The sequence below is a fragment of the Eucalyptus grandis genome, chromosome 7, assembly GCF_016545825.1.
Source record: "Eucalyptus grandis isolate ANBG69807.140 chromosome 7, ASM1654582v1, whole genome shotgun sequence".
NCBI lineage: Eukaryota > Viridiplantae > Streptophyta > Magnoliopsida > Myrtales > Myrtaceae > Eucalyptus > Eucalyptus grandis.
In genome coordinates, this window is record NC_052618.1 from 31,358,397 (window position 1) to 31,430,485 (window position 72,089).

Genomic DNA, 72,089 nt, shown 5'->3' on the forward strand with positions numbered 1-72,089 from the left:
GGTCAGAAAGAGGGAGGGCAAAGAGAGAGGGAGGTCACGGTCCGATGCGGTAGTTCATTGGTTGCTGGCAGTGGTTCGCCGATCGAAAAGAGGGAGGGCACAGAGAGACTAGGAGGTCGTGTCCTATTCGTCGGAGAGAGAAAGAGAGAGGGAGGGAAAAGTGAGAGAGGCGAGAGAGGAGAGAGAGAGAGAGAGAGAAAAAAAAAAAAACCCAGCAAATTCGAGTGAGGAGAGAGTAAAAAAATTTTGAGCGGGAGGAATATGATGGAGCCGAGCCGAGTCGACCAAAAATCAGCGCCTTTTTTTTTCAGCAGGTCCTGCTCAGAGACACGTGCCAGTATTTCATTGGTTTGTGCACACCAGGTCAGCGGATGACGTGGTGCGCACTAACCACTAAATATTTTCTCACTGAAGAGACTTTCAAGTTCCCATACAAACTTTTCTTCTCGGATAAATGGAAATATAAAAAGTACGAAATCTCTCACCCCCAAAATGATCTCCCACATGTTTCTTCTCCTTTAAGTCTTTTAAAGAGGTAAAAAAATGAAAGAAATCATATAATAAACTGACATAGCAGATTGTTGGCCATGAATAAAACTAATTAATCACACTTAATTCTTAAAACACTGTATTAGGTGATTCACCGGAAGTTGCAACACATCGGATCGTATTAGTTTAAGTTGAACAAGATGTAATAGCTGTACTTGCCCTAGGGGGTTCTACTTGTCCTTTTCAGACAAGAAGGTACCTTTTGTCATTGATCCAGGACAATGTACTATGTTGTCGCGATTATATAACCTCGCCTCATATGGAGCATTTTGTTATCTCTAATTTCACCAAAACCTATCCCTCTAAAGCTAGGTCTGGCTGTCCGTATCTCAACCTTGCTCATCTTCGTCTTCGTCTAATTCGCCTTCCGGTTTGTGAATCGATCATGTCGGATTCGGAAATTCCACTGGAAGAAATCCCAGGAAATTACGGTTTCCCATTTTTCGGTGCATAAGGGATCGTCTCGACTACTTCTACTTCCAAGGAAGAGATGAGTTCTTCCGCCACCGGATGCACAAGTACCAGTCGACGGTCTTCAGGGTCAACATGCCACCCGGCCCATTCATCTCCTCGAACCCCAATGTCGTCGTCCTCCTCGACGCGATCAGCTTCCCCGTCCTCTTTGACATATCCAAGGTCGAAAAGAGGAACGTGCTTGATGGCACGTACATGCCCTCCACCGCCTTCACTGGCGGCCACCGTGCTTGCGCCTTTCTCGACCCATCCGAGTCCAAGCATGCCGCCATCAAGCACTGGTTCCTGTCCCTCCTCGCGGCTCGACGCAACTTGTTCATCCCAACCCTCAGGAGCTGTTTGTCGAATCTCTTTGTCGACCTAGAAGACGAGCTATCGAGCAAAGGGAAAGCATCCTTCAACTCCCTCAATGACAATATGTCCTTCAACTTTGTGTTCAAGCTCTTATGCGACCAAAAGCCCTCGGGCACAATTCCAGGAGCCAAAGCGGCAGCGATGTTCGACCTATGGATATTACTCCAGCTTGCCCCAATATTGTCCCTAGGGTTTAACAACATGGTCTTAAATTTCTTGGAAGATGTCATTTTCCACACTTTCCCACTGCCTCCGCTCTTAATTAAATCCTCTTACAAGAAGCTCTATGATGCATTTAGCGAGCATGGGTCATCAGTTTTAGATGAAGCTGAGAGGCTAGGAATTGATAGAGACGAGGCGTGTCACAACCTAGTGTTCCTTGCCGGGTTCAATGCCTACGGTGGCATGAAAGCCACGTTGCCCATTTTGATCAAGTGGGTTGGGTCGGGAGGCGAGGATCTGCACCGCCGGCTCGCGAGGGAGATACGGTCGACCGTCGCGTCGGAAGGCGGGGTAACCCTCGCCACCCTGGACAAGATGAACCTGACCAAGTCGGTCGTGTACGAGGCTCTACGGATCGACCCCCAGGTCCAGTTCCAGTACGGGAAGGCGAAGCGAGACATGGTGGTCCGGAGCCACGACGCCGCCTTCCAGATCAAGAAGGGCGAGATGGTTTGCGGGTATCAGCCATTCGCGACGAAGGATCCGAGGGTCTTCGATGACCCGGAGGACTTTGTGGGCGATAGGTTCGTCGGGGAGGGGGAGAAGCTGCTGAAGTACGTCTACTGGTCGAACGGGCGGGAGATCGACGATCCGACGGTGGGGAACAAGCAGTGCCCGGGGAAGGATCTGGTGCTGCTCACGTGCAGGGTTATGCTGGTGGAGCTGTTCCTCCGCTACGACACGTTCGGAATTGAATGCGGGAGCTTGCCTGTGGGTTCATCGGTGACATTCAAGTCGTTGACCAAGGCCACGAGTTGTTGACCGTGTGTCTACTGCTGATAAAGAACTTGTATGAATTTTTTCGGTGTGTTTTTTGTTTTTTTTTTTACTAGATTGCAGCGATTCTAAATGTTTCTAATTTTAAAGTCATCTCTTCTTCCTCTCTCTCTCTCCCTCTGTGAACCTTCTTTTCGTCCCTTTCACTTATGGAGAGGAGGGATTTGATCTAGATCTTTCCCTCCCTCCCAGTTCCTTTTCCTTTTGTTTCCTTTTGTTTCTTTTCTAATTCTCCCAATCTAGTCTTAGATCCAGGAGCTTTGCTCTCCTGATTTTATATCTAGGAGCTTTTCTCTCCGATTTAATTCTAGATTTTGGAGTTTTAATGAATAAGTGTTCCGCCACCGATTTCAATGATATTCACAGCAACTTTGGTGTCAACTCTTTGCTCGTCTAATGTATTTTCATTCAAATTTTTGGTACTTCACATTTACTATAAGGCTTGCTCTCACAAGTGTTAGATTTGATATTTTTCAACGTGTTTATGTTGTTTCCATATGGTGATGTTGTTGGGGACGTTGAATGTTAAATTATGACTCGATTTTGAGCATTTGTAAAAACGCAATTCGCTAGACTCTTGAAGAATTACAAAAGAGGAAAGCAAAGTTTCTTTATCTGTGGAAGCTTGCAGAATTGGAAAGTGCTTATCTTCGTGGGGCTCAAAGTCAAATATTTGACTTTGGGGCACACAATATTTCATGTCTGGCTTTGGGGCTTCTTTTAGTCGATGAAATAAAAAAGAGGAAAGAAGCCTCTGCACGTGAAATAGAAGAATGTGGGCCCAAAAGTCCAAGACTTTGACTTTTGGGCACACACATAAAAGACGTGCTGGTGAAACCTACGTAGAGCCGGACGTTCATGCCGCTTGGGAAAGAGACGCATGTTCCCTTGAAGCCACTTTGGACCAAAGACGAACACCGGAGTTCTTGATTTTGGTGTACGTAGAGCGTTTTGTTTTGAGCTTGAACGCGCAGTAATTTTGTGCCGTGAGCTTATGTCTAAGTGAGTTGTTTATTTATAAACACTTTGGATTTGTGGTTAAATTTAGGTGTGAGTAATTGTAAACTTTGATTCTCCGATTATAGTGGATTATTTGATGCTCGATCTCCCCATGGAGGTAGGTACCGATACTTGGACTGAACCACTTAAATTTCTAGTGTCCTTATTTTTCTCGTTTATTTCTCTAGCGATTTCACGTTGACATAAATTGCAAGATCCTGTCATTTCCGTGTATTATATTCCAACGATTGGTATTAGAGCTTGGATCAGATTGCTTGGATCAGATTGCTTGATTGTGATTTGGAGCTTTTGCTTGTCTGATTATTATCTGGAAATTCTATTATTGCAATTATGTCTGAGAGGAAATCTAAAATTGAGAAGTTTAAAGGGAGCAACAGCTTTGTGTTATGGAACTTCAAGATGCGAGCTTTATTAACAACCCAAGGTTTGGCCAAGACACTAGATGGTGAAGATGAGTTACCTATTATAATGAAAGCCTTTGAGAGGGTAGAGCTAATGGAAAAAGCAAATAGCACAATCCTGTTAAATTTGTCGAATAAGGTCTTAATAGAGGTTGTTGAGGAGAAGGATGCCACAATATTATGGGCAAAACTTCAAGCACTCTATGTGAAGAAAGGTTTGAACAATCACTTGTACATGTTGGAAAAGATGTTTCAATTTAGATATACTGAAAGTACGTTATAGAACCCACCTAGATGAATTTAATAAACTCATGATGGATCTGAAAACGTTAGTAAAATACTTGATGATGAAGAACGGGGCATGATGTTGTTAGCCTATTTACCAGAGTCATAGGAGCACTTTACTTATTCACTATTGTAGGGGCATACTATAATTACCTCAAAAGAGGTCAAGTCCACCTTATTCTCTAAGGAGTGGTAGATAAAGTTGCGAGATGACGATCTGGCACAAGGATTTAGGGTAGAGAATAACATCAAGGGCCTAGTAACAGCAGAGGTAAAAGCATATCAAAATCACGCCATAGAAAGTCTAAGGGACACGTGAAGTGCTTTGAGTGTCACGAGAAGGGCAACATTAGGAAAGATTGTCCAAAGTGGAGAAATAAAGTTGATAGGCATAATGCCACAAGTAGTGTGACAAACGTTGCCGAGGGAAGCAATAGTGATGCAGAAGCTGTTTTATGTGTGACTGCTACTTCATTAGGAGACAAATGGGTACTAGATTCGAGGTGTTATTATCATATGACATCTCATAAGAATTGGTTTACTACTTACCAGACTGCATGGATGGTGGTAGGGTTCTTTTGGGGAATAACGCAGTCTATAAGGCTGGGGATAGGGACAATTTGGATTCGAATGCACGATGGGGTGGTGCGCACATTAATAGATGTGAGGCATGTACCAAAGCTCAAAAGAACCTTATTTTTCTAGGGACACTCGATGACATCGAGTGTATATACACCGCTGAAGGTGGAGTATTGAAGATCTCTCAAGGTGTCATAATAGTAATTAAGGGGAAGAAAGTGAATACTCTTTATTATCTACTTGGAGAGACTATGACTAGAACCACTGTAGTTTCATCTAGGTGAGTCAGACTCTAACTTGACTCAGTTATGGCATATGCATTTAGGGTACATGATTGAGGCAAGTATGACGATGCTGAGTGAAAGAGGGTTGTTGAAGGGTCAAAAGATAGGAAAGTTGGATTTATGTGAGCATTGCATCTTTGTGAAGCAACATTGAGTTAAGTTTACTACACCTATTCATTCAACCAAACGACCAGTTGAATATATTCATTCAGACGTTTGCGGCCCATCTTCGGTTCCTTCGAAAGGAGGTGCCCAATATATGCTGACATTTATCGATGATTATTCGAGGAAGGTATGGATATATTTTCTGAAGCATAAATATGAAGTGTTTGATCGGTTCAAAAAATTTAAAGCATTGATTGAGAATTAGTCAAATAAACAAATCAAGTGCCTGAGAACCAATAATGGCATAGAGTTCTGTGGTAAAGATTTTACCGAGTTCTACGAGAAAGAAGGTATTGTGAGACACCGTACAGTACTTGGAATACCACAGCAAAATGGCATGACAGAACGGAATAATAGAACTCTACTTGAGTGAGCTCGATGCATGCTTTCGCATCCAAGATTTGGTAAGGAATTTTAGACCAAAGCGGTAAACATTGCATGTTACTTAGTTAATCGATCTCCATCATCTACTATCGAGTGGAAGACTCCTGAGGAAGTATGGTCGAGGAAACCTATTGATTATTCCGAATTTCGTATATTTAGATGTCATGCATATGCTCATGCAAAGATGGTAAGCTTGAGCCGTGAGCGAAGAAGTGCATATTTCTGGGTTATGCACATGAGGTGAAAGGCTACCGGCTGTGGTGCATCGATCCCAAATCACCCGGTTTTCTAATAAGCAGAGCTATGATCTTCAACAAGATTGCAATACTTCAACAGAGGAGTTCTGAGACACAACCAGCAGAGAAGACAGATCATGGTGTCGTTAGTGAGGTGGAGCTACAAGTGGAGACTTCGGAGACCTCGAAGGTAACAGAAGTTGAAACTGCAAATGAGGCCGTAGTTCTTGAAATTGGTGATAGTGAACAACCAACAAAGCCGCAACACACTATAATCGCAAATAGACAAAGAAGGCAAATTAAATCACCGATACGTTATGGTTATACATATATTGCTTATGCATTAATTGTAGGTGATGAGGTGGAGATAGATGAGCATTCGTCTTACTCCGAGGCGATGGCTAGTTCGGAGTCGTCGCAGTGGCTAGGAGTTATGAGTGAAGAGATGGAATCACTCCATCGAAATCAGACATGGGAACTAGTCAAAGTACCCAAGAGCCAAAAGATTATCGGAAGTAAATGGGTCTTCAAATGAAAAGAGGGCATTCCTAGTGTTGAGACAGCGAGGTATAAGGCGAGACTTGTGGCAAAAGGGTATACACGACATGAGGGTATTGACTATAATGAGGTTTTTACTCATGTGGTAAGACATACTTCTATTCATGTTTTACTTGCCTTAGTTGCTTCGCAGAATCTCGAGTTAGAGCAACTAGATGTGAAAACTGCATTTTTTCACGATGAGTTGGAGGAGCAGATTTACATGAGGCAGCCAGAGGGATTTGATATTCTAGATAAGGAAGATTATATTTACTTGTTGAAGAAATCTTTGTATGGGCTAAAATAGTCTCTTAGGCAATGGTATAAACGTTTTGATGCTTTCATGACTTGTCAAGACTATTCAAAAAGTCAGATGGATAGTTGTGTTTACTATAGGAGATTGGAGAATGGTTCTTTGATTTATCTACTCTTATATGTTGATGATATGCTGATAGCAGTTAATAATATGTCTAATATTGATGTGTTGAAGAGGCAGTTAAATGTTAAATTTGAGATGAAAGATTTAGGTGTTGCAAAGAAAATTTTGGGTATAGAGATTTTGCATAACAAGACTACCAGAGTTTTACGTCTATCTCAAAAGAAATATATTGAGAAGATCATGGCACATTTTAATATGTAGTTGGCAAAATCTGTAAGTACACCTTTAGCAAAGCACTTTAAACTTTTAGAAAAATTATCACCGCAGACTGAGAATGAGAAGGAGCATATGTCCTGTGTTCCTTATTCTAGTACCGTGGGTTACATTATGTATGCTATGGTGTGCACTAGACCTAATATTTCACAAGCTGTGAGCGTGGTTAGTCGTTATAGGAAGCATCTTAGTAAAGCTCATTGGAAGCTGTGAAGTGGATTCTCAAATATTTGAATGGGACAACAGATGTGGGTATAGTGTATCAAAGGGATAGCAATGGCAATCCGCTAGTTTTGTGGATTTGGATCATGCCAATGACTTGGATGATCGTAGGTCTTTAGCAAGGTATGTATTTACGTTAGCGGGTGATGTAGTTAGTTGGAAAGCGTCTTTACAAGATTACATTACTTTGTCTTCGACTGAGACAAAGTACATGGCACTAACTTTTGTAGCGAAAGAAGCGATATGATTACAAAGTTTGCTCTCGACTTTAGGTTAGAACAAAAAGTGTGAATATACACCGTGATAACCAAGGTGCGATATGTTTGGCATATAATCCAGTTTATCACGAGCGAACAAAGCATATCAACACCAGGTACCACTTCATCCAAGATGTCTTAGCTAAGGGTAATGTTATTGTCAAAAAGATTGCTACAATAGATAACCCGGCAGACATGATGACTAAGTCTATTCCTTTGGTGAAGCTCAAGCTCTACTTGAGCTCTATTGGTATCTATGTAGAGTGAGCACCCATCTGGGCATTGGGAAAGCAGTATGGATGATGAGCACTATAACTTAGCTTCAAATATCGAGTCAATGTAGAAAATTGTTAAATTATAACTCGAGTTTGAGCGTTTACAAAAACACAATTTGCTATACTCTTGAATATTTACAAAAGAGGAAAGCAAAGTTTCTTTATCTGCAAAAGCTTGTAGAATTGGAAATTGCTTATCTTCGTGGGGCCCAAAGTCAAATATTTGACTTTGGGGCACACAATATTCTACGTCTGGCTTTGGGGCTTCTTTTAGCCTATGAAATAAAAAGAGGAAAGAAGCCTCTGCACGTGAAATAGAAGAAGGTGGGCCCAAAAGTCAAGACTTTGACTTTTGGGCACACACATAAAAGACGTGTTGCTGAAACCTACGTAGAGCCGGACGTTCACGCCACTTGGGAAACAGCCGCATGTTCCCCTGAAGCCATTTTCCAAAAGAATGTGAAGATTTACGTACGTGGACCAAAAACGAATGCTGGAGTTCTTAATTTTGGCATATGTAGAGCGTTTTGTTTTGAGCTTGAACGCGCGGTAATTTTATGCCGTGAGTTTATAGCCAAGTGAGTTATTTATTTATAAATATTTTGAGTTTTGAGTTAAATCTAGGTGTGAAAAAAACTCGAGCATGTGAGCGATTGTAAATTTTGATTCTCCGATTATAGTGGATTATTTGTTGCTAGCTCTCTCCATGGACGTAGGTACCGATACTCGGACCAAACCATGTAAATTTCTGGTATCCTTATTTTTCTCATTTATTTCTTTGGCGATTTTACGTTGACGTAAATTGCAAGATCCTATTGTTTCCGTATGTTATATTCCAACACTGAAACTAGGCACACACTGTTGAAAAGTAAAGCCGTAATTATAAATGGAGATCTCAGCATTTGCCTATCACCAATGGTGTTGTGTGATTCGGTGACTAGCCACCAATCTTTTCGCTTAGATACAGTCACAGATATGTTTTTGAAGAATAAGCTTGTGATGATCTGTGTCAACCATGATGATGAAACATCTTGATTTCTGATTTTTTTTTTTTTGTTTATTTTGGAGTTCTATGAGTTTACTTTATTACTATGACTTTTGAGATTCTCTTTCACGTATCAGTTTAGTAATGAATGAAAATTTCTTTTTGACCCCCAAATAAAAGAAGAAAAAAAACATAAGTGTTTTAAATTTTATCGAATTACATGATTTTGGTCACCATTTAATAAATTGACATTCCACCATACTTTCTTGATGATAACCACACGTTAGCATTGTCATCATATATTTTATTTCCTACATTATGATTAGCTTGTTTCATGATCCATCTCTTCAAGCCATTATCTGTTAGTAGCCTACGTGGTCCAAGAGAAAAAGGAATTACCCTATACTTTGTGAAACTTATTTGATTTGGGACTCGAAGAAAAAGGGAGATAATTGTCATAAAATTATTATATGGTGGTCAATTTAGTCTTAAACATTTCAATCGTATCTATTTATTCAAAAATATTTTAATAATTTGTCAATATAGTCATTAAGGTAATTTTGGCCAAAAATCACTGAAGGATTTATTGGCAAATCCTTGATATGTTTATGACTAAATTGACAAATCATTAAAAAAAATTAAGATTGAATTGGTCATCGTGCAATAAATTTAGAACTAAATTGATACAATATAAATGTTTAAAACTAAATTGGCATTTGTACAATAGATCTATGACTTTTTGGACAATTTTTCTAGGAAAATTTTCTTAAATGACACCAAGAAATGTTAAAGATGGAATTGAATTTTAATTGATCAGAAAGATGTGATTTAATGTTTAAAAGTTTCATAATGACTTTCAGAAAATGCCATTTTGGAAATGTGCCATGAATGAGGGTCGTGACCACATTCTTGGAATGATTTGATTTTAAAATAAATAAAAAAAACGTGAAAAGGGAAGAAGGTGGGTTACGTACCTGAACAAGGGTCGTGACCACATTATTGGAACGATCTATTTCGTTGTCATTCAACGTGAAAGGGGAAAAAGGTGTGTTGCGTACCTTTTGCCGATGAGAAACCAGTCCTAACCCCATAAGATTGCGAAATTACTCAATGAGGGACCAGCGCCAACCCGTGAGATTACCAAATTGCCGCATGGTAACTTTTCTTTTTCTTTATTTGTTACCGTTGGACTTCTGATGCATTTGGATAAGTAGAAATGGAAAAGGCAAGCAAGAGGGTTAGTAATTCACGCATTCGGGTCTGTTAATTATGATCCAAAAGGAGTTACGGGACTCGTAATATACCAATCGGAAAGCTCGCTTAGACTGCTATATTGAGACCAAGTTGGGGAAGTTGTTTGAGGTCGCTTTTGGCCTCAAGATCCATCTTTTCGTTTTACTACTCAGGATAACCAAATGTAGGCCTTCTAACTTTTTCCATGGAGAGAAATGGAAAGGCAAAAAAAGAGAAGATTAAAGAAAGAAGATGTACAAGTGGGTTGGACAACGTGTGAGGAGCGGCAGCTATCGAATTATAATTTCGACATCAAATTGTTTTCGACAAGAAACAGAACGTAAATGTAACTTAACACGAAAAAGATAGCTTATGCTACCCTTTGAAATGAAACATACAAAATGCATTTTTGTATAAGGAGGTAAAGGGCGTCATTCAGACGATCTCGGAAGGAATGCCCCTAAATAGATTACCCTTCATTTGTGGTGTGCGGCGCATTGAGTGTGTAGCTTTGATTTAGATAAGTAAAGGCATATCCAAAGGGGTAATCACAAAAAAATAAATAAATAAATAAATAAATAAATAAATAAATAAATAAATAAATAAATAATAATAATAATAATAATAATAATAATAATAATAATAAAAAAAAAAAAAAATTCTTAAACTTATCGGACAACAACTAATTCAATCATAAACTCTTCAATTAGCTAATTTAGTCGTAAAGTTTTTTTGGTGATTTGACTATGTAATCCTTCTAGTCAATTTTGATTGAAAATCCCTAATATGGACTTCGGTTGTCTTATGTGGCAAGAGCAGCGACTCAAATATTTTTGTGACTAGAATGACTACTTTAGCAAATTGTCAAAAAGTTCACAACTAAATTGGCTAATTTAAATTACCAAGACTTTCCCATAGAGATTTGCTAAGTCTGGTAACTTTGTAGAAATAACACCAAGGCCAAGTGGGTTCAATGCTGTGTTTTTTTTTACTTTGCTCGTGGAACCTGTTTTTTTATTTATGGACTGCCCAAAACCCGTTTATATTTAACCAAAAAGTTAAACCAGAAACCATTTTATGATTTATGGTTTTTTTAACAGATTTTATGATTTATGGTTAGTTGATCGAACTTTCTCTTATCAAGAGTTCTTTATAAGTATTTCAATTTATAGATTTTTTTTTAAAACATTTTTGCTTCATTTACTAGTTTTAATTGTGTTAATTTATTTTTTTATTTGATGTGAAGCTTTTATCCAAGTAACATACACATGTGAAAAACCAGTTTATTTGACTTGTATGTTGAATAGTTATGGTTCACAAGTATGTATAATGACACTTCCTCAAACCATTTTTATACTTGATAGCCATAGTTTGTTTACATCAAAGGCACATACGTGCTCAATATAGAATCTATTTTCTTGTTATATTTGTAGATATATAAGATAGAAGATTGATGTCTTATGTGATCTATTCTTGATATTGTATTGAAATAATCAATTGGGGTTGTAACCAAGGATGAATGGTTCATGTCTCGTAAAATTACATCTCATTTTTATTTGGACATATGATCGAATTGGTGACTTGACAAATAATTTTATTGACATTGTATGGGTAGCCAAAACATATTGCCAAATGTCACTTATGGTTTGTAAGAATATGAGATTAATCGGAACAATTAGTTCTCTTACTTTTGCTAATGTGTTAGTACAAATCTTATTGCCAACTCAATGATAAGCTTAGGGATGTTGCATATAATAACCAATTCAAAATAATGTTTACACGGGAGAGATAATATTGTCGATGTGTTTGCAATTGAGCCATCAAGTTTTTTTTTTTTTTTTGGGGCGGTAGCCATCAAGTTGAGTCAGGCTAAAAATCAAATTTTTGAAATGGTTTCAGACTTTATGGCCCTACTAAAGATCTGAAAAGGTTTTAGACTTTATGGTCGAATTAAAGATTTGAAACGAGTTTAGAATCAAAGGCTGCATTAATGATATGAAGTGATTTCAGAATCAATTATCGCATTAATGATCTAAAGTGAGTTCAAAATCAAGATCTGAAATGATTTCAAAAGTAATGAGCACATTAATGTTCTAAAACAATTTCAAACTTAATGGACTTATTAATGATTTGAAACGGTTTCAAATGCAATGGGTAGTTTAATGATCAGAAACTTTTTAGAATCAAACAACTTTTAATGGTCGAATTAAAGTTTTGTAATAGTTACAAAATTTTCACTAGAATAAAGTTTTGTAATGATTACGAAATCAATGCCCAAAAATAATACTATGTAATGGTCACTGAATTAATGCTAGAATTAATGCTTGAAACGAGTTTGGAACCAATAATTCAAGCGAGTTCAGACGTTACGATCGAATTAATGCTCTGAAATGATTTCAGAGTTAATGAGTTGAATTGATTTAAATAAATATGATTTGAGACTAATTATAAGAGGCAATTGAGAGAGTTGATAAAACGATGGTCAAGTGATAATAGTGATCAATCAAATAGTCACACACAATAGTAATTGTTAGCAAAATTGTTGTAGTGAGCTCTCTCAAGTTTCTCTCTACCGTTTCACATAGGTTGTTGTATGTTTAAGCTAGAGGTTCAATATTTGTGAGATTGGAACTGAAGAACATCATAACCTAAATACTTTTTAGTAACGCTACAAGGAGATCGGACGTGTATAGTCAAAATTTGAAGAATGTCAGAACAAATGCTGCGAGAACATCAAATGTTCATGGTCAAAATATGAAAAACGTCATAACCAAACTTTTAGAGCACAATAGAAGGGTTCTGTGATTAGCCTCTTTTTCACTTTTGTGTGCTTCTTATTAAATGCACAAACCATGTCATATGTGTATGGGTGATTTTGCTTCCATTGCGAATCGTTTTTTATTCAATTTACCTATACACGTATTCGTTGTTTTTGGAAATAAATCCCAACGAATATCATCCGTTAATTCAAAACAACAATTGTATCCCACCCGCCGGAAATGATTTTCCCACCTAACATTGTCGATACATATCGGAAGTCACGCAAGTATATATCACTCCTATTCGACATATATGTCCTCTTTGAAGCTTGAACACGCCTCGAAGAAAACGCATCGTGACTTTGCCTTTGATTTCTCTCTAAACCCTAGGTCCTTTTCTTCATTGTCAATGTCTTCACATAAATCTTCTTCTTCATCATGTTCTTCCCCATTCAACGTCGAGCAAATTTCAAAAGCCTCTCGTGACAATACGCCTCCACTTAAAGGAATCCTCGGTGGTTACGGCAACACCTTTCTTGGACGTGACAAAAGATTATCTTGACTACTTCTACAACCAAGGGAAAGAGAAGTTCTTCAGGTATTGAATGCGCAAGTACAACTCGACTACTTCAACAAGATGAGTTTGACCAAGCCTATCGTGTCGTTTACGTAGTGGTGGAAAAATATGACGAACGAATTGGGTAGAACAATGAAGTTAGACTTTGAGACGTGATATCACTTTCTTTAAAAAATTATTTGCCCCACAACATTTCTAATCATCACTGGCAAATTTCTCGCATGATATAGCAAAGTCTCGATTGAAAATATTATATAGCAATTCTAATATTTCTCCAAGGCCTTTTAAGGGAAATAATTAGCTGCAATGGCTATATTTTCTTTTGAAAGAAAACGAAAAATGGAAGAATAAGATTATAGTTGAACAAACACTTTCAGTAATTTAATACAGACACAACCTTCCAAGGACTAAGAAGTAACATCTGAATAAGTATGAACTCTTAGATAACCGTTGGAAGAAATAATAAAATTTGGAATAAAATAAAAACAAAAAACAACTGTAACTCCATGAACAATATTATTATTTCAACGGGACGCTATGGTTAATTTTTATAAAAATAAATCCGAATTTTTCTATAAATAAAAATGATTGTTGGTTAGTGTTACATTTCGTTCATGTGCGCACTTACATCTTTTAGTTTGTTTTAAAAACAAATTACCAGCACGTAGTAATGAGGATCGAGCTTCTGGTCTTGTTCCAGTACAAGAAGGCAAAGAATGATACGGTGGTCTGAAGCGACTATGAAGCCTTTGAGATCAAAGGGCGAGTTGTTATTCAGATATGAGCCGTTCGCTATGAGAGACCCAAGGGCCTTCGACGATCCGGAAGAGTTGGTGGGGGAAGGAGGGGGCCTGTTGTGTGTGTAGCGGTCGAACGGACTTGAGATCAACGATCTGACGGTGGAGAGCAAGCAGTTGTTGGTGGAGGTCTTCCTTCGTTACGACACGTTCGACTTCGATTCTGGAGAGTAGCCTCTCGGATCATCTAAAACGTTCAAGTCGCTACCCAAGGCCGCCACAAGTAATTGGCCGTGGTGATTATAAGCTACTTCAAAAGCTAGTTGATAAAGTCATACAGATTAAACCAATCAGCATTGCTTTGTGGCAGGTACAAAACACTAAAAATGGGACATTGATGAGAAAATAGGGTTGTACTGGTTTGAAGAGCTTTTACTGCAAAAATTGCTGACACACATTTTGTGGCTATCCTTCCTCGGGCTTTATTTGATTTATCTTTTGGCAAGATGTTCAATGAAACTTAGCAGGAAATCAAATTTAGTGCTACTCAAACTTCTAGCAATATAAAAAATAACAAGAGACATGTTATAATAATTTAATTTTTCTCATTTTTTTTTTATAAATTTCGAGATTTTCGGGAGATTCCTGAAAAAAAAATTAGGAAAAATCATAAAAAGATTGCCCAATAAAGTTGTCGGACAAATCAAACATATACTCCGGAAGTTTTGTCCTCCCAGAGTTTTCGCATAAGGACAAATAACTCGAGACGTGCTATAGTAGCTCGATTCATCCTTTTTAAAACTGCACGTTTTCGATGAGATTCTTCAGCAAAATTTACGTAGAATCAAGAAAAAGATTCCTCGGACAAAAAAAAAACATTTATTAGCAATGATCCTTGTGCACGTGCTTTGAATCCGTCAATGCATGATTGCCTCGACGATAACTTATTCTAAAGGTGCCTATCGAGACTGGGGAAAAGGTAACTAATGACGGGTCCCACGTCTCGGAGGAACCGTTGAATTATCGAAGCTGGATCCATCCAGTTATAGTGCATTCTTATCCAACAAGCACTTGAATGATAAATATTCCGGTACATTGGGTTTTGTTTATTCGAGGGATCTAATTGAGTTGAGTGAAATTAGGAAAAACAATATTCAACAAGTTCTGAAAATTACCGTAGTACCCGCTCTAATAAGTGAGAAATTTTATGTTTGTGGACAAATTATCAATTCTTGATCACATATAAGAATTACTCATCCATACTTGAAAGAACACAAATTTGGGTATCGATATTTAACTTCAGCTTATCTAAGTGTCAGTTGCCCTCGAATGTGTGTTGTGATAATGAAATAGGTGGTTGAGAGGAGGATGCATTAGTATAATGAATTTCAACTTTGCATATAAAATTGCACGTCGATGTTCCTTAGACTATATATGTTTTAACTGTCTACGATAAAGATGCTCATAAGAAAAGGCATTAATACTGTATCTTGCGATCATCTCCCACATGTTTTGCTGAACTTATGAAAAAAAATCTGGTCTTTTGGAGGAACTGAATTGTACATGTATATAATACATACCATATGATTCTTAAGTGAAGTACGTCAATTTTGAACCCAATTAATGTCTTCTCTATCGTATGTAACATGCCAAGAATCATTTATATTCCAAAAATATGATAATTGTTATTTCAGAATCACAGAATAAATATAATATTTTTGTTATTCTCATTAGATTGTTCGAATTGGTCACATAATTCAATCATTAGATACGATGTTGGTATAAATTCTTGTTATTTAAAGCATCTTGTTCTAATAAGTAAGCTTTTCTCGTTATCGTACAATTCATGAAATAAGCCATGTGAATATCATTTTATGATTATATGTAATGATGCCGAACCTATTTAACGTACAATTAAGGAAAAGGATGATATGCGCATATCCGTATTTTTTTTTTATCTGAAATACGATTACTGGATTTACTTCTTGAAATGTTTAGGGAATACATCAAGAGCATCAGTGCTTAAAAGGTCTAGTAGAGCAGGTGGGGGATTAGACAACCAATTATTGGGAAGATAATTTAAGCGACAAGCTTTGGCAAGCCAATCCGCGGACCTGTTGGCGTTTCTGGTGCAGTGGGCCAAGGAAATGTGGTGGAACTCCTTCGGTTTGCTTTGGGCCCGGTCCATGAGAGGCTTTAGTTCCCAGTTTAACTCCTTCAAGTCTAACACCGCTTGCACGAGGGGAAGACAGTCGGATTGTACTTCTAGAAGTAGTTCTGTTCGAGTGGAGAACAGTTCTAGGGTTTGAAGGAGAGCAATGGCTTCTGCTTGGGTGGCCGAGGAAGCATCAACGATTCTCGCGAAGTCGTCAACGAGACAGCCTCGGGAGTCTCTGCAAAGACACACAATCGCTGCTCTGTTCTTTGCTGGGCTTCAATCGTCTTCAGTCTCTACTTCTGCTTCGTTTAGTTCAACAAAGGACGCGTCTACATTGATCTTTAGGGTTCCGTGAGGGGGAGGACGCCATCGAGCAAGTGCAGTAGCATGTTTCTTTTCAATTTCTGGTGGATGATTTGAGTTTATGAGATTATCAAACAGAGTTGTCACCTGGAATAAAGTTTGCTGCGGTGATAGGGGACGGTGGCCGAAGATATGCTGGTTCCGATCCTTCTAGATACACCAGAGAAGAGCAACCACTTGGTCAAAAAACTTGGTGAGTGTCGGGTTATTTTTCAGCTGAAAGAGCCAATCATCAAATCTTGTTAATCCGAATCTGGAAATTTTGATGTGCAGGGGTGTTGCGCTCCAGACGTGAGCTGTCCATGGACAGAGTAAGAAGGTGTGTTCAGTGGTTTCAGCTTCCATGTGGCAAATGGAACATAAAGGATCAGGTATTATCTTCCTCCTGTGAAGATTATCCCTTGTTGGTAGGGCGTTGTGGCATGCTTGCCAAAGAAATATTCTGATTTTGGGGAGGGTGTCATTCTGCTTGATGTATTTCCAGAGATTTTGGATTGATTTGATGAGATGCGGTTGCTGCTGTGGAATGATAATTGTTTGGGTTGGTTGTGGCTGAAAAATAACCGCTTTTAGTTGAGTAAAGACCAGATTGGGTGTGCATCCAAACCAGTTTGTCTCTTGAATTAGGCGAGCCAATAGGGGTAGCTAGTATTTCTCTCACAAGTCCTTCATCAAACAACAATTCCACCTTCTCTGTATTCCACTTTCATGTCCCTTGTTCGATCAATTCTGCCACTTGAACAAGTTCTTTTCTGTTGCTGGACCGCCTATAGGGCCTCTCTTTAGCCATCTATCTTCTCTGATTGAGAGGTCTTTTCCATTCTCAACTTGATGCATTATATGTGGCTTGATAGAATCTCTTTCCTAAATTATACTTTGCCAACCCCATGACGGACGAGATCCTTTTTCAGCTTTCCAGAAATCACCATGTGGATAATATAAACCCCTCATTACTTTACTCAATAGAGACTGAGGATTCTATGAGATTTGCCACGCTTGTTTCCCCAGCAGAGCTGTATTGAAAGTTGTAATATCTTTGAAGCCAAGACCCCCTTCATCCTTTCTAAGTTTCAGGGATTCCCAACTCTTCCAATGTATACCTGCATGTGTGCTGTTCGTTTTCCACCAGAAATTTGCGGTCCTCTTCTCAATAGCTTTGCATATAGACACTGGGATTTTGAATATTGACATAGCATATTGAGGGATAGCCTGAACCACTGATTTGATTAAAATCTCCTTCCCCGCTTTTGATAACAAGCTTTCCTTCCAGCTTTCTAACTTTCTATTAACTCGCGCTAGGATCCACGCGAACATGTCTTTCTTTGAGGAGCCCCAATCTAAAGGAATTCCCAAGTATTTCCCTGTTTTCTCTATCTTGAGAACTTGCAATGCTGTGGCCATATTTCTTCTCAAAGTAGTAGGCAGAATTTGCTGAAGTATATGCCTGATTTATTAAGGTTTATGGCCTGACTAGAAGCAAAGCAATATTCGTGTAGGATCATCGCTAGATTTTGACATTCTAGGATTGTGCCATTGAAGAAAAAGATAGAGTCATCTGCAAATAGTAAGTGTGAAAGGGTGGGGCTGTTATGGTTCAGTTTAATTCCTCTAAGTGTGCCATCATCTACTGCTTTTCTCATCATGGTTGATAGAACATTAGCTACTAATATGAAAAGATATGGAGATAGTGGATCACATTGGCGAAGTCCTCTAGTTGGCCTGAAAGAAGGAAGAGCCTCCCCATTAAAATTGACACTGAATGTAACTGTAGAAACACACTTGCATCACCCAAAGGCACCCACCTTCACCGAATCCCATTTTAGTTAAACATGCTCTTAGGAAGTCCCATTCAATCCGATCATACGCCTTCGCATATCTAACTTTAACACTGCTTGAAACTTCTTTTTCCTCTCCCGAGTTCGTAATCTATGGAGCACCTCCTGTACAATGAATATATTGTCTTGTATTTGTCTTCCCCTCATGAAAGCACTCTGTTCTTCTGCAATGAGTTGAGGTAGGAGAGGTTTTAATATGTTTGACAGCACCTTTGAGATGATTTTATATGCAAAATTGCAAAGGCTAATAGGGCGGAACTGCTCAAGCTTTTCTGGGTTTGGGGTCTTAGGAATGAGGGTTATAAGTGTTCTGTTCAGATCAGGATGGAGGTAACCGGTGGCGAAAAAGTCTGTATTTCTGTGAATATGTCCGATCAATATTTGGCCAATGATTTCTAAAAAAAAGGCCATGCATGCCATCTGGTCTAGGAGCTTTATTGGCTCCTAACTGCTGCATTGCTGTTTTGATTTCCTCCATACTAACAGATTCAATGAGTCTTTGATTCATTCCCACATCTACCAAAACTGGAATTTGTTGTAAGAGGGGCTTGAAATTTCGAGGCCCCACTGACTCGTATAGTTTTTGAAAATATGTACCGGTCATATCTTTTATCTGCTGCTCCTCCCGCACCCAGACATTTTCTGAATTTTTCACCATTGATATATGATTTCTAATTCTCCTCTGGATAGTTGTGGCATGGAAGAATTTGGTGTTTTTATCCCCCCCTAGTTCAACCAATTGATTCTAGACCGCATTCCCCAATACATTTCTTCTTGTCTCCACAACTGATCAATTTCTTTGATTAATTTCTTTGCTCCCTTGCTCTCATTGAAAGTGCCAATACTGTTCATTAAGTTCTGTAGCTCGCGATTCAGCCACGTGATCATCTTTCTAGCATTAGTGAATTTGTTCTGGCTCCATTTTAACAACTTTTGTGACACTATCTGCAGTTTCTCCGCCACGCAAAGCTGTTGGAGAGCCGGTTCAGTCCAAGTATCCCTTACACACACAATCCTCCTCCTCTACCCATAAAGCTTCGTATCTAAAGCTCTTCCCTTTTCTTTTCCTCGGAGGGCTGGTCACAAGAATAATTGGGGAGTGGTCGGAACCAATGGCAAGTAAGGCAATACATTCAGCTTTGGGATAGTTAATGCGCCATTCTGAACTGCATAATACTCTGTCTAAACGCTTCTTGACCAGATTTTCGCCCTCTCTGTTATTGGTCCAAGTAAAGGCGCACCCCTTACATTCCAAATCCAGCAAAGAACATCTATACAAGAAATCTCTGAATGCTGTAAGTCGATATGTTTCTGCTCTTTTCTTGCCTATTTTCTCCTAATGATATAGGATCTCATTGAAATCGCCCATACACAACCAAGGGAAATGATAATTTAGACTTTGCCGATAAATATTCTCCCATAATCTATTTCTCTCCTGAAAGTCATTTGGAGCATCTGTAAACGTGATGAACATATGCTGGTTGTTTGCTTGTACTTGGCATTGAGTGAAGATGACATTTTCTGTGTAAGAGTCAATAGACAAAGTTACCTGGTCATCCCAAAAGATTGCTAAACCCCCTGCTATGCCTTCTGAATTCACTAAGAAATAGTGCTGAAAATTAAGCCTCCTCCATAGCCTTAGCACCTTTTGCTCCTGATTTTTTGTCTCCATAATGAAGACAATATTGGGCCTTTCCTAAGTCACTAGGACTCTCAGAGCTTGAATTGTCAATGAATTGCCCAACCCTTGACAATTCCAGCTTAAAATCTTCATGGAGGAGTGAGTGGCTTATTAGGGCTAGCCACCAAAGCCCACTAGTCAGACTTGTTTACCACACGAATAGGGGTTTCCACTAGCTGAGTGGTATCAACTGCTGCTGTCTTGGATGTTTGAGCACCATAAGGACAGAATCGTTTTCCTTTTTTTGAAGAGGAAAGTTTGGCACCTTTGGTTTTCTCTTTGTTTTGTCCCTTCCCTACAAAGCTATCAACCATTTCTACTTCAATTGCCTTCCTCTGCTCCTCACATAGCACCAGGACAGATTCCTCGTCAAGGCAACTGCTTCCTCTTTTTTGAGGGCCCTTTTCTTCCAGGATCACTAGTGCTTGAGAAGGAGGATGATAGTTGCATTCTTGGGAACATGTATTCCCTGCATTATCCACTAGTCCGAATTGTTGTGTTTGCTGCAAATATTGATCCTTTTGTTACTGTTCTGTTGTAGGGACCAGTGCAATGGGGGTTTCGGGCACACTCTCCTCTTCCTCATGTTGATATTCTTGTTTACCATAGAAGATTTTCCCATAAGGACTAAGCTCCCGCGCTTCCACTCGTAGCCAATGACCATAGCGGCCTAGTAAGTTCTTTGCTACCCCTGTTTCTTCATATGGTATTTCTTGGCAAAATATTGCAATGGCCAATTCTCCCACATGAATAGCAATAATGCGGGAGCCTTTCATACTTGAATTCTACCCACAAACTTTTGTTGTCAAGATTTACAAGAACTCCAGTTTTCAGAGGAATTTCCAAATTCAGCTTAATTCTGGCCTTGCCCACCTTATGATTGATGTTCCCTTTCGCTTCTAATTGCACTTCCACGACCTCTCCGATTTTTGATGCAATGCCCATAACTGCCTCATATGTAACTCTCCCATAGGGGAGGCCAACTAGATTTACCCAAAAGTCACAGTGGTTGAAATCATAACAGATATCAGGGGTGTTGGGATCGCACTGTTTTAGAACCAATAAATTGTTTGAGAAAGACCACGACCCTGTGTCTAATATTCGTTGTTTTTCAGCCTCCGATTGGAAGGAAAATGAGTAGTATCCAGGCTCTATTACAGCACAGGTAAAGCTTTCGTTCCTCCAAACTTTTTTCATGGTGGTGATAAAAGCATTAAAATTGACACTAGGCTTTTGAAAGAACTTTCCATATAAAGTTTTAGGACTTGCTAACAGATTTTCTGCAGGAATTTCACCTGGGATATCCACCACATCTTCCTCGGGCCATAAATCGCCCAAACTTCTGCAAAGGGCAGCCAATCTTTTCTCTTCATCATACTAGTTTTCATGCTTCTGGAAGTAGCAGCACTACTGGAAATAGGTTTTTCCTGTGTAGAGCAAGATCTAAATATGGATGAAGGGAGCTCTGATTCTACAGAGAGCACATGAGGGGGTGATGTGGTAAATGGAGAAGACAGAAAGGGGTGCGGGGGTGAGTGGATACAGATTCGGCAGAGTAGACAGAATGGGGTGCTGTGGTAAGTGGTGATAATGAAATGGGTGCTGTGGTGAGTGAAAATAATGGAAATCGGGGAATGGAGGCGATGGTGAGACTCTGGGTTTTAGGGTTTAGTGTATGCGAGTAAAAGAGGGATGGGATTAGGGTTTTCCAACTCCAATGTTCTCTGTTCCATCGGTGCTGGAGTGGAAAAATGGCAAATGGAGGATGAAGCGGAGGGATTTCAGAGCTTCAGAAAGGAGACCTACCCATAAGGGAGGAGGATGCTACTCAGGCGGTAGAGAGAGAGCTCCATCGTCGGAGCAGAATCGTTCACTTTCGTAAACGAGTTTGGCGATTAGTATCTTAGCATTACTCAAGTCCAAAGTCGTCGGGTGATTGGCGACGGTGACCGGAGATTCAAAGATTATCACAAGTGGGGGTGCATATCCGTATTGATACCGTACAATATCCACCCCGTATATTACTAACGCAGGTTAGGAATCCCCATGAAACTAAGCAAAGCGACAGATTCATAAGAGGGATTTGCCCTACAAAATTTCCTTCATATAAAAAATTAAGAGGTCTTAACTATTGGTCTATCAATAAGCATATCATATTCATTAGCTTCACTCATTCATTCCCCTTTAAATTCATTGTCACCTCTCACGGGTAACAAAAATGAGATGAGCACTTCTCACTCGAAGATTTAATGCTTGTTCCTTTCCATTGCATAATTGCTTGCTACCGAACATTGATTCTCATTCCAAGACTCGATGTTCACTCCTTTCCATCGTATCGTTGCGTGCTATCAAATATTGTTAAAAGAACATATGTGGATCGCCCACATTCTACTCGTTCAATCCCGGTAATCAGAAAAATCTTTTTGATCGCCGAATCTTTAAGAAAATGGAGCGTCTTGCATTTCCATCAGCACTCGACATATGTGCTACTCCCTCAAGTAGAGGGTGGAGCATGGTCAAAGCCTAAGTATATTATATCATTGGAATAATGTCTAGTGTTAGGTCATGTATTGGCATGATATTGTCCACTCAATCAAGTGCTAGAAAGATGAATAGAATACAAATCGAAGACAGGTGATTTACATCATGTACGCTGGTTTAATAGACTTTTTTCTCACTTCTTTCTTGCAGCCTCACTCGAAATCCTTAGCTCTTCAACTCTGTTTTTTTTTTTTTTTTTGGGGGGAGTCAAATTGCAAAATCTGTCTAACTTTTGAAGTGACTTTGTGATGGGCTGCTTCCAACGGTATTCCTTTCCTCAAAAGTGTTAATTGGAAAACCAAAGAGAGGGAGAGTTTTGCCTTCTTGAACAGAACAATTTCCACACGTTGTGTCTAGTCCCCAAACCACTATCGACTTTGCATCCGAGCTTCTCCAACCCCATCATATCTACACATAGCATAACTTAGAAACTGAGGCAGGGTAAAATCTCTTCGATTCGACTTGGTATAATTTTAGTTGACTTATCGTCACACACACACATATATATGGATAATGATTTGGCCAACAAAGGGGCAAAATGGTGAAGAAATTTGAACTTCCGTTGGAATATTCGTATAAATCAAAAGTGTTTCATTAGTGTGTTTGTTTCACGGAAAATTAATGATTTGAAAAATATTTTTCTAAAAATGATTATTTATATCACTTACAAAAATGAATGAACAAAAATATATTCATTTTCCATGTAAATGTTTGGAAAAATTATTTCATTAATTAATTATTTCAAGTAATACAAGCAATCTTTTATTCAAAATGTTCTTAGGATTTCATTTTTTTGCAAGACAAGCATACCAATGTTGTGTTTTCTATGGCAAAGAAAAGGAAGAATTCATCACGTATTCAAGCAACATGGGTTGCGGTTGCATGTATGTGCAAGAATGAATGAGTAGAATTAGGAAGATCAACAGAAAGCACATAGTATTATTGTAAGCATACTTAATATGACAATAAGATTTTTGCTGATATATTGATTTGCTTATACTTATTTAGGATAAATATACTAGAAGTCCTAAAACTTGTCATAAAAATGCAAACAAGTCATAAAATTTTCAAAAAAATTCAATCAAGATCTAAAACATATCACAAAAATACAATCAAATTCTAAAATTTTCAAAAAGTGCGATCAAATTCTAAAATTTATTGTGTGCTTTAATAACTTGATTCCTCATACGTTTTTATAAATTCATAGTTTTCAATGCAAAAACTTTAAACTAAAAATGAATGCTCAGGTGAATGTTCTTCCCTACAAATATGAGGTGAATATTTTTCGCATGCTAATATGAGATAGTGCACTGTTATCGACGTGTTGAGATACCGCAAGAACAATATCCATGACGTATCACGTTATATCAGCGTAAAATTAGAGCAACTAATGAATTCAAGTTTTCATATGCGTTAATTGCCCTCTCGGATTTTACATCAGAAAACCCCTCCAATGCTTGAGTTAGGAACGCATTGGTCATGTGGGCTTCCTTTTCCTCTCCTTGGGCCTGATCTGTCTAGGCCATCTACAGACACTAACAAGAAATAAGCCAGAAGATTGACCTCGGCCTAAATTAAGCCGGCGTTTTTCCCTCATCAAAAATGAAGAGTGGACATGATAGATTTTGATTAAATAAATATTCTATAGGGTAAATTCCCAAAAAAAAAAAAAAGCCAACCTTAAATTGATATACATATGACAATTTACCCTAAACTATTACACTTGTGATAAATTTACCATCCATTATCTAACGTTAAATTTTACCATCAAATTACTGTGTTGAATAACATGTAATAGTTGATAGGTATACAAGTTTGGAATTTTATTCTCCGTTTGTCTCAGGTGTATTATTTTATGGTTTTTTGTGGTATTAATCCAATTTAACGAAAACTAATAGAGAGTAAATTGATCATTATTGTACTAGTTTAGGGTTTTTAGTGGTCAAAAAATTAATTGGGGGTAAATTATCATGGGTACATAAGGTTGGAGTTTTTTATTATCAAAAAATTAGTTTAAGATAAATTTATCATAAGTATATTGGTTTGAAATAATGCATATAAATATTATCTTGCATTGAGAATAATGTAGCAAGACTCTTTGGCCAACTTAATAGAATAGATGTATAGCCCTTGATCGAATAGATATATCTTGAGTACATATGATTGGGATGAGCCATTTCCAAGGGGGTGTAAGATACATGAGCTTACCTTATTCTAGGGTATCTCATATGTGCATTTGGTCTTTGATAAATGTTGCAATATAAGACATTCGGATGTTGGCTTTGTTGATTTTGACTATGTAGGCGATTTTGACAACCTTCACAGGTTATGATTTTACACTTGATGATTTTGCGATTAGTTGGAGAGCAGTTTTGCATAACACAATTGCTTTGTCTACCATCGAAGTAGAGTATGGTTGCATTTGGTTTAACTTTTGAAATGGGCCTCGGGAAATGCAAATATCTTTTGCCTAAAGGGCTTTAGGGAGATGCAAATTGCGTTTGGTAAAAAATTCTTTGCAAAGTTATTTTAACGTAAAAAGTGTTTGGCAAATCTTTTTCTATAAAGGGCTTTTGGATTTCATTTTTCTTTTTAATAAAAAACATTAAATTCTTTGCCAACTCTAGTGAAGATAAGGGTAGTTTTGGAACAATGAGAGGTAAAATCAAAAAAATAAAAAATTTATGTTAGTAGTTTTGAAAAATAAAAATAGTATTATCAGCATTTGGCCAAATGCTGAAAGCCCAAAGCTAATTCCAATCAGTATTGGGCTTTCAGGTTTCCCAAGACTAGCATTTGACTTAAAAGCCTCTTGGATAGGCTTGCCAAATACCCCAACATTTCCCCAAGGGTTTTGGAGGTTGAAAGCCCCTTGAAAAAGTTGAGCCAAACGCACCATATATGATAGCAACAGAAGTAGTAAAAGAAGCTCTTTGATTGAAGTATTTGGTTACAAAACTTAGGGTGAAGTAGGAAGAGCCTCTATTATTTTTTGCGATAATTAAAGTGCGATCCAGTTGACTAAGAATGCGACATATTATGAGAGGACAAAACATATTGACATACAATATCACTTTGTATGTGATGATGTTGTTAAGGGAACAATTACAATGAAGAAAATATCTAGAGCAGATAATTCAGCAAATATGTTGACCAAATTAGTTCCTTTGAACAATTTCAAGCATTGCTTGGACTTGATTGACGTTTTTGCCATTTTAGTTGCCTAAGCGGAGTTGATTGTGTGTTTTATCCATTGTTTTGGCACCGATTACACTCACATAGTCTTAGGGGTGTACATCATCAATTTCGTTGTTTTTGGGGTGGCCTTGTATGGTCACTTTTAGCAGTGAGGGAAAGAGGCATTGTAGTGTTTGGCATAATACTCTTTTGAAAATTTGAAGTCAAGGTAGACATTTGTTGAGTTTTGACTTTTAAACTAAAGATAAAGGTATTTTAGGCCATGCACCTTTATTTTAGTATCTTTTGAAGGGAGATTATAAAAGGAATGCATTTAATAACACCTATCTAACTCTAACCTTCATATTATTTCATGTTTTGTTTTTCCTATCTTCTTGTTAGATTTTGTGACTTACCAAGTGGTTTTTAGAGCCTTTGGATTTTACTCTCATGCTCTTTGTTGAAGATAGTGAAATCCCTCTCTCCCTGTGATTTTTTCTCATTTTGGGTTTTCCACGTAAATCTTGTGTCTTGTGTTATTTTGATTTCGTTTTCATCATTTGCTACTTGTGTTGTGATAGTCGCATTTTTTGGCGTTTTTCTGCAACAGCATGTTGTCTCCCTTCACTCTTTCAACAAACCTGCCTTGTTGTGGTAACAGCTACCGCCTTCGCTAGATGAAATACCTCCGTCCTTCCAAGAGCGGCCAAATCGCCCCCAAGGAGGAGCAACTCATCCTCCACAAGCTCATTTCTTATCCTTTCTATCTTTGGGTCGCCCATGGCCGGGGACGCGATTGGTGGCTGTCACAAGCTGCGCAACTTTAAGAGGAACGACAATGCTGGGTCATGTTTGGGCTGAGAATTTGGCTTTTCCTCTTTGTTCGCAACGCCAGTTCTTTAATTGCCAGAGGACCATCTCGTCATTGTTCACAACATGATCGAGTTCAGCCTGCTCTCATTTGTCTGGCCGTTGTCCCTGGTGAATTCTACAAATTTGTGGATGCCCGTGAACCGATTCACATACAAGATCGTTGGGCCGAGCTTAGGGACATTCCTGATGGCATGGTCGAGCTTTCAGACGAAGCCTAGTGGGAAGGAAGAGATCCAGTCGGTCTCAAACAAGGATAAATAAAAATAAAAGAAGAGTTAAATGAATTGTACATGTTGAAATGCACATGTGAGTTGTATTAAAAAAAGTTTCAACATTTTGATGTGAAGTCACTAATATATCTAAGTTAAATCATAACTTGCTTACTTTTAAATTTTGAGTAAAGAAGGGTCTAATGAATATATTGACAAGCTCATCTTGGCAATCTCCCTTGCGCTAAAGTAGCTAATATATTTTATTTGATCAATAACTCATTAATTTAAACTTTTAATTGAGATAGGTTTAACTGAATATATTAATGGGCTCAAACTTTATCTTTCTCTTAAATTTCTCTTCAAGTGAAAATATTATCAAGCTTCTGTTGTCACTCCCGGCACATGTAGAATTATCATGTCAGCCTTTATAACTTTAGATGGAAAGTTAAACGGGTTAGATTAAAATGAAAGTTATTGACTTTCCAAGACAACAAAAAGTTCAGATTATATTCAGATTGAACTAAAATTTAGGATGTTTTTAGGAAATTGGGCCATCCATAGACAAAAAAGTCACCCGTGGGAAGCTGAAGACTAAGAGATAGCTCTAAAAGGACTACTCTCAAGACTACGCAAAGGCTCCTTCCTCATCAACATAAACTTGACTCTTACTGAACAGGAGAATTATGCGACTGTTTTTTCAGTCGAATAGAACTATGCAACTTGGCCACTTCAACTACTTAGGCACAGTCCGTCTCGGGAATAGCGTCCCTAAAGCTTCTCCTACTGTCAGCTATCTAATTGTCGGAGCGGCTGCAATGAGATGGTGATTTATCGTGTGGAAGAATATATGCATGGACCTATTGATTGACCTTGATCCGACAGATTTAGAAAAGAGTACTCTAAAGTGCCCAACGAACTTACCCAGAAAAATCTTTGTTTATATTATGCACGATCATAAAATAAGAAGCGATGTAGTATTGGTTATTATGATTGTCAAAATCAGTACTTTTTTATATGACAGATTATCTATATTATTGTTAGTTGAAATGCTCTTAGATGTGATAAGACTAAATTACCTACGTCATTAAAATATAAAGCCCTCTTATTAAAATATAAAGCCCTCCTAGATAAGAGCCTAAGCTAACTAATTCATATAAAAGCAAAAGTGTCCTTAAATTAATAATATTTGGCACGAGTCTAAATTGTCCACGCCACAAAATTCATTGGCACCAAATTAAACCTTTCTAAGAGTCAAAGTCAAATGGAAATCTCATCAACATGAGTTTGCGCTGTCCCCCTCATGTTTGCGCTGTCCCTATTAGGGGTAAGCATTAATCCAAGGTCAACCTTAGACCAATCCAACTTGGCTAGTCCCAGTCTGGTTCTTAGAGAGACCAGGCTGATCCTTAGTCCCAAAGTCCCTTGACTTACGTTGTGGGAGTTGTCCTCGGTCTTGAGACTTTAAGGTTGATCTAACATGAACCAACCATATAAAATATATATAATATTATATATTTTTGCATTTTCTAAATCCTAGCGCCTCTGCCTTTATTATTTCTTATGCAGTTTTATCGTATAAATTAGAAAGTAGAAACCCAACCTTGGTTTGATAAAAAATAATTCGCTTGCCTCACTCTATTCATTTGCCATAGCCTTGCTTGCTACTCACCTCTCTTCACTAGCCTCAATCGCCTCTTATGGTTTAATTGTATTTCATGTGTTCATTTTTTCCATTTTGTTGCTTTTAGCAACTAGAGATTTCTATTGTTACTTTATTCTTAGATTTTTATCTGATATGTACCCATATTCAATGTTACGTTGTTGATGGATATGTAATTTAAAAGAGTACATTTGTCCTTTTAATTAATAAAAACATGAAAAAAAAAATAATCAATTAGTCTCGAGTTAATCTTGGAAATGGACCAATCCAGTCCTCAGTCCCAAAAATTTGGGACCAACACTATGCTAATTGGTCCTTGGGTTAAGTGTTAGACTAGCCCAATTCGGACTATACTCACCCCCAGTCCTTATCATGAAATTTCTTGGTACGAAATGAAGCTATTTTAAATCCAAAGTCAAATAGAAGTCTCCTTGACACGAGCCTAAATTGTCCATCTGCATGAAATTCCTTGGTATGAATTTAAAATGCTTAAGATTTAAGACAAATTTGAAGACTTTTCGATTACAATTTAAAGTCTGTCTACATCCCACGAAGTAAAGCTGTCCAAAAAGTTCAAGATGATTTCAAGAATCATAGACACGAATCTAACTTGTCTCAAGCATGAATACGCGAGATGATTAAGTTCATGTCATGAAGCTCTTGATGGTACAATTTAATATGTGGATGGTCAGAACAAAAAATTCAAGCCATGTCTCTTGCAATAGACATGACATGAGGTTGGGGAAATTGTAAGGAATAAATCTTGTCAGCCTATGATTAGAAGCCATCAAGTTCATTTAAGGCTCCCCTTGTTTCATTAAAAAAATATATTTGAAAAATATTTGAAAAAAAAAATGATCGCTTTTACCTCTTATAAAAATGAGCAACTGAAAGTTATTTTTATCATTTATGAAATTTTTAGATATATATAGTTACTGGTAATGAAAATACTTTTTATTGGCTAATTATTATAAGTAGTATGGACGATCGTTTTTAGGAAAATATTTTTTAAATCATTCATTTTCTGATAAATAAATGGAGCCTATTTCAGAATAAACAGATAATGATTTATTGATTCTTTGCGAAATTCTGTTACGGAATTCTTGGAAACTGGAGATTTTTCAAGGAAGGAGAAGCCTCTTCAAATTTTAGGTCATCAAGACCTTAACCACATGTCATCAAAGCCTTTCGAATTTTAGGTCACCAAGATCTCAACATTGGATCATCAAGATCATAACCAAAAATTCACATCATCAAGACTTTGATCATCTTCAATCCAAGATTGCGCCTTGAAGGACATCAGATTATCTCTATAGCATTTAAAGAAAAGAGTTAGAGAGATCATCATATTTCATTTTGGAAATTGGAAATTGTAGCCATCTTTAGGGGTGTGCAACCAAACCGGGTATACCCAAGAACCGGACCGACCCACCCGAAAAACAAGGGTTGGGAACTGATTCCCATTGAAACCTGGTCAAGGAACCGGTTCCCAAAATTTCAAACCTGTTTAAACCGGTCCGGGAACCAATTTCGAGTGATTACCCACCGAATAACTGGTTTCCAAATTGATTTTGGAACCGGATTTGTAAAAAGAGGTCCAAAACCCTATTTTCCCCCTGATTTCTATTCTTACTCCAACAATCACACATTATTTTTCCTCTTGGCTCTCTCAAACACGCACGGCACTCCTCCTTCATTATTCCTTTTCCTCACTTGCTTCCCTCCCTCACTGGCTCCCTCTCGCACCATCCGACAGAGGAACGGTGTTTGTCGCCGCTAAATTCTTGTTTACCATATGGATTGGCTCACCTAATTTCTCTTTTATAAGAAGAGTTATGCTTGCATAAATGAGTAGCTTCATGTAGTAGTTATGTGAATAAGACTAATATTAGACTCATGTTTGTTACTAATTATTTGCCTTATGATTTTATTTATTATAATTATCCCCATGAACTTAATTTTTTGTTTAGTCAAAAAGTTCACGTATTTATTTATTACAAGTGCTTAATGTTTCAATACAAATTAAAAGGATTACGTTATTTTCTCACATATTAATATAAAATTCGAAATCGTATAGGATATCGGGAGATTGCAAAATAGGTTTCAATGAAAACAGAGTTGACCTTGAAACCGAACCGAAAAAACAGGGTGGGTCGGATATAGGGTCCAATACAAACAATGTCGGGTACATGGTCTAAAAAAGGGAAATCGGTTATAACAGGGTCTCGGTCTAGACACTATCCACCTTGGACCCAATCACCCCTAGCCATCTTCAAATTAATGCACATTCAGGACACTTCTATTTGCTTTAATTTCATGTTGTAGATTTTTTTTTTTGTCGGTCCTACTCTATTCCTACACTACACTCACTCAGATTTTTGCCCTACCTTTGAGTGTGGGAGTCGAAACCCACTCCGAAACTTACGCGTCCCCATCCCATTCCCATCGAAAGGTGGGGATTTGAAACTTCCCTCTTCTATGTTGGAAGAGTGGTTTGCGAATCAAGGTAATTATGTTCAGATTTATTTGAGTACAATATTCCATCCCAATTTATCAAAAAACCTTGGTTTGCTCATTTGAACCTCTTTGTTTTTTGCCCAAATGAAAACCTCTTTATTTCGGTTCCAATTTGCAAAAGGAAAAACAAAAGCAAAAAATTGTTTTCTTTTGTGACTTCAATTGTAGCCATCTATAAATTGTTATAACTGTCACAAAGATGCAATTAAATTTTAAAACTTTAAAAATATGTAATCAAGTTTTAAAAGTTATTAAATTGATAAAATTAAGTCATTATGTTAATTTTGTTCAACTTTGCTAACGGAAAATGTTAACGTGATTTTTTTAATATAAATTTTATTTAAAATACACTAAAAAATAATATAACTCAAAAAAGAAAAGGGGAAACCCAGCTCTCTCCATTGCTGTTCCACCATCATCGGCTGGTGGGATGGGGATAGTTGTGCACTCTTTCCTTTTTCTTTCTTTTTCAAAATTTAATTTATTTTTAATATAATTTAAACTATTTAGATCATAACAACACCTTTTAGCTTTTATACTTCATGTTTTAGCCACACCAATTAAATGGACTTTATGAAAAAAAAAAATTAGATGAATTTGATTGCACAAAGTTGATAAATTTTATAACCTAATTACATTTTTTTTATAAAATTCAACTGTACTTTGTGATAAGCTTCAAGATTTTAAGTGTATTTATTCTTTATATTTATATATACAAAATTATCCACACAATCTATTGAGTAAGGGACAAGATCCTTTATTTCGATAAAGGCAAAGAACAAAAGGACAAATCCAAAAAAATTCGTAACAAACACGCCAAATGGATCAACGTGGCACCCCTCATTCCATCAGCTTCCCATCCTCATCCAGGGACGGTTGCCTCCCACCACTTCGCTCTCTCACTCCCTGGCCCCGTCTCTGCAAATCAAGAACCGGGAGACACTGACAACCCCCGGGAAAAAAATCCATCTCCTTAGCTTCTCCGACCTGTTCTTCCATCTTGGAATCGTGGGTAAACGCTAGATTTCGACGATCGCGGTGAAAAGCGCGAGCTTTGGGAGGGACATGGGCAAGCACGGGTACTTGAGAATGCGGACGGACCGGGAAGCGAGCGACCAGATCGGCTCCGATCTGGAGGAGCTCGGCGCCGCCGCGAGGAAGCTGGCGACCCACGCGATCATGCTGGGCAGCCTGGGGTTCGGGACCACGTTTCTTGAATGGGTAGCCTCGTTTGCTGCGATGTGAGGGCTCGAATTCCCGGCTCTGCCTCTCTCGTTGTGCTCTCTGTTTCTCGTCGATGATCGGAAGTGGTCGTGATGTTGTAAAGTCTTTATGTTAATTTGGCATGTTCTTGCTCGATACCCGTGATTTGTTCTTGTTGCGTGCGGTGCACGATGACCCTTTTTCAGTTGTTTTTTTGCAACCGATGAGGTCGGTGTGCGGGTCTTGGGATATACTAAATTGTGCTCTGTTTATGCCCTCTTTCGGTTAATTGTCATTTTGAGTTTAGTCATTCAGTGTCAGATTCGCCAGTCTGATTTAGATGTTGTCCTGAGGATTGGTTTCTTATCTGAGCTTTTTGAACTGCTCTGCACAAATGGAGATTGGACATTGGTGTTTTTTTTTTTTTTTTCTATTAATTGGTTTCAACTGTCCTCAACACTGAGCCTGCTGCTTTTTTCGCTTAATCTTTGCAAGACCATTTGTGGATTCGATAGAGGTATTAAATCCCACATGAAATTTCATGTATATGAATATGGTAGAACTTCCTTGTGTCTACCAGGGCATCATAACTTCAGCCTTTCCACCTGGCAGAAGCAGTACGCTGAGTTTTCGATAGATAGGAATTTGGGTCATAACCCAAAATTGAAGTAGGAAATGAGAGTAGATACACTGAGCACCAGTTTTGTAATTGAAACTGATATGGCAAATTTGGAAGCTAATGGAAGTGGCCTTTTGGTTTTTGTTGGTGCAGTTATTTGTTGGTCCTTGACCGAACAAATTGGAGAACGAAGATTCTCACGGGGTCGTTGATCCCATACATATTCTTTAGTCTTCCTTCAGTACTGTTCAACGTATTCAGGTGACTATGAAATTCTACAAAACCATTTCTTCTGTCCGAATTTCCTCACTAAGTAACTTTTCATTTCCTGCCTTGTTCAGGGGAGAAGTAGGAAAGTGGATTGCCTTCATTGCTGTTATACTGCGACTGTTTTTTCCTCGGCATTTCGCAGGTATTGTTTTTTTCTTGCACGAGTTACACTTTTCATTTTAAGCATATTTTTGAAGTGTTTACCTGTGCTTTTGCTAATTCGGCCAGCAATTTGCTTATCTAAGCCCTTAAATACACTCTGCATCCTATGTCAGTTGAAACAAGGCAACGTGTATCTTCTTTTCTCTCTCGATTCGGTCAATAGATTCTTTCATTTCCTTAAGACAACTTTTCATATTGTATTATCCGTGGAAATACTGAAACCAGATATTCTGGCTAGCCATATATAGTCTATCTTGTAGAAATTAACTTTTAGGTTGATGAGAGAGTAATCTGTGGAAATTACAGACGTGCTTCATAACAGTGCTCATCTTTATTTTGCTGTTCACACCAGATCTTTGATTATCTAATTCATATGCTATTCACTTTCATAATCCCTGTTCACTGTCATATCTTCTGGCTGCAGATTGGCTGGAAGTGCCAGCTGCTCTGATTCTATTGATAGTGGTGGCTCCAAGCTTGTTCGCTAGCACCATTAGAGACAGCTGGGTTGGAGTGGCGATATGTCTTGTTATTGCGTGTTATCTTCTACAAGAGCACATCCGAGCATCTGGTGGCTTTAGAAACTCATTTACACAGCCACACGGTATTTCGAACACCATCGGAATACTCATCCTGCTGGTTTTCCCTATGTGGGGGTTGGTGATAGATTTTCTATAGCCAGTTTCAGCAGGCTGGCATTGCCTTGGCAGTGTTGTGAATCCATGTTTACTTCTTTCATCGTTTGAGAAGATATGAATTCATGCAGACCTGTCATTGTTGCTTATTACTATCCTTATATAAGAGTGAGAACGATTGAGCAAATAAAAACTATTTTTCGGATCTTGGTTTTGCTTTTGCTGTGAGAACTTGGTCTGCAAACAATGATACTTGCTCACTAATGTGAGGATGGAAACTTTTCTCCTTGAAAATTCCCGATCTTGTAGGTATTGTAGACTAGCAACATTCGCACATTGGAGGGTCGAATAACTTAGGAGGTGTTTTTCGAGACTCAAACGTCGCTCAATTGGGATATACGACCTATCAATTCGAAAATCATGATGTGAATTTTCAAAATCTAGGAGGAATCGAACTAAGATAAGGTTATTTTGGACTTCCGTTCAATCAAAACAGCAAGTCATGTTCTGTAGCACGAGAATCACAGATTTGAAGCCAAATCAAGTTCAATCATCCATATTTATCATCAATGAACAATCAATCATAGCAAATCAACATCAATTAAGTATCTAAACATGACATTCAGTCCCAAAATTGAACCTTAGCCTCAATCAGTTAATCCGGTCTCGTTTCACAGGGTTCGAGATTGAGGAAATTACCTTTGATGTGATTTTGTTGATTTGATTGAACCAATGAATCTTCTCCGTAGTTCAATCGGAGGCTCGAGAACATGATCGGAATGCTTCGAGACTCCACAAGCATCGGCTAAGAGTCGATTTATAGCAACCGCAGGAACTTGTCTAGATTCAGACGGGTTTGGGACCGCCAAGGCTAGATTAGGTTGTTGGAAGAGATCCGGCGGCTGATTGGTCTTTTTCCGAGCTCGGTGAAGTCAGAACACCTCCTTAAGGCTAATCGGAACTGATCAGCAACTCTAGAAATCAACGACACCTGCCGCTTTTGGTCGGGAACAAATTCGATCCAAAAATTGGACCGGTCTACTCGCCGGTTGAAGAAAATGAGTCCGGAGATCTTCCGACAGCTTGATCGACCAGTCCCCGACCGCAGCGAGGTCGGAGATTGTTGAAGGATGAAAATAGATAAAATCGCACGCCAAAAGGATGCTGGGCGATTCCAATCGAAGCTAGTTGTACCGACGTTGCTAGCCCTATTGATTTAGGAGACTAATTAGAAAAACGACTCAAGCGGGGAGATTTGGTGGTCAGCGATAGCTGGTGTGGGTCCGACAGGAACCAGAGGATAGAGAGGGTCGCTGGTGTAGGTGGAGTACCGTCGGTAAAGGGCTGGACCGACAGTGACCGGTTCGCTAGAGGGAGAATAGATTGGATCGAGAGAGAGAGAGAGAGAGAGATCTAAGGAGAGAAAAGGAAGTGTGCAGAGTGAGCCCCCCAAAAATTGTAGGGAAAAGTGGTATATATACCCTCCCCAAATCAACTGATATAAACTATTGGTTCGATTCAACAGTTGAAATATTAATCCAATGGTCAAAAGTTAATTCCGAAGGTTCAATTATGATCTTGAGGTGTCGGGTAATCGATTTAATGGGTTTGATTTACAAAAACCTAAGTTGAAATTGAAAATTGCATCAAAATGTCTAATTAGGGGTCAAATTGTAAATTTGCGAAATCCAGGGATTATTTTGCAAAATCTTGGGAAATTGAGAGTGTAGAAACGAAATTGACACAGAGGATTCCGGAATCGATCACTAAAGTTTTGAAACTGGTCGGCAAACAACTAAACCAGCCAGCTCCATCGATGGCAAGTCAAACCAATTGGCTTCGGTTTGGCTAGTTCTTGACCAGTTTGGTCCGATCTTGGCTAGTTCATTCGCTTGGGGCCTTTGTGGTTTCAAGATTTATGCAATTTGGTTCCTCAAAGATCAAATTGAAAAGAAAACTTACACGATTTGAAAGAAAATTACCTAATTATGATTCAATTAAGCCAATTAAACTTCACAAATGTGATTTAGGGATCTTTTATTGACTTAATTGAATGATTGCTACGAAAAGCAACGGATCACAATGATGAGTGCTTCGAATTGAGCTTAAAGGGCTAAAATGATCGAATTTGCAATTCAATGAGTAAAATTGTAAATTGATTGAAATTGAGTTTAATTAATACCATAATTACCCCAATTTAATTAATCATCCATATGTAAGGTCATTTAATGCATTGTAATTGGCCTTGAAGTGATGTGCCCGAGGTTAGGTCAAAAATAAATCTAGGTCTAATATCAAAATTGGACTCGGATTTATGAAATTAAATCATAACATTGAATAGGTCAATTCAAATTTTGTCAATTGAAGTTTAATTACTTGACTTTCTTATGCTTGAGAGGGTAAAATTCCTCAAATCGAGAAGTTCTAATGTGACTTTCTCAAAATTGATTTTGGATTTGGACCTATCTCAAGAAAATGAGTGGAAAATTATTGTCCGTTCACAAGTCATGAAGATTAATTTTGGTCCTCTAATTAGGGCTCAAAACAGTAATTTGTATTTTGAATACATGAGTGGATTTAAAATAGCCTCTAAACCAAATATCGAAGAAGGAATTACACCTAATTATGACTACAATGAAAGTAATTTGATTTTTGGCCGATTTATAACCTACAAATGAAAAATTCGAAAAACAAGGTTCTTAATCAATTTTTGTGAAATTTTTTACACAAAAGTCAAAATGACATTGAAAGAAATATTTTTGGGGATTTTCGATTTTTCCAATTTTTTTTTTTTTATCAAAGATTTGACCAAAGGTCAATATTTTTACTTGACTTTTCCTAAAAGGCTGATTTCTTTGTCAAATCTCTTAAGTTTTTTTTTTTTTTTGAGAAATTAATTTGACAAAAGTGAAATTAAAGCTGAATGGCATCTTTTTAGGTAAAAAGTGAATTTTTTACCCAGGGTTGACTCTTGTTTAAGGATTGACCACAAGCCAACCAGAAAATCAATCATTTGACTTTTTGATTTTTCTTTAAAATGACTTGGAAATTACTTTAAAACAACAATATATAAGAAAGAAATGAAAAACGATATTTTTTTGTCAAAAAAGGGGCTTTGTCGCAATTAGAAACCAAAATCTTGATTTTTTGTTATTCTCAACGTGTCGACTAAAAATTAGGTGTCAACAAGAGTAAGGGTTGCCCTGCCCCACTGAGGTGAGGACTACCCACGCCTGCCCAAATGAGGCAATCCTCACCCAATCCAGTAGAGTGGGCCTCCCTCTTGCAAGGGTAGTCCTCACTTGAGGCCAGTGACCTTTGATCATTAATGAGGCCTGACGATGGCTGGCGGAGGGAAAAAGGGAAAAAAAAAAAAAAAAAAGCAAAAAGAAGAGAAGAGAGAAGGGAAAAAAATAAGAAAAAAAAGCAAAAGTAAAGAAAAAAAAAGAGAAGAAAAAAATGAAAAATAAAATAAAATATAAAATATAAAATTTGAAAAAGAAAATATTGTTAAAATTTTTCCACGTCATGCTATGCATGATGACTAGAGTTCACGTTAGAAATTTCTGGTCAAAATTAGTTAGACGAACGCAATTGACAAACTTGAAAAGGTTTAGGATTCGGTTAGCATAATTAATATTTTTAATATTGAATTGACAAAAATGTAATAGATTTATGACTTTTTCGATAATTTTACCTTAAAAAGAATGGAGACCGCCCTTCTTTATTCACAATCCAGCAATCGAGAAGCTGAAACGTAGCTAAGCATATATGCTAATTGACACCAATGCGGGGAAGTCGATCGATAAACAGCCCAATTTTCTTTTTAAAAAAACACCAATTTTGGTCCAGTGGCATTTTTGCCTCAAATTTTTTTTTTTTTGGCGAAAAAATAACTAAGTTTCACTCCAAGTCAAATTCTATCCCCCATTAACTTTCCATCTAATCACGCGGTTAATTATCCATGTGTCATTTTACGTGCCTAACTCTTTCCATTTGGCATGTTCTCTCCCTTCACTGTCTCAATGAACATGCCTTGTTGCGATAATAGCTACCGCCTTTGCTGGATGGAAATACCTCCGCCCATCCAAGAGCTGCCAAATCGCCCCAATAAGGAACACCTCTCCCTCCACAAGCTCGTACCTGATCCTCTCTCTCTCTCTCTCTTTGGGTCAAGAGCCAGATCCAAGCTTCAGACGTCGGATCCGACGACACTACGCTCAGTCCGAGGTCGCCCATGGCCAGTGACGCCATAGGCAATTGTCGCGAGCAACGCGACTTTGAGGAGAGATACAGTGACAGATCCTGTTCGGGCTGAGGATTTGGCTTTTCCTCTTTGTTCACGATGCCAGCTCTTTCATTGCCGGAGGACCATCTTGTCACTGTTCACAACACGATTGAGTTCAGCCTTCTCTCATTGGTCCGGCCGTCGTCCTTGGTGAACTAGACAAATTCGTGGATGCCGGCGAACCGATTCACGTACAAGATCATCGGGCTGAGCTTGGGGACGTTCACGATGGCATGGTCGAGCTTCCGGACGAAGCCTAATGGGAAGGAGGAGATCCAATCAGTCTTGAACAAGGATAAATAACAATAAAATAAGAGTTAAATGAATTGTACATGTTGAAATGCAAGTGTGAGTTGTATTAGAAAAAAGTTCGATATTTTGACGTGAAGTTGGTAATATATCTAAGTTAAATCATAAATTTTTTAATTAAATTTTGAGTGAAGATGGGTCTAATGAATCTATTGACAAGCTCGAACTTCTTGGCAATCTCCCTTGCGCTAAAGTAGTTAATATATCTTATTTGATCTATAACTCATTAATTTAAACTTTTAATTGAAATAGGTCTAACTGAATATATTAATAGGCTTGAACTTCTATCTTTTTATTGAAGATCTCCTCAAGTGAAAGTATTATCAAGCTTCTGTTGCTGCTGCTCCTAGCACATGTGGAATTGCCACGTCAACCTTTAATTGTAACGTTAGATGGAAAGTTAATGAGGTTAGATTAGGGTATAAAATGAAAGTTATCGACTTTCCGAGACAACAAAAAGTTCATATTATTATTCAAATTGAACTAGAATTTTGGGATGTTTTTAGGAAATTGGGCCGTCCATAGACAAAGAAGTCACCCGTGGGACTTTTTTTTTTGTCGAATAGTCTGTTTTAGGAGTAGCACCCCTAAAGCTTCTCCTACTGTCAGCTATCCAATTATCAGAGGTGCCGCGATGGTGCCATGAGATGGCGGTTTATCATATGAAATAATATATCCACAGACCTATTGATTGACCATGATCCGACAGATTTAGAAAAGAGTATTCTAAAGTGCCTAACAAACTTACCTAGAAAAGTCTTTGTTTATATTATGCATGATTATAAAAATAAGAAGCGATGTGGTATTGGTTATTATGATTGTCAAAATCGGTACTTCTTGATATAACAAACTATATATATTTTATTGTAAGTTGAAATGCTCTTAGATCTGATAAGACTAAATTACCTACTTCATTAAAATATAAAGCCCTCCTATATAAGGGCCTAAACTAACTAATTCATGTAAAAGCAAAAGTGTCCTTAAATTAATACTCTTTGGTACGAATCTAAGCTGTCCCCACCACAAAATTCCCTGGCACCAAATTAAACCTCTCTAAAAGTCAAAGTCAAATGAAAATCTCCTCGACATAAGCTAGAGCTGTCCTCATCAAGAATAAGCATCAGTCCAGGATTAACCGTGGACTGATCTTGGACCAGCCCAACCCGGTCAGTCCTAGTTCGGTTCCCAAAGAGACTAGGCTGATTTTTTAATCCTAAAATCCCTTGATCTTACATTATGTGGGTTGGCCCTCAGTTTTGAGACTTTAGGGTTAGTCTAACCCAGACCAACCTTTTATATATGTATATATTATAATTATGTAATATATATTATAAGCACCTTTGCCTTTGTTCTTTCTTATGCAGTTTTGTTGTGTGATTAGAAAGTAGAAACCTAACCGTGATTTGACAAAAAATAAATAAAAACCCTATTTGCTCGCCTCTCTCTATTCCTATGCTGCGGCCATGCTTGCTGCTCACCTCTCTTTGCTTGCCTCGATTTCCTTTTATAATTTAATTGTATTTCACATGTTCATTTTTTATGGTTTGTTGCTTTTAGCAACAAGAGATTTCTATTGTTATCTTATCTTATAAATATATTTGATATGTACCCATATTCAATGTTACATTGTTGATGGATATATAATTTGAAAGAGTATATTTGTCTTTTTAATTAACACAAAAATTTGAACAAAAAAATAATCGATTGGTCTCGAGTTAATCTTGGAAATGGATCAGTCTGGTCCTTGGTCCCGAAACACTGTGTTGATTGGTTCTTCAATTAAGTACTAGTCCAATTTAGACCATGCTCAATCACAGTCCTTATCAGGAAATTTCTTGGTACGAAATGAAGCTGTTTTAAATTCAAAGTCAAACGGAAGTCTCCTTGACACGAGCCTAAACTGTCCATCCGCATGAAATTCCTTGGCATGAAGTTAAAATGCCTACGATTCAAGAAAAATTTGAAGACTTTTCGATTACAATACACTTCTATTTGCTTTAATTTCATGTTGCAGATTAATTTGAGTACAATATTCCATCCCAGTTTATCAAGTAGACTTTGGTTTGCTCATTTGAACCTCTTTATTTTTTGCCCAAAAAGAAAACCTCTTTATTTCCGTTCCAACTTGTAGAAGGAAAAAAAAAATCTTTTGAGACTTCAATTTTAGATTGTAGCCATTTATAAATTGTCAAAATTTTGTGCAATTAAATCTTAAAAGTTAAAATATATATATAAGTTCTAAAACTGGCTAAATTGATGTAATTAAATCATTCTTTTAAATTTGTTTGACTTGATTAACGGAAAGTGTTAATATAATTTTTTAAAATTTGTTTTCTCTTACATGACATTGATGCGACTAAAACAACATGACTTTTGTCCAAATTTGATTTTAATATATTTTTTTTAAAATACATTAGAAAAATATCAACTCAAAAAAAGAAAAGGGGAAAACCAGCTCTCTACGTTGCCGCCCCACCATGTGTGCCTTACTTCCTTTTTCTTTCTTTTTTAAAAATTTAATTTATTTTTAATATAATTTAATAAAATATCTAGATCATAACAACATTATTTTAGCTTTATACTTCATATTTTAACCTCATCAATTAAATGAACCTTACGACAAAAAAAAATTAGATAGACTTGGTTGCACAAATTTAATTAATTTTAAAACTTAATTATATTTTTTTTATAAAATTTAATTATATTTTCATGATAAATTTTAAAATTTCAGGTATATTTATTCTTTATATTTATATATACAAAATTATCCACAGTATCTATTGAGTAAAGGACGGTATCTTTTTTTTTCGATAAAGAGAAAGAAGTTCTCGAGAAGAGAAGGACAAAACCCTTTCGACCAAAAAAATAAAGAAAGAAAAAGGACAGGATCCAAAAAATTCACAACAGTCGATCGAGAAAATATTCCATTTTAGATCGAACCGAGTGGGTCCACGTGGCACCCCGCATTCAATAATCTTCCCCACCGCTTCGCTGTCTCTCACTCCCCGGCCCCGGCTCTGCAAATCAAGAACCGGATATCGATGCCGACAACCCCAAGAAAAAATATCCATCTCCTTCGCTTCTCCGACCTGTTCTTCCATCTTGGAATCGTGGGTCGCCGCTAGATTTCGACGACCGCGGCGAAGAGCGCGAGCTTCGGGGGGACATGGGCAAGCGCGGGTACTTGAGAATGCGGACGGACCGGGAAGCCAGCGACCAGATCGGGTCCGATCTGAAGGAGCTCGGCGCCGCCGCGAGGAAGCTGGCGGGCCACGCGATCAAGCTGGGCAGCCTCGGGTTCGGGACCACGTTTCTTGAATGGGTGGCCTCGTTTGCTGCGATGTGAGGGCTCGAATTCCCGGTTCTGCCCCTCTCGTTGTGCTCTCTGTTTCTCGTCGATGATTGGAAATGTTCGCGATGCTGTGGAGTTTTTATGTTAATTTGGCATGTTCTTGCTCGATACCCGTGATTTGTTCTTGTTGCGTGCGGTGGATGATGACCCTTTTTCAGTTGTTCTTTTGCAACTGATGAGGTCGGTGTGCGGGTCTTGGGATACTAAATTGTGCTTTGTTTATGCCCTCTTTCGGTTAATTGTCATTTTGAGTTTAGTCATTCAGTGTCAAATTCGCCAGTCTGATTTCTTAAGTGAAAGCGTATCAGATGTCCTGAGGATTGGTTTCTTATCTGAGCTTTTGGAATTGCTCTGCACAAATGGAAATTGGACATTGGTTTTTCCTTCTTCTTCTTTTTTTCCTGTTATTTGGTTTCCGCTGTCCTCAACACTGAGCTTGCTGCATTTTTTCGCTTAATCTTTGCAAGAACATTTGTGGATTTATAGAGGTATTAAATCCCACATGAAATTTCGTGTATATGAATACAGTAGAACTTCCTTGTGAGGTTTTATGGAATAGAATTCTATCTACCAGGGCATCAGAGCTTCAGCCTATCTACCTGGCAGAAGCAGCACGCCCGGTTTTCGATAGATAGGAATTTGGGTCATAAGCCAAAATTGAAGTAGGAAATGAGAGTAGATACAGTGAGCACTAGTTTCGCACTTGAAACTGATATGGCAATTTCGGAAGCTAATGGAAGTGGCCTTATGGTTTTTGTTGGTGCAGTTATTTGTTGGTCCTGGATCGAACAAATTGGAGAACGAACATTCTCACAGGACTGTTGATCCCATACATATTCTTTAGTCTTCCTTCGTTACTGTTCAACGTATTCAGGTGACTATGAAATTCTGCAAAACCATTTCTTCCGTCCAAATTTCCTCCCAAACTAACTTTTCATTTCCTGTCTTGTTCAGGGGAGAAGTAGGAGAGTGGATTGCCTTCATTGCTGTTATACTGCGACTGTTTTTTCCTCGGCATTTCCCAAGTATTGTTTTTTCTTTGCGCGAAATTACACTTTTCATTTTAAGCATATTTATTGAAGTGTTTACCTGTGCTTTTGCTAATTTGGCCAGCAATTTGCTTATCTAAACCTTTAAATACACTCTGTATCCTATGTCAGATGAAACAAGGCAGTGTGTATCTTCTTTTCTCACTCAATTCAGTCAATAGATTCTTTAATTTCCTTAAGACAACTTTTCATATTGTATTGTCCGTGGAATTACTGAAATCATTTACTCTGGCTAGCCAAAGATAGTCTGACTTGTAAGAACTAACTTTTAGGTTGGTAAGAGAGTAATCTGTGGGAAATACAGTGACTGGCGTGCTTAATAACAGTGCTCATCCTTATTTTGCTGTTTACATCAGTATCTTTGATTACCCAATTCATAATCCCTTTTCATCGTAATGTCTTTTGGCTGCAGATTGGCTGGAAATGCCAGCTGCTCTGATTCTATTGCTAGTGGTGGCTCCGAGCTTGTTCGCTAGCACCTTTAGAGACAGCTGGGTTGGAGTGGTGATATGTCTTGTGATTGCGTGTTATCTTCTACAAGAGCACATCCGAGCATCTGGTGGCTTTAGAAACTCCTTTACACAGCCACACGGCATTTCGAACACCATCGGAATACTCATCCTGCTGGTTTTCCCCGTGTGGGGGTTGGTGGTATATTTTCTATAGCCAGTTTCCAGCAGGCCGGCATCGTCCTGGCAGTGTTGTGATTCCATATTTGCTTCTTTCATTGTTTGAGAAGATATTGATTCATGCAGACTTGTCATTGTTGCTTAGTACTCCAATAATTGAAACATCCTTATATAAGAGTGAGAAAGATTGAGCGAATTCAAACTATTTTTCGGATCTTGGTGTTGCTTTTGCTGTGAGAACTTGGTCTGCAAACAATTATACTTGCTCACTAATGTGAGGATGGAAACTTTTCTCCTTGAAAGTTCCTCATCTTGTAGGTAACTGGTGCTTCCATATTGTAACTTGTGTAGATGATTTAGTAGTTTGGAGTTTATGTGCCGATTTGTGAAGTCGATTTTTAGCTTTTGTGTTTTAGCAAAATGATTTTAGGAGGTAGAACCGAGCATATATGGAAGTGCGTTAACCAAAGACGATTCAGTAGCATTGCCTCTCGTCGTTGTGGTACTAAAATAATCTCTTTTAGAGTGCGTTTGTTCGGGGATAGTGTCGTTCGAGAATTGATTTTATGGATTTTTATTAGTTTGATTTGCGAAAAATGATTAGCCAATCGAAAATCTTTCCATTTAACGAAAACATTCATGCATACTTTTAGGAAAGTGAATTTTCAAATCTAAAGGAGTAAAAAATGGCTTCCTAAATTGCTCATCTCTAATATTCGAATATTTCCTTCTTCTTTTTTTCTGTTCTATTTTAATTTTTTAATATTTTTAATATTTTTTGTTCATTTTCTTTCTTCTTCTTCGGTCAGAGGCCAACGGCTAGCCATAGGCGAGACTTGAGCTCGCTAGCCTCGAGGAGCTCGAGTCTCACCATTTTTAGCGAGCTCATGCTTGTGGTTAGTAATCGGCGGCCGGTGGAGTGGGAAAAAATTTAATAGTTTTATTTTTTTGGGTCATGCAATAAGAGTGAAATTATTTTTCAAATCCAAATATCAGAAAATGATTTTGGTCACATATCGCCAAACAAAACAAAGGGAAATTATCCACTTTCTCAAAAAATAATTTACAAGAAAGTATTTTTTTTTTTTTTTAATTAGGAAGTCTTCTATGAAACAAATGCGTTAGTGAAATTTCTTTAGTCCGCATATTTGCTCTATTAACCCTGACTATTCTCGATCGAGTTTCCTTCTTCACTTAACTCTCTGCTTTTCTAATTTCCTTATTCCATTCTCTTCAACCCAAATTCACTCCACAGACCAACAGGTCAAAGCGCTATAAATCATAACTGGGTTTTCTAGTTGCTTCGATCTTTGATTTGTGAGGTAAAACCACACAAATGTTCAATGCTCGGTCACTCTCACTGGTTGGCGCGGATAATCAAATTGTTCAATACGTGATTGTTTTCATTTGTACCTCATGATTTCTGCTGTTAGGTCGGTCAGTGTTTTCCAGATCAATATTGAAGAGAGATAAAATGAAGAGTTAATATCACGAAAAATCCTAAAGTGGTATATCCGTGACAAATTTATTTTTCGTTAGTTTTCATTAAATTTTACTATCAAATTACTGAATTGGAATATATGTGGCATTTGACAAGTGCATCGGTTTGGAATTTTATTCTCTGTTCGTCATAGTTGTATCGGTTTATGATTTTTTGTGATAATAATTCAATTTAAAGAATGTACCAGTTTGAAGTTTTTGACAATCATAATATTAATTTGAGTAAATTTGTCACATATATATCAATTTGAGATTTTTCTTAAAATTAACCCAAAAGGAACGTGACCCAGATTGCAGCACTTCACATCAATCTTGTTCATGTGCATGATGAATCTGCACATTGCAGAGGCCAGGAACGATGAACTCTTTGAATCTAACTCGAGTCTCTACCTTTCCCGCAACGCAGAACATAAAGCAGATGGTCGGTCACCTGACGGAACCACTTTACGTCGATGCCATCTCCAGATATTTCCTGATTTCTTGGCAATTATCGAGTAGAAGGGAAAACGATGTCGCGAATCTCCGATAAACTGTATTTATAGCGTAAACAATATGTAAAACTAGGAGGACTTGATATTATAAGAGAGTAACAAATGAACAATAGATCCTGTTTGCTCCTCCCTAGCACCAGGGTATCTATAATGCATCTATCAAGCGGCTGAATTTTAACAAGTGTAAGTATAGACGAAGTTTTGAAGACGAGGGATCGACGACAAGGGCCTTTGTGATAATCTGTTCCCGACCTTGATTGTCAATTCTTCAGGAAAGAAACGATCTTAATGTAGTTTTAAGCAGATGGCCAATGCTGTTGTATGTGGACTGATAAAACCATGCCCTCCAGTACCGGCTCTTACGCTTTGTTTGCTTTTGCTTGAGAGTAGAGCTGGTCAATATGGTCCTACAGGAAACAATTAGCAGAAGAACACACAGGTTTAGTGCAGTCATTTGCAGCAGCTTTGAAAGATAAAGTGTAATGTGCAAGACCTCACAAAAGATCTAGGAAAAATTTAGCACCACCCTAAGATTTTTGACATATATCCTGCTTGATGTCGTTATATAATTCGATGCTCTCGTTAATGCATTACTTTCCTAAATAACATTCCTAATGAATTGCAGGATGCAGATGTGATGAGGTCGAGAAAATCTCATGGAACTGCAAGAATTTGCTTATTTGTGGCATGCGGATTCGCTTGTTACAAAATTGGGGCGATCATGAAGTGGGGTTATCAGTAGCAGTCTCGGCTCAGCTATCTTGGGGAACAAGCCAAGGGCTAGAGTGAATACCTTGTAGTATTTGAGCAACTGCGGGCGCTTCAGTTTGAAGGTCGGAGTGATCAGATCTCTCTCTATGTCGAAGAGATTTGGCTCCAAATGGACCGCTTTCAACATCTCGAAACCTCGAAGCTGCACGGAGAATTTCAAGTCAGAGGCAAAATGGAATGTCGGACGTGTTTTCGCACTTTGCAAGAGATAGGGATTCATCTGCTTACTTTGTGCGTCTGGCCGATGCTGTTTAGTTCATCCTGTACGTACTTCTTTGCCTTGAGATTTTGGCACAGCGATTGGAAATCCCCCGTGACACCTTGGTTTGCCGCCCAGTCCTCGAGGGCCTTCCTATCGGGGACCACTACGGCCACAAGGAAGGACTCGAAGCTGTTCCCGTATACCCAAATCTGTTGCGGAAAACGTGGGAAGAAACGTAAAATTGTAAGATCAGAAGAGCATGTTTGGCCTGTGTCTGCTCTACTTCATATGAACTGGCAAGAGGCATACCGAAGTCACAAGAGGGCAGCGCTGATACACGCTCTCGACATTCTCTATGGCAACATATTCACCTTGAGAGAGCTTGAATATGTTCTTTTTCCGATCGATGATCTTCATTGCCCCGTTTGGCTGCCACTCACCGATGTCACCTGCAAAACTCGTGATTTGTAAGAACAGAGATTCCTTTCTTTAATACTAAGTGATGGTTGAAATCGGTTTGGTAAGAACAGATTTGGGATATGTCTATTCCAAATTATAGCTGCCATTTGGAAATACTCGACTCGTTTACCTGTGTGAAACCAGCCATCAACCATGACATCGTTGGTGAGGTCCTGGCGCTTGTGGTAACCAGAGAATAATGTTGTTCCTCTCAGACAAATCTCTCCACGAGGTGTGCTCGAAAGCGCATCATACCCCATATCAGGCACGGACTCCAGCCTTGCTTCGATCGATGGCATGGGGATGCCGACCGTTCCCATCATCGAGAACACATTGCCTACGGATGAGAAGCACCCACCACAACTTTCCGTAAGACCTGAGAGAGAAAATTCCAGTGAAACATAGAGATAAAACTGAATTACCGGAGTTTCGACCAAAGGGTAACTAAAATCTCAAGCAGAGTTGGGATGAAGTGGATATGACCATGTTCAAAGAGCAGCTCCCTTTCAGAACGTACCATAACCTTGTGATAATGTGGAGCAGCTGGTGACCCGCAAAAATTCTTCGACATGCTTTGGCAATGGTGCGGCACCAGACGACAGGGCACGAATTCTCCCTCCCAGTGCCAGTTTTGTCTATGAAAATTGGAAACCGATAAGAGTAAACAATCAATTTTCACTGAAAGAGAGATTAAGGCGGGATAAATAAGCTAACCTTTTCAAAGACCAGTCGGTCCATGAGAGGCGCGGCTTTATCCTGCGGGAATCCCTTCTCTAGATTCGCTAACTTGCTGTCAATAAGCAATCATTAGACATACTGATACATGTGATAAACGGGTAGAACTCAGAAGGACAATATGGAATCAGAAGACGTACTAGTCGTATGCGTATTCGAACAATTTTTTCCGTATCAGACCGCTTGACGAAACTTTAGCAAGTATGCCTTCGAAAAAGAACAAAAGGATTGAAAGGGTTGACAGTAAACATTGGCTAATCGTAATCCCTATCCTTTCCCTAGTAAACAGAATTTTCAATTTGATCAAATTAGCGACTTGGGGAAGAAAGTGAATTACCAGTATAGATTCGGTCATAGACTCTGGGAACTGCACAGAAGATGGTCGGTTTGAGCTCTTGTAGGTCCTCTACCAAAAACCTGACATCCTGATAAATGAAATCGGGAGGAGTGAGTAGAGAACTCGTAGAAACGGAATGATGTATCAATGAGTCATGGCCATGTGTGATCTTACGCCTCGCCAAAATCCTATACAAGAAGCTCTGTAAATGCAGTAAGTTTCCATCGTCAGGTCGTAAATATGGGCCAGAGGGAGGAACGAGAAGTATGTATCCTCTTCTGAGAACTGCAGTACAGGAACGTCAGGTCACATTAATGTTACTTCCCAGGCAAGAAACTTCTCAGGCTCTTGCAAATACAATTGAACACAAACAAACACAAAGTAGGAACTAGTAAAGCCCTAGCCTTGCATTCATTCGCAAGCATTGCCTATATTTGCACTCCAGTGATCGTCAAATCACGTCTGAGAATGCGTTCAAATGTTTACCACTCTGTCTGTGGCGAAGAGTAGCTTGTCAATCGACAGTACTTCTGCTATGAGAGCCTCATTGGTGATGATGACCCCTTTCGGTTCTCCAGTTGTTCCGCTTGTGTACATTATCGTGCAGACATCGGTCCTCTTCTTGGGAGGCAATTCACAATCTGCATTTTCCTGTTGTTGGAATCGAGCACAATGGACCACCAGAGCTTCTTAATTAACATGCCAGTGATTTTGTCTTAAACGCACTCAGAAGTAAGGACATATCTAGTGAGGAAACGCATCGCCCTCTTACCAGCTGCGAGAACTCCTTCCAGGAAAAGCAAGAGACTCCTAGCTCTTCAGCTTGTGCCTTCTGTGTGCTCGCAACATCTCCGAAGCTGACAATAGCTGAACAAGGATGATATGAAATTAGTTTCTAAAACCTAAATCTTCCATTAACTCTGCACTTACGGCATACACGTAGAGCATGATACCTACTTTTTAAACACGGACATTTGGGAAGGCACGAGAGAATCTGCATAGATAGTGATCTACTGGGTAAATCAAGCTAACCAAGAAACAGAACTAAATATGATTTGGTACCGGAAGGGAAACTCACGGATGGAATCTTGTTTTCCTGAGCGAAAGCGATTGAGACTTCCGCGTGGTTTATGATGAATTCGACTGCATTGGGACCTGTTATGTGCAAGGCTCAGCTGATAAAGCTTATCTTTGATCACTTCATAAGAAGAGCTAAAAATCTAGCACGCTGAGCATCAGAGAAATTAGACATCTCGGCCTCAAACGAAATCCATTCTAGAAATAAGGGAAAGCCATCTCATACCAAGAGTGTCGTAGAGCGGTACGTATGTCACCGCATGGGCGCTGCAGGCCTGCCAAACCAAACCGAACAAAACCAATCAACACAGCCCTATAGCTCGAAATACTTGCTCAGCAGGTAATAACTTTTGTCTTCTGCATTGAATTTGCTTCATAAACATGATAAAGAAACCAAGAAACAAACTAAACAAATAGGAATAGCCATTCCGTCTGAAAAACATTAAACTCGTGTAATGTAGAACGACTGTCTCCTGTACTGCCGCAGCAGAATACGGCATTTGATATATTTAAGCGAAGAATGGAAGCGAGCGAGCGAGTCGTATTCATACCTCCATGGTGATGATCCATTCTGGGCAATTCGATCCGTAGATGCCGCACCGGTCGCCCTGGATCAATAAAACTCATCACATCTCCTCCGTCAAGTAGAAACTGATCAAGAATCCCTCGGTCAAATCTGCTCAGCTAGTTCACCAACATATATACTTACAGGATTGACGCCGCGACTCCTGATCGCTGACCCGAGGCGGACTGCCGAATCATAGACCTCTTTGTACGTATGCCACACATAAGGACCAACCTGCACATTCAGTCAGACCTCATACCATCATGTCACCATTTTCCCATTTTTCAGTCTCTTTTGATTGGTGATCAAACTTTCCATTTCATATTAAACATCACTGAGAATGGTGAGACAAGAAATTTGGAATTCATGGGAATTTTCTTAGCTAGAAAATCACAGTGCCGCAACAACATTCATGCTGATAAACACTACCCAGAGAGAGAGAGAGAGAGATATGCACCTTCGAATCCACGACTTCACGACGACCCAGCATTCTGTAATCGGGCTTTGTCTTAGCGGTATCGCTGCCATCACAATGAAAAATCAAATTAATATTGCAATCGATAATATCAAAATTGGCCTATTAGCTCAGTTGGTTAGAGCGTCGTGCTAATAACGCGAAGGTCGCAGGTTCGAGACCTGCATGGGCCATTCGACTCTACCCCTTTTCCATCCTGTCGTTTTCTGTCTTGACGGCCATAATATCACTTCACCTACACTTGGATTTTGCTATCAATTTTTCCTTACCCTTTTGGATCTTATTTCTCTCCCGAACCTTCTGCAATTTCTCATTTTACCCAAAATAGAAAAATAAAACGATTGATTTTGAGGTCAGCGCCAGGATAAGATGACCACCGTTTGTAATCAAATCACCCCAATCAGTCATCTGAGGTATTGACGTGGTCCTAATTGAAGTAATCGCAGCTAGAGATCTGATCACATGTGGGGTCCACATTTTCTTGTCGTATATATAAGATCATGGCCAAAAAAAGATAGCTTCAAAATGACCATAGTTCGGTAAACATAAATGGGGGCTAATCAAGAACATACAAATTAAATTTGAGAGAGGCAATCCTCATGGCCATATCTTTTTCATTCGCTTGTGGCAATGGAGCAAACATTATATAAACTAGAGAACATAAAGTTTGGATGATCTGATAAATAATTTTCATATAAGTATCATCTCATTTCTTGAAATTACGTCTGATTTATGTTATTGGATCTCAAATCCAAAGCTAGCGCTAAAGAACCGATCTGGTGTCGAATGAACTCATAGCCAATGCGGCTTGGTGCAGTTTTTATCAAATGCACAATGTAATCTAGAAAATTTCCTAAAAGAGAAATGCCAGAAATGCCAAGAAATGCACGTATTCCGTTTGAACTAGATTTCTACGTCTCCCGCCGGTTAGAGAGAGAGAGAAACCTGAAGAACTGCCATGGAGACTCCATGCCAGGCTCCAACTCGACGAGGCCATCTTCGGCGTAAGTGCCTCGGTAAACAGGTCCCACCGACGGCCTTCCGTTGACGCCTTCCTTTCCTTCTTCCACCTTCACCGTGTACTCAGCCACCTCCTGCATTCTCGAAACCCACCGTGCCTCTCGGCTTCTTGATCTTCTTCTTCGCTCACCGACCAACGACTCGGCTCGGCTCGACTCGACCTGCTTGCTCTTCGATATCTCAAGACTCTCTCTGAACAGACGCTCGAGAGAATTAATAACGCGCCTCTTTATATGAAATGGGTCAATCTTGCTTGTGATGGAGAGCTTTCTTTATTGACTTTGAGAGAGAGGGAGGGGATGGAGATAGATAGGGTTGGTTGAGCTGAAGCAATCAATTCTCAAGAAATTGAAGAACAAAACGAAAGAGAAGAAAGGACGGCAGAAGCTATTAATTCTCAGCTACTTTTACAGCGGGAATCCATCGCATTGGTCGATCCTCCTGCTTCATCATGTCCAGATTTGTACAAGAGAGAGAGAGAGAGAGAGAGAGAGCAACTGCAAATTTATTGCGTTGATGACCTCTTCGAGTTTGTGTTTGCATACATGCCCCTGAGGTTTGCTATATTAGCCAATAAGGCCCTTTGCCCGTTTCTACATCTGTTGAAATTCGCAGGACTTCGTAAACACCTGCTGGTCAAAGCGTGTGTGGGTGTGGGTGTGTGCATGTATATTATATGGTGTGGCTGGCTGTCAATTTGAACTTTGCGGAATCGTTAAAAGCTGACGTTTGTAGGTGGATTGGCATTAAATGTCGATGTGCATACATGTAACGTCCACGTTGAAACATTTATGGACTTTTTTTATGCCCTAAATATTCTCTCCAAACATGGCCCGCGGATGAAAATATAGGTCTAGTGTCGGTTGCGATGAGAGAAACTAGGAAGAAAAGCTTAGGGTGTACGTCCATGATGCAACATAGGAAGGTGTCAGCGGTTGAAAATGACTCACTCCAACAAGTTTCTAGATGATGAGACAATGTGACGAGTTCCTGCGTCCATTTTGTGTGATTTGTAGTGATTTTCTGAATCATTACCTATTTTACAGTCAGTATCTCAACTATTTTTTTAATAGTTCGACTAAGCACCTTGAAATTTCAAACATGATTCAAGGTGAAACATCCATTAAAATTGTGAATGAAAAATTCCAACATAGAAAATAACACGGTTATATTGTCTTTAACTGTTCATATTGAAATTTAATGTGACCTCTTGAGATGTTGTCATGTCATAGAAATTTATTGAATGATTAAGATTGTTCATGATATATCACTAACTCTCCTCTCCTAATCACCCAACACCAAAATAGAGACATGACACAAAGCGTGTCCCATTGACAATTGTGCTTAACATTTGCTCAATAAGAATGTCAAGTCAGTAAAAACACATCACATGTCAATTTTCATTAATGGAGGTCTCACACAAAGCTAAATTTTAAAAGTTGAGGTACTTGGTACATACTTATGATGTGATTTGCCCCTTATAACACGTTAGGTACGTTTATAAGAAATCGATAACGTTTCACTTTGGGTCGTCTTGGACCAATATAATTAGGACCGTATATTAATAATTAAAAATGATCAGTCGAGATAAACAAAAGAAGAATCATTGCTGGAAAACGGCGGTGGATAAGTAGAGGGATGGCGTTGGGAATTAAATAACCTTTGACTTTATGGAGGAAGAAATAAGTGGAAAGTTATGTTTGTGTCCAGCGATGCGGTCCACTGGTTGGCACAACCAGCGCACTCGACTCTTAGACTTATCGCTCTCTTTATGTTTCCGCCTTCACAGTTGATAGATCAACCACCGGGCATCTTAAAGCGGTAGCTGTATCAAGAAAGATGGGGGTTGGTTTAGCTAAGTACCTATTTCCCGACACAGACAAACTCGCCGGTATACAGACAGTGGATGTATAACGTACTTAATATTGGACGTACGAGACCACAGGACTTGGTAGTCTGGTCATAAAGAGCTTATACCGTCTTTCATTAGAGCACAAATTCGAGCCATATCATGGACAGACCTTTGGACAACTTGTGCCTTATGTGTTTGCTACCACTTATGAAGAGAGACTTCCTCATTTTTGGCATGCCGGCAGAGTCGGGGTTGTGGACTCATACATTCATGGGTGAATTAAGTAGTTATGATTCTAATCAAATATTTCATAGCATGATAGTGTAGTGATGAAGAGTTTATATGTTATTTCATAAGGGCACAAATTTAAGCAATATTGTTAGTGGATTTATGGATAGATTGTATTTTCGGCGTTTGCTACCTCATGTAAAGAGATGCTTCTTGGTTTTTGGCATGCTAGTAGGGTTTGGGTGATGGACTTATACACTTATGGATGGGTTGAGTATTTATAATTCAAATCAAAGATTCTATAGTGTGTGAGACCTTTATAAATAATGCATTAAGGCGATAACTACACTAATCGTTCATCCCCACCATTTTACTTATAAAATATATATATTTGAACCATGAGTTGATATCATAATAGCAAGGGCTTTTCCATAAAAACATTTTATCTTCATAAGGGCTTAGAATCGCGTTTGCAAGAATTTCATTTGATTAGGCAAAGCATAACTTAAGAACCTATTTATGTGTAAGTAATGGTAGTGTACTCTCTAGGATTTTTTTCTTACATCTGTACATGTGTCCATGTGCTGTTAATTTTAAGAATTTTAATTTTTTTTTATAACTACTATAAGCTTTTGAGAAAATAATAAATATTCAATCACAATCTTGCAGGCCCGTCGAGCTTAATTTTACCGGCTTAAACTCGACATGATAATCAAGTAGCTTGAGTTCGGCCTAGATGTGAAAGTAACTCAGTCTATCTTGAGTAATCATTGAACCTAGTCTGAACTATTCGCAAGTAGTTTGACTCAGTTTCATCAAGTAGATATCGAATTAAATTTCAATGCTTCTATTTTCTTTTAATTTTGTCGGCCGGATTTGAAATTTTTTATTTAATTTTTTTCCAGTTCTATTTTAGGTCCACCGAGTACCGTCTAGGATATGATATGTCTAAATCTGCCCTTTAATCCAGTATTGTCCCAAACAAAGACTACTAGATAACAATCTATGAAATTTTTATCCAATCTTACCTTATTAGGCGCTGCATAAAGCTCATTCCTTTTCTAAGGTGAGAACATGGGAGGAGGGAAAAGAGCACCAAAAGTCCTAAATATTAGGTATGGAATGCAATCAATTTCTTTCAAGGGTTTAAATTACGTCATAAGCCTTTGTCGAAAATCGCAATCAAGTCCTTGCAATGAACAATTTTTAAAATTGCTTGTGTGTCACTTAACAAATGCCTTAGTGTCGTCTTAAATTTGCACATTTTAACCAAAATATTAACACTTAATTGCATTTTTAGCAAAGATTTAGGACTCAATTGAATCAATATAAAGATTTTGGATTTGATTGCATTTCATTGATAAGGTTTAAGACTTATGATGCGATTTTTCTGGAAAAAAGGAACCAAAGCTTTATGAACACAAGGATTGACGGAATGATCCATCAAAAGCAATTTCAAGCCATTTAATTTAGAACCCTATAAATAAATAAATAAATAAATAATTATAAACGGTTTGATCGACAAAAAGAGACGAATTAGTCTGTCCAGTTCGATTTCTTTGTGCAGGCCCCTATCATGAATACTATGCCAATTTCAGACAAATGGCCTGCCGATCAAACGAGAAAAGACGGGCGACATATATATAATCGAGCTAATCCCCACGCGTACATAGGAGAAAATCTAACATTCTTGGATCTAGCTGTTTTTCTAATAGAAAGAGCTAGCAAACGTGTATACACATTGCGTGCGCATGAGGAATGGATGAAAGATTAAGCGAAATTATTTTATTAGGAAGTGTTTAAATCATTATATAACGGAAATGTCTATCGATAAAAATGCATAACCCTAAGAAATTTGCATAAATACATGGTAGGAGAAAAGTCGTTTGAAGATTTTTTGAAAGTAGGTTTGTTCAGGATACAAATATCCAATTCTTTTTTTTTTTTTTTGGTAAGGAAAAATATCCAATTTTTAATATTGAAAAAAATGAAATTATGAACTCAGCATTTATCCATGAAAGCGATATTTGTAAAATAAGTACTAAAAGATAAGGAGGAAGGAATAAAAAATTGGAATCAAATAAAGTGGTAGATCCTCTATATTTTAAAGAACAATAGAGATTAAGGAATTAAAATGAATATTGAAGGACATATTATAGAGCAAGGCTTGATCATTATATTGCATTGGACTCAATGTCTTCTTCGCTCGTCATTTTGTACTTTGAGATTGAGACCCATCTTGGCTTGCATTTCACTCAATTCATTCCTAACTATAATGGGACATGATTCTCGAAGTCAACTTGACTCAGAACTTGAAACTATAATTTGAAAAATTAAGGTTGACACACATTATAATTCTACTCTAATGGAGATTAATATTTCTGGCTCGAGCTCAACTCTTTAGGGTTTATAACGCAGAAATCATTGACTCAACTCCACCTGATTATTAACAAGAGAGTAAAATTACAAAGAGTAAGGTCCGAGTTAAAAAGAACCGATTGGTTATAGAAAAATTCAAGTTGAATTCCTATGATATACATGTCTTATTTTCAATGTTCATCAATGTATTTTGGGAAGATTACAGCTGTGCTGTTGCCCATGTCGAACTTTGGTCCGTGTACTTTTATCTGGCGACATATTTGGTTCTTAAACTAATTTCTCAATTACAGTTTTGGAACAAATTCTATTTTTCACCTGAAAATCGATGGAAAATGCTAACTAAGCATTAAAGATGTCCACATGGTCCTGACCTGCAATGAACAAATTTACAGTGGAGAGAAAGTTACAATAATGGTCCCGTATGATTGGTCCTATTATATTTTGGTCCCCGAACTTTTTTCAACAACGTTTAGTCCCCACCAGCCTTCAATACTGATTTTTTATGGACGAATTTTCATATATATATTTCCTTTCCCATGTAAATGAAAAATGCTGACGTAATGCTAAAGACTAAATTGTGTCAGACATGTTATAGTTGGTTTTGTCCACATCAACATTTAACACCGCATGGTAGTCTCTAACACTTGGTCAATAAATTCCATTTGTACTGAGAGCGTGCCGTAAAAGTTTGGTTTGATTCCACCAAAGTACGAGTCCGAATCCATCAATATATCCATTAAACTCATCTTCATTTAAATTTTAAGTCAAAAAATTATAGATCAATTAAAATATATTAATTACTTCACATTATTTCACACACGTGTCTCAATAATCTCCATCTCACGTATAAGCTATTTATTTCCTTAATTTAGGTATCAATCTGCATCAAGATTTCTCAACTTGAATCTCCACTTTGTTACATGTGAGGATGGCAACAACAACAACAATGCCCACGTTGATCCTTGGTTTATTTTTCCAAATCAAATCATGAAGGCTATCAATGAGATCGTGTTTATGCACCACAACACCACCATAATCACATGTCTCTTTTGTGGTAGTCTAGTCAGCCTCGATTATCCTACGTGGCATGGCCGGCGTTGGCATTAATGATTTTTACATTTTTTAAAAATTTATGAATTTTTCTTTTTCTTATTTTCCCTTTCTTTTATTTTGTTTTTCTTTTCTCTCCACCGAGCCGCATTGATGGCCAGTGACTGCCGATCTTAGGTGAGGGCCGCCCTTGCTAGATCGAGAGAGGGTGAGGGTTGCCCTCAAATCTAGTAAGGGTAGCGCTTGCCTAAGGCTAGCAAACGAGACTTGACAATGGTTGGTGAAACGACAAAGAAAAAAAGAAAAGGAAAAAAAAAATCATAGAAATTGTTCAAATTAGTTTCAGTTGTGCCACATAAAAAGCTGACACTAACTAGACCGTTATGTCAGTTCTTTTGTCAAAATTGGCTAGAATGATTGAATTGGCAAATCGCTAAAAAAATTAGAGTTAAATTGATAAACCATAAAAAATTTAGGACTAAATTGATACAATTTAAAATTTTAGACTAATTTATCAAGTTGTCAAAAGGTTTATAATTAAATTTGTACAATTAAAAATTTTGGGACTAAATTCGTGAGGCTTCTACACCCGTTAGAAATCAAATTAACAATTGGATCTAAAACGAAAGTATGCATTCAAACATTGAGGTGAAGTGCTAACGAACTATTAATAAGGTGGATACATACTTACGTATCACCGTAAATTCACGGTAACCTATCTGGGAAATTAAAACCAATCGAAGGACCTGCCCTTCATATACCCGTGTCTTTTATAATGCAAAGTTGTCCTTTTTCCCTTGTTTCGAAACAAGCTAAACGTACCTGCCGCTATATTTTTGAGAGAATAATTGAGTTGCATTAACGAAGACGACAAACATTTGGAACATACTTAATGAGGTTGCTGCAGGGAGTAGCCTTGGGGTTTTTTTTATTACATGAGCATACCTAGTGGTACTTAGACATAATTTATTAGCGCAAATTAAAAGATTATGATAAATAAATAAAAAGTGTCTCAAGATCGCCTTTTAAGTGCACTATTTTCCTCATGTTATCTTTAATCAAACTCTTAAAAATCGAAACATACCCTGTAAATATGCTTAACCTGTGTCTTGGGACCAGTTCTTAATGAGATCCAAATACAAAACTACTTGCTTGAACTAGTAGATGTCGAAAGTTCAAATGAGATTGAGACATAAAGCTTTCTAAAAAGCTTTGTCTTAATCCCAGGGAATGAGAAAGAACCACCCAATATTGGTTATGTCATCTTCCTCTCAAGACAAATAGAATTTGAGAACAGAGACTGGACAATTCCTTCCATATTTTGGTTTGATACAAGAAGACAATCCTATCTTGGTTTGATCAAAGGCTGCCTTCCAAATATTTTAAATTCTTGACTTTTGGAGTCACTCGAAACATGATTTACAATTTTTGTAATATGTAATCTGATCTCAGGATGACAAGACAAAACGAAGAATTGAAATCAACAATCTAAAACCATCTTACAAGATCCTTTTCTGAATATTGACTTGGATATATATATAACTTTCTCAAATGCTTTGGCCATGATAATTAACAACTTATTTTCAATGCCACAGTTGGGATTTAGGTTAAGGGCAAAAGAGAAGGACTAACAATTTATATACTTCGATAGAAAATGAATGATTTGAAAAATATTTTCTTAAAAATAATTGCTTGTGTTGCTTGACATAATTAGTTGACAGCAACTTATGTTTAAACACTTTCATTGACAGTGAAAATACTTTTTATTCGTTAATTTTTATAAGTGATATAAGCGATCGTTTTTAAAAGTGTGTTTTTCAAATTATTCATTTTCTACAAAACAAATGCAACCATAGAACTGAACTTTTTTACACAAGAATTTTCATTAAACCTACACATCGTTTTCTCTAAAATATTCAATTAATAACAGCTTCATCCACATTTACATTGTTTTTTGAAGATAGGAAAATTTACCTAAACAATAGTTTAACATATCCAAGGAAGCATGTATATTGAGGCAATAAAAGGTCAATTTTTTACAAGAAAAATAATAAGGAGAAAAAAATAGAATAGATTTATTTCTACATTCAAGACCCGAACTAAGATAATATAATGCTAAATATAAGATTACAATTTATATAGTAGTGATCACTAATCTTGAGGGAATTTTTGTAATAAAAAAGTTTTAAGCTTAAAAATATAGTTAAGATTACTTTCGATATAGTAGGGATTACTGATTTTTCTTAAGTGTCTCTTCCCTCTCTCGTCCGTCACTGCTTATTGTATTCTCAAGTTGAGTTATATAATTATTTATTATTCGGTAGTTCGCTTGATAATTTCTAACTTTACACAACTTAATTGATTGGTATAAATCAAAAACCACTTAATGGGATAAGTTAGGAAGGGTATATTTAATTGTTAAAGTGATAAAATATTCAATGGAAATTAAAATCTCACGAAAAGTATCGTCCAAACTCACTTTCCATGTTTGGTAAGAAACCAAAAAAATCATTATTTAATTTGCATCCATCATAAAAATACTTTTTATTTTCGATACTTAAGATTTCATCACTTTAATATTCAATACTTAAGATTTCATCACTTAAATATTTTTTTTCCGCATTATCGGATAAACCACATGAAGTAGAGCTGGTCTTAGGATTACAGATCAAACTATTAATAAGAATAGAAGGTACATCAAAATATATCTATTTAATTTATGCCAGTAATATTCTGTTGTGGCTGATTCATTTGGATAAGATATAAGAATAAGGCTCTTTTTGTTATGAGAAAAAAAAATTCTCATTTTTTAGTGTTTTGATCGCTTAGGAAAATAAGCCAAGAAAAAATGTTTTCCTAGTCAATGCAAAATTCATACTTAAATTCAGGAAAATGTTTTTTTTCTTTAAAAATCGGGAAATCATTTTTGAGAATAGATTAAACATTGACACTTGAACTAGAAACTCTGTACTTGGACGTGAAAAATTTAATGCTCATTCCCGAGTTCCCGGCGCCATTGCTTAGATTGATTGGGGCATGGATCGAGACCCCGATTCCAGTGCTTGATGCTTGGCAACTTAAATTAAGATTACTATAACTAACTGCACTGTATTTCTCTTTTGTTTTTAACCAATTCATTCTATCATAAGTGGTTTTTTGTCAAACGTTTGGTATGCTCTTGACGCACTTATTAAACATACTTAACATAAAAAAATATTTTGATTCTTCTTAACATTAACTAAACATAACATATGTGTATATTGAGAACTACAAACTTTACGTATTTTGTTGCTCGATAAATGTCGTGACAACCCCTGTTTAATTTTGACCCAAAAAAAACCCCTGCTTAAAAAAAAAAAAAAAAAAATCTTGTTTTAGGCTCTTTTTTTTTTTTTTTTTTTTAAATGTGATAATCTAAGAACAAATCCTAGAGAATCACCGAGACTAACTCCCTGGACAGAGGTGAAATATATATAGAGGCCCAATGCATGCTAAAAGGGAACATTTAAATTGTTGTGGGAGTTGACAAAAAAAAAATTGTCTCAGAAAAATACAGTCTATGGATACAAATTCAGTAATAAACTTTCTAATGTTGCCAAATTAGTCATAAATCTTTATGTAACATTGCAATAGTACATCTTGATCAATTTTTATTGAAAATCTCTAAACTGAAGATCCAATTTTTGCTGATGGTCCTCTGTGACATACCACTGTTTTAGATGTTTCCTACAAAAATTGGTTGGAAAGATTGCATCCAAATTTGTGCAAAGGTTTAGTATCAAAATGACAAAATTGAAAAATTTAGGACTGAATTGATATATGTATAATAAATTTATAACTGACCAGACAATTTCTTCAAATTGTCTCTCTTCCAAGGAGCTCGGCATATCCCCTGTGTACAAGCGATACCAAATTAACTTTAACTTTTGATTTTTTTTGTTTTGTTTTTCTTTTAAATTTCCGTCTCTTTGAGCTAGCGGGTGAGTTATATTTTTCATCTTTATTGCCTTTTGTAAGTTTTGCCGCTTGCGTATCATGACCTCATCTTAGCGCAAAAACATATAAAACACCTATATTAATATTGACATGTAAACTAAGGGTGACCAGTTTCAAGGTGGATAAGTTCCAAATAAATAACCTGAAACTTGCCCTATTAGAATCGGTTCTCATTTTTTTGAATCTGAGACTTGCCTTATTTGTCTTAAAATTGACTTTGGAACCTATCATGTTTATCCGGTCTGGTTCCAAGATCTTCTCGGGAAATCGTTTTACTTCATTTAAAAAAATACAAGACAACTAGCAATTATAGCAAAATAGAATAAGTAACAAAATGGTGCAAAGTAAAGTACCGATACAAAACAAACATAAATATAAAGTAATAGGGAAGTAAGCTCAATAATAATAACAAATCGTTTTCTTCTAACTTAAAAAAATAGATTTAACCAGTTTCAAAGTGGGTGGGTGGGTGGGTGGGTGGGTTCAACACCCAAAATCTAAAACCTTCCTGCACAATAGCAGTTCCAAAAATTTAGAATCAGGATCCAACATGTTTTTATGGCCAGTCCTGCTCAGTTCCAGGGTAGAGTTGAACTAGTTGCATAGCCATAATTTAAACCATATGCAGTTCTCATAATTTTTTTCGAAATTCAAAATATCTTTTTTGTCATATTTATGACCAAAAGATTGGGTAAATTTTGCCTGCTTTCCAACTAGCAGAGTAATCCAAATATCCCTTCTTTATTTTTATTTTTTAAAATAAAATTTCATTCATTTGTCATAATCAAACATGAGAGGAACATAAAGAACTAAAATAATCAAACATGAGAGAACATAAAAAATTTCAAGAAAGCAAATTCCAAGAGATTTGCAAAACAAAATACAATCATAAAGCAAAAGAGTACAACTTGCAACTATAAGTATGCCTTCATCCCAAACGCCAAATATGTCACAACATCAAAAAACAATCGGTGGCCAATCACTTGAATCGCCAATGATGGACACACATCGAGATCTTCCCTTCCAAAAACTTCAGGTTGCAGTACACACCTAGGTTCGGCGTTCTCAACACCATCACCACAAGGAGACGATGGAAAAATAAATGTGTTGAATTAATTCAAACCTCTAATAAACTCTTAGATATAGAATTAGATCAAGATAGAAAAGCTCACAGATTTAGATCTATACCTAAATTGGGAAATGAGAGCTTCTGGCAAATCTCAAAGAATTGATAGAGCCATGTCCTTTTGACATCTTGCCAGTTGAATTAGTGATTACGTTCTTACAAAATTTTCAGTTGCAACCAAATTTATTCATCAAAAAGAGCTAAGAAAAGCAACAACAACGAGGAAAAAAAGATGCCAAACGAGGTGAAAAGAGACTCCCAATAGGAAATCAAAGCTTAGAAAAGAAAAAGCAGAGCAAAGTAGGTGCAGTTTGTTTGGCGGAGAATTTTATAGGAAGTAAGAGGCTTGCCGATGTTTTATTGACGGCATTGATTGGTTTGTTGATGCCAAATGAACATTTAACTCGGAGAAAATGACATTTTGTCCTCGAACCATCTAGTCTCATGTACGCAACAACTATGCAGGCACTTCTTTGTCGTTGAAGCGTTTTTTTTTTTTTTTTTTTTTTGTCTAAAATAGGTCATTCATTCATTCATAAAACGAGAATTATAAGTGACGATAGATTTTCAGTCCTCGAAATATGCAGGCAGTTCTTTGTCGTTGAAGCGTTGAGTATGTGGTTAGTTTTACTTTATTTTTAACTAAAAAACGGGTGATCGAAATATTTTGGGCTAGACCGGCCCGTTAGTCCAAGGCCCTCGAAATCTAGAACTTCTTGCTCTTTCTTCTCCACTACCTGTTCATGGTCTTAGAAAAAATTCCAACCTCATCTGTTCCTCTACATATTATAAATATATTAGTGTTCTTGTTTCTCTAATTCCTACGAGGGTGCAAGAGACGGGTTTTATTAATTTATGAGAGAATTGAAAGAAACGAGAAACATATGGTTCAGATGAACTTGGTCTAAAGATTTTGCTGATTTCTGATGACGGGTGAGTACAAACCTACATGACTTCCAACCGAGGGACTCAAAAGAAAGCAATCTAGATATTTCCATCCATATCTCCGGTGAACATAGGCGTGATTGGCCAAGCGACGTTTACCTTAGTGTTCAAATTCGTTTCTCCGTTTATTGCTTGCTGCAAATTGATTGTCGTCCCATGCTCTGGCTTCAAGCCCCACTAATGAAAGCGGAAAATGGAATGAAGATACTGGTTTTATCTAGGAGATTTAGAATCTTTACTTGTTGCCTTCGTCGTGTGAATTTTTCTTCAATCCGTATGTTCTTGAGACTGCCAAAACCTTTAAGGCAGAAACTCGCTGGAATTTCCTTAGTACAAATTAAGGTTAAGATGATTATCACCAAGAATTTGAGAAAATGCAGAAGAAAGTGGGAGTTTCGGAATCAGTTGTCTTTGTTTAAACGAGTAAATGAAGAACTTATATACATAGTGAAACTTTGGAATCATAGGGGTATTGACGCATCCCATGAGGGGAAGACGATGCATAGCATAAGGCAAACGTCGTGAATGGTAGGGATGTCAACGGTTTGGTTTTTTTGAAAAACAGAACCAAACCGAACCGTTAGGAAAAACTTCTAAACCGAACCGAAATTTTGGTTTGGTTCGGTTTGGTTTTTAGCTTTCAGCTTTCGGTTTTTGCATTTTTTTTTTCTGTTGTATATATTTTTCGTTTCCAAGAAATAAGCTTTTATTGGTTTATTAGTTCGGTTCAGTTGGGTTAACTGATAAAAACCAAACCGATAAAAAAAATTTCAATTTTTAATGAGAACCAAACAGAATGAAAATCGAATTGAAACAATCGAATTTTTTGGTTCGGTTCAATTTTTGGTTCGATTTTTGACGCCCCTAGTGAATGGGCTAAAAAAATACTAAACAAGGCTGGATGCGTACCAAAACTGGGCTTGAAAAGCCCGGCACACGCGAAACGAGTCGGGACGTGCAAAGGTCTCGTAGGGGTGCACTGGGCCGGTCACGCCCTTACGGTCTGACGTTGAATGGGATACGTGGGGGTTGTTGATTGGTTGGCAACCGCTGCTGGCTGTTGGCTGGGCCCACATCCACGTGGGGCCCAGTTAGTATAAGACAAAACAAAAAGAAAAGAAAAAAGGTCAAAGGTCAAAAATTAAGGAAAAGGAGAGGGCTGCTTCGTGGTGTGCCCGAGAGAGCAGAGGAGAGGTGAGAGAAAGAGAGGGCGAGACCGAGGGAGAACCGGGAGGAAGCTGAGAAGAAAAAGAAAGAGGGCAAAACTTTGTGGTTCTGATTTGAAAATCACAAAATTGGCTCAAATTTGAATATGTTGTTCATAAAAACAAATGCTACAAGTTAATCAATTTCGTCCGTTAAAAATCTCCTTTGAATTTTCTAATCACAACTAGGGTTTTCTTGCTCAATTTGTGAATAAATATAGTTGCATGGTTAATATTAAGCCTCTAATGGTTAATATTAAGCCTCTATGACAAAAGAATATTCTACTATTCTTAGTGATTAATGAAAGTTTTTGGATGGTACGTGATTTTTCTTATATTGAGTTTGCATGTAAAATCTTGAGGGTATTGTTGAAATTGTCTTGATTTTGTCTTTGTCATTTTGACGTTATATTTATGGGGATTAAGTTGATTTCGATCGGTTTAGTTTGGGAGGAGATATTAACCATGGATTGAATTGATTCTTGGTGAACTGTCACCCTGATTCACTCCAGCACCGGCACTTGCTGACTTCATTTTGTTCTAGAGGTCCATTGATGCCAAGACCGAATTTTAGGGGGACACAGGGGAATTGTTCGAAAAAGCAAAACAAACCTCCACAAGTGGTAACCAAGTGGTATTGTTATCGATGAGGGCTGTCCCCAATAATCCCCTAGTGGGACGACTTGTAAAATTACATTCTTTAGTTTTATTTATCAGTTCTCAAAAGCCTCATATCCCTTTGTTGGAAGTGAATATTTTTCTTTCCTACATTTAGGAAATCCCAACAATTTTCACACTAAAGAAAAGGTATAGTTGACAACTCTTCACTTCAAATCATATCTCCATACTAGATTTTTCCGGAGGGTCATTGAATTTGTAGAGTTCAATTGATGCTAAGACAGAATTTTAGGGGGGCAAGAGTGAATTGTTTGAAAAAGCGAAACGGACCTCCACAAGTGGTAGCCAAGCGCTATTGCTATCAATGAGGGCTGTCCCCAATAATCCCCTAGTGGGGCGATTTGTAGGATTGCGTTCTTTATTTTTATATATCCATTCTCACAAGCCTCAACTCCCTTTATTCCTTTATTGGAAGTGAATATTTTTTTCCTACCTTTGGGAAATCCCAACAATTTTCACATTGAAGAGAAGCTGAAGTTGGCAACTCCTCACTTCAAATCATCTCCACACTAGATTTTTCCGGAGGGTCATTCAATATGTAGAGTTCAATTGATGCTAAGACAGAATTTTAGGGGGCCACGAGCGAATTGTTCGAAAAAGCAAAACGAACCTCCGCAATTTACGGGTACCACTAAAGAAGGAAATAACATAAGAAAAAAAACCATTAGAAAAGTGACAAAGGTAGTGGTGCTTCCTCTCTTTTTCTCCAACTTTTTTGTGAACTTTTGGTTTCTCCAATCAGTCTCCGAGCGATCGTGGTAACTCAGCGGCTTCTTGGAACGAAAACCTTAAACGAGTCCGAGACTCAGTTGGCATGTCGTGAATAACATGAACCAAGTGGCGACAAAAACCTTTTTGAGCTGCCTCCGTTTTTCTCTCCTTTCACACTTACACTACGCTGGTGAGTAACTTTTTTTTTTTTTTTTTGGCACTCATTGAGAAAATTGTCCGATCGATAAGGTACTAACTTTTTAATTTTACTAATATAATCTTAAATCTTTAGGTAAAATTAAAATATAATTATTCCGATAAATTTTCACAGGAAAACACCGAGGAGGATATTGTCAATGTAAATTTGGGCCAATAAAAATTGGTTGGAAAAGCTATACACGAATTTTACATAGAGTTTGGACTAAATGACAAGATTGGAAAGTTTAGAATTGAATTGATATACGTATAATATATTAAGTTTGATTAAACAATTTCTTCTTAATTTACAATTCTGATTTTATTTTTTTCGTTAAACTAATGTTATCGTATAGGAATATTAATAAAAATTCTAGAGGTCCAGATAGTTAGGACCTGCACAAAAATGACTAGAAAATGATTTTGTGATATGGTATTGTACAGAATCTTTCCGAAGCACTTAAACTAGGAGCCTTGTCCAGATACGTGCACATCCTTAGAAATTGATCGAGCCCATCAAATAATTGAATTATCAATTCAAAAGGAAAATAAAAACATCGAATCAAATCACAACCAATCGAAGGCTCCATTGGGTATCACCATAATTGCGCGTTCTCATTAAAGCCGACAATTCTTGTTGGTGGGCGGTGTTCACGTCATATCGACTTAGTGCAATACTATAAAATGACATTATTAATTCTATCGATAAACGGCACATGGGCATAGCCTGATTATTTAATAGATTGACATGACATGACCCGAGTAAAATAATTAAATGCCAGGTTGATGAGTCAACATAAGTTCGCAAATCATGTGACATGACTTAGAAACATACTAGGGGTCAACATGATTTCTTGACCCTTCATGATACGAATCAACTGACCAAGCCCGCAAACCTGACATGAATTTGTCTAAAATTTTCATTTCAACATGTTTCAGCTATAAATAAAGCATCATCAAACCAAGCAAACCGACTTGTTTACAATACTCGACCAGAACATTGGTCACAAAATCAAGTCCAGTATGTCCATAACCAAAATGATTCATGTAAATTAAAAATATATTCATTAATATCCTGGCTTCACAAGTAGGCTTTTCATGAATATACAAGCTGTTGTAATGCGCAAATTAACCTTCAAAACATACAAAAATATGGTTTTACAACCGTTAATATGTTAGAAAGAAACATTGGAAATTTCGTAGTTCCCTATGTCATTATTCTGATTGTTTAAGTATTTGTATTACAAGACCCATTGCACGAAGCCGACCCATAGGTATCGTAAGTGCCCTTACATGGTCTATCGTGGCACTGCGCAAGTCATGAATTTTCTAGAACATTCTGAAAAATTGTAGTTATTTTCCCTTGAGATATGTGCAGCTTTCAAAACACATTATATTTGGCCAAAAGAACGAAAATACGCCAGTAAGTACTTGTTTCATCAAATGAACTGTCACTTAGAGTCCCAAAAAAAAAACTGTCACTGGGTCAATTACACATGCGTACACATTATATATGAGAACTCATACGTACCTGCACATCATTAATCATGTTTTGACGAAAGTTTTTCACTTGATTACTTCTCCGAAAAAATAAGAAGTCGCATCGATGATTAACAAATTATGGCGCAATTGTATCCAAGAATTTAATTGGAAAATTGGGGTACCAAAACTGCGCTGTGGAGATGCTGACCATCCCCCACAGGTAACGAAACTCCTGGACCACACAGTTCATTTGGTTTTCACAGATGTTTAGTAACTTTACATATGAAGAGTCCGTTTATTTCGCGGAAAATATCCATTTTCGGAAATTATTTTCCCATAAGTCATTTTCCAGAAAATGATTATATTTTTTGGTGTTTGGCTCAAACCTGAATTTTGAGTGGAAAATATTTTCCACAATTCGTTAACTAATTTAATTGTTTGGGAAAAATTATCGAACAATTGAATTTTAATATTTTTAATTGACCAAAAATTAGTTATATATATATTTTTTATATTTTTTAAAAATGAATTTTTAATTATTTGTATTTTTAAAATCGAAATTATTATTTTATTATTATTTTATTTTTCTTTCCTTTCCTTCGTCATTCTTCCTCCTCCTTCCTCCTTCCTCTGCCGCCGGCCGGCTACCCGTGACTGACCAAGACCCTATTGCTAGATCTGGCGAGCTCGAGGTTCAACCTATCTCGCCCAAGCTTGCCGGAGGTTCTAAGCTTTAGCGAGCCGCAAGCTTGCCGAATTTGGTGGTGGAGCTTGGGCTCACCTGGATTGGGAGCCCAAGCTTCGCCACCAAATCTGGCGAGCTCGGGCAAGGCCGGAGCCTCACCCAGCTCGTTGGATCTGATGAAGCCAGAGCTTCGCCCCAGGCCAGTGAAGCTCGAGCTCACCGGGCTTGTGCGAGCTTGGCTTCCCCAGATTGGGCTAGGCGGAGCCTCGCCGGCCTAGGGCAGAGCTCGAGTTGGCTCGCGGCCATGGCCGGTTGTTGGCTGCCATTGTGGTCGGCGACCGGCCAAGGCTAAGGAAGAAAGATGAAAAGGAAAGAAAGAAAATAAAAAAGAAAGCATAAAAATAAAACAAAAATGTGTTGGTGGAAGAAGTTATGGAAAATGTTTTGAAGGTTGTTTTTTTAAATTGTGGAAAACATTTTTCTTGGGTAGTTTATTTTCCATGAAACGAACACCGGAAAATCGGAAAATGTTTTTCTAGAAGTCATTTTCCGCGAAACAAACGGACCCGAAATTAGGTGTTCAATCGGCCTACTTTTCTTTAAAATGATTGATGGCAACTCCATTAAAATTATTTTTGTTGCAAAATTCAAGTTTCTCCCAAGTTTTCAAAACGATATCATTCAAAATCCCTTTCCATTGTAATTGCATTTCTATACCCCATCCCGAAAGGGGAGGGTGCTACAATCATATATGCTTAGAACTGTCTTAAGCTAACGAGCTGACATTGAATAGGACATCATTGAGGGAACGCTTGTAAGAAGGGAGCACCTAGCATAACCGTGGGCTATAGAATGACAATGTAATGGTGGAAAGCCAGTCACAAATTTAGAGGCAAATCCAGAAAAGGGCCGCAGAATCAATTTTCTTAAATATGAAGGAAGAAAAATAAATCGAATACTGAAATATAAATAATTATAAATAGAAAAATATTATCATTTACTAAAAAGAAATTGTTAATTTCATTAAAAACATCTATTAAATTTAAATGATGAAAAAATATATATTTGAAATATTGGCTTTGCAACGGATAATATCATTGTGTAATGAGATGGTTCCTTATTCCTTTTCCTTAAATCAAATTGCATTCCAAGGACTCAATAATAACCTAAAATTAAGACTAGTGAGATCAATTATGCTTAAAACAAAGGAAATAAAGAAGAAGAACAAAATGAAAATAATGAATCAGTAGAAAAAAAATTTACCCCATTGATTCAAATCTCGTAGATGAAGATGTGCAGGACCTAAAACATTACAAAATCGGTCTTAGGATCACATAAATCAAAGCTAAAGTTAGAAATAAATTATTTTCAATCAACTTTACACAAATTTTACATGATATAGCTCCAACTTTTGGTTTATCGAGAAATTCGCATGACCATGAGACACTATACCCTATATCATTTCATAAGAATAAATGTCAATTTATAGTGAGGTATTTTATTTCAAAACAAAATAATAATAAATATCAGTTACGAGCCCCATTATTTCTTAATTGCAAATCAAATTTTAAGAATAGCTATGGTGACTCATCTAATTTCTTATCAATTGAATATCACCACTTTGATTTGTTTCTTTAAATAAGACAAGAAAATTGTTCTCTTCTTCTGGCTTTTTATATAATAAAAATAGGAAACTTGCTAAGTAGGGGTGAGCATGGTCCTCTCTAGCACCTAACCCAAGGACCAACTCAGATAGAGTTGAGCCTGGGACCAAGACCAAGGACCGAACCCAATTTTGTTCCAAGGTCAAACCAAGACCAACTTTTTTTTTTTTTTTCATTTTTTGTATTTCTTGAAAGGATAAACATACTCTTTCAAATTACATATCCATTAACGATGTGACATTGAGCAACCAAAATATGAATGTCAGTACATATCAAACATAAATTTAAGATAAGATAACTACAAAAATCTTCATTGCAATTACTGAGCTGTGTTTGTGAGGTAGGTCAAGAGAGGTGAGTGATTTCACCAATTGAGCTGTACTCATGAGGTGAGTGAAGAGAGGCCAAAGGCAAGCAGCAAGCAAGGCTAAGGCGAGCAAAGAGGGTTTTCATTTATTTATTTTTTTGGTCAAATCTTGATTGGGTTTTTACTTTTGAATTTATTCGATAGAACTGTATAAGAAAGATTAGAGGCAAAGGTGCAAGGGTTTAGACTAGACAAAATATTATATATACACACACGCACGCATGCACGCACGCACACATATATGGTTGATATAGGTTAGACCAATCCTAAAATCTCAAGATTGAGGACTAATATGCACAATGCAAGGTCCAGATCAAGGAGTGGCCCAATCTTCTTGGGAACCGGACCAAGATTGGGTAGGTTGGGCCTGTCTAGGGTCAATCAAGAAGCTTACCCCTATCGCTAAGTAAGTTCCCTTTCCAACTCGAAAATTTGTGGAGGACGTTCGATCATCTGCTTGCTAATCTAAAAGCACGGTTATGTAATCATTTTCCTTTGTAAATATGGGTAGCCACGCATTACTTCCTTGAACATTGATTTTTGTTGTAGCCATTGCGCTTTCCCTATGGATAAACATTGAGTATAACTTCAAAGTGGACTAACTCATCTTCTTGACCAAAATGATCTCTGATAAAAAAATTTAACATCATCAATTATGCAGTTTTTCTATTTTCTTTCAACTTCATTAACCATGTAATACAGGTTATATGTATAGGAGAAAATGAGCAAACTGTTTTCAAGTAATACTTAATGGCTAGACAGATGAAAAATCTAACAACTGCCAATAAAAATAAAAATTCAAGAAGGTAATCTAGAAATTTCCGTTGTTCGGGGGCCATTGGGCAACGGGGCCAAAGTTGGAGGAGTTAATCGGTAACGTTTTAAGGTTTAAGATTTTTGTGCAATAATCACAAAGTTGGGGGAGAATTTTGAGCATATTATTGTTGAATTATGACTTGAGTTTGAGTGTTTACAAAAACGCAATTCGCTGGAATTACAAAAGAGGAAATATGAAATAAATGAAAGCAAAGTTTCCTCTTTGCCGCCCGGAAGCTTGCGGAATCCGAATGGAAGAAAAGAAATTGTGAAGCCCTGCATGTGATTATCTTCAACAATTGAAGATTGTTTAGGTGGGGCCCAAGGTCAAACTTTTGACCTTGGGCACACTCACGCACACACACATTCACCGTGAAGAAGCCCAACATTGGTGGGCCCACAGAGATGTCTACGCTGAAGAATGGAAGTGTAATTCTCTGCATCGTAGAAACAAAAGGGAGGTGGCCCAGGTCAAACTTTGACTTGGGCACACGTATAAAAGAGGAAAGATTGTGCAGGTTTTTCGCTTTTGCTGTTAGATGCCGCTGAAGTCCTACGTAAGAAGCCGCGTGAAGTCCGCCAAAGAGAGGAGCTGCACGAAGAATTACGGAGATCTTTTTTGTTCTTTTGGCGTACGACTTTAACCCGTAGTAATTTGTGCCGTGAGTTTATATTTAAGCGAGTTGTTATTTATACACCTTGGGTTTGGAGTTAAATCTAGGTGTGGGAAACACTTGAGCGATTGAGCGATTGTAAACTCTAATTCTTTGATTTTAATGGATTATTTGCTGCTGGCTCTCCCCGTTGACGTAGGTACCGATATTCAGACCGAATCACATAAATTTCTGGTGTCCTTATTTTTCTCGTTAATTTCTCTGGGGTGATTTCGCGTTGACGTAAATTATAAGATCCCGATGTTTCCGCATATTATATCCCAACAAATTGGTATCAGAGCTTGGGGTTGGATTTCTTGATTGTGATTTGGGGCTTTTGCTTGTCTGATTATTATCTGGAAATTTTATTATTGCAATTATGTCTGAGAGAAAATCTGAGATTGAGAAGTTTGATGGGAGAAATAATTTTGTGTTATGGAGCATCAAAATGCGGGCTTTATTGACAACACAAGGTTTGGCCAAGGCATTGGATGGTGAAGATGAGATGTCGATTATAATGAAAGCCTCTAATAGGGTAGAGCTTATTGAAAAAGCAAAGAGTATAATCCTGTTAAATTTGACGGATGAGGTCTTAATAGAGGTTGCTGAGGAGAAGGATGCCGCAGCATTATGGACAAAACTTCAAGTACTCTATGTGAAGAAAGATTTGAACAATCACTTGTATATGTTGAAGAAGATGTTTCGGTTTAGATATACTGAAGGTACGTCTATCAAAATCCACCTAGATGAATTTAATAAACTCATGTTGGATCTGAAGAACGTCGGTAAGATACTTGATGATGAAGAACATGGCATGATGCTATTAGCCTCTTTACCAAAGTCATGTGAGCACTTTACTGATTCGCTGTTGCAAAGGCGTACAACAATTACCCCAAAAGAGGTAAAGTCCGCCTTATTCTCTAAAGAG

General features: G+C 37.6%; 3 protein-coding genes, 1 long non-coding RNA gene, 1 other non-coding gene and 1 pseudogene across 5 annotated transcripts; 5 read left to right on the forward strand and 1 right to left on the reverse strand.

Annotated features, from left to right (window-relative positions):
• Nucleotides 1-878: 878 nt before the first annotated feature.
• On the forward strand, nucleotides 879-2,361 carry LOC120296063 (annotated as a pseudogene).
• Nucleotides 2,362-19,530: 17,169 nt separating this feature from the next.
• LOC108960424 lies at nucleotides 19,531-22,084 on the forward strand. Its single transcript, XR_005552814.1, has 4 exons — nucleotides 19,531-19,615; nucleotides 20,543-20,674; nucleotides 21,117-21,166; nucleotides 21,288-22,084. It is a non-coding gene; the product is annotated as an uncharacterized LOC108960424 (long non-coding RNA).
• Nucleotides 22,085-31,814: 9,730 nt separating this feature from the next.
• On the forward strand, nucleotides 31,815-34,076 carry LOC104452662 (cold-regulated 413 plasma membrane protein 1). The gene is made up of 4 exons (XM_010067125.3): nucleotides 31,815-32,222; nucleotides 32,957-33,064; nucleotides 33,145-33,215; nucleotides 33,660-34,076. Exons 1-4 carry the CDS (start codon nucleotides 32,047-32,049, stop codon nucleotides 33,911-33,913), a joined length of 609 nt encoding a protein of 202 aa, XP_010065427.2. The 5' UTR covers nucleotides 31,815-32,046; the 3' UTR covers nucleotides 33,914-34,076.
• Nucleotides 34,077-41,447: 7,371 nt separating this feature from the next.
• LOC104452661 (cold-regulated 413 plasma membrane protein 1) lies at nucleotides 41,448-43,839 on the forward strand. Its single transcript, XM_010067124.3, has 4 exons — nucleotides 41,448-41,809; nucleotides 42,586-42,693; nucleotides 42,774-42,844; nucleotides 43,281-43,839. The coding sequence occupies exons 1-4, from the start codon at nucleotides 41,634-41,636 to the stop codon at nucleotides 43,532-43,534; spliced, it is 609 nt and encodes a 202-aa protein (XP_010065426.1). The 5' UTR covers nucleotides 41,448-41,633; the 3' UTR covers nucleotides 43,535-43,839.
• A 1,670-nt stretch (nucleotides 43,840-45,509) lies between these two features.
• Nucleotides 45,510-51,553, reverse strand: LOC104452660 (long chain acyl-CoA synthetase 2). The gene is made up of 19 exons (XM_010067123.3): nucleotides 51,055-51,553; nucleotides 50,092-50,155; nucleotides 49,779-49,868; nucleotides 49,621-49,677; nucleotides 49,296-49,344; nucleotides 49,071-49,147; nucleotides 48,950-48,986; nucleotides 48,765-48,859; nucleotides 48,479-48,643; nucleotides 48,167-48,277; nucleotides 47,993-48,080; nucleotides 47,796-47,862; nucleotides 47,635-47,710; nucleotides 47,438-47,555; nucleotides 47,051-47,296; nucleotides 46,771-46,910; nucleotides 46,488-46,670; nucleotides 46,282-46,401; nucleotides 45,510-45,895 (listed from the first exon to the last, which is right to left on the reverse strand). The coding sequence occupies exons 1-19, from the start codon at nucleotides 51,207-51,209 to the stop codon at nucleotides 45,848-45,850; spliced, it is 1,986 nt and encodes a 661-aa protein (XP_010065425.2). The 5' UTR covers nucleotides 51,210-51,553; the 3' UTR covers nucleotides 45,510-45,847.
• Nucleotides 50,209-50,282, forward strand: TRNAI-AAU. Its single transcript has one exon. It is a non-coding gene; the product is annotated as a tRNA-Ile (tRNA).
• Nucleotides 51,554-72,089: the final 20,536 nt, after the last annotated feature.

Coding starts and splice junctions, on each gene's coding strand:
- LOC104452662 (XM_010067125.3), top strand. CDS start 32,047: ATGGGCAAGCACGGGTACTTGAGAATGCGGACGGACCGGGAAGCGAGC. Junction 33,065..33,144: donor GTACTGTTCAACGTATTCAG/GTGACTATGAAA, acceptor TGCCTTGTTCAG/GGGAGAAGTAGGAAAGTGGA. Junction 33,216..33,659: donor TTTTCCTCGGCATTTCGCAG/GTATTGTTTTTT, acceptor TTCTGGCTGCAG/ATTGGCTGGAAGTGCCAGCT.
- LOC104452661 (XM_010067124.3), top strand. CDS start 41,634: ATGGGCAAGCGCGGGTACTTGAGAATGCGGACGGACCGGGAAGCCAGC. Junction 42,694..42,773: donor TTACTGTTCAACGTATTCAG/GTGACTATGAAA, acceptor TGTCTTGTTCAG/GGGAGAAGTAGGAGAGTGGA. Junction 42,845..43,280: donor TTTTCCTCGGCATTTCCCAA/GTATTGTTTTTT, acceptor TTTTGGCTGCAG/ATTGGCTGGAAATGCCAGCT.
- LOC104452660 (XM_010067123.3), bottom strand. CDS start 51,209: ATGCAGGAGGTGGCTGAGTACACGGTGAAGGTGGAAGAAGGAAAGGAA. Junction 48,987..49,070: donor AGGAAAACAAGATTCCATCC/GTGAGTTTCCCT, acceptor CTATCTATGCAG/ATTCTCTCGTGCCTTCCCAA. Junction 47,711..47,795: donor TTCGAATACGCATACGACTA/GTACGTCTTCTG, acceptor GCTTATTGACAG/CAAGTTAGCGAATCTAGAGA.